The 72,089-nt window shown below is 42.1% G+C and overlaps 1 protein-coding gene across 1 annotated transcript; it reads left to right on the plus strand.

Moving 5' to 3' along the window:
* Window positions 1-3,908: 3,908 nt before the first annotated feature.
* LOC145412613 (solute carrier family 7 member 14-like) lies at window positions 3,909-53,180 on the plus strand. The gene is made up of 10 exons (XM_080282526.1): window positions 3,909-4,450; window positions 32,672-32,829; window positions 33,957-34,106; window positions 35,005-35,139; window positions 36,802-36,983; window positions 40,321-40,405; window positions 42,715-42,915; window positions 44,573-44,785; window positions 47,744-48,440; window positions 52,602-53,180. The coding sequence occupies exons 1-10, from the start codon at window positions 4,135-4,137 to the stop codon at window positions 52,832-52,834; spliced, it is 2,370 nt and encodes a 789-aa protein (XP_080138652.1). The 5' UTR covers window positions 3,909-4,134; the 3' UTR covers window positions 52,835-53,180.
* Window positions 53,181-72,089: the final 18,909 nt, after the last annotated feature.

A 72,089-nucleotide genomic window follows, 5' to 3' on the forward strand; every position in this document is an offset into this window, starting at 1 on the left:
CCTCCAGCACATCCACTGTCCTTTCCCCACTTCCCCTCCCCCACCCTGCCCTGTCCCTCCCCCCGCCTCCCCTCCCCCACCTGTCCACCTCCCCATGCCATTACGAGGCTGCCACACACCAAAGACTGCGGCCCCGCCCCTGCCTTGTCCTGCGGGCCTCTCACCTAAATTATTCTCGCCTCTCTGGGACCAAGCCAGCAAGGTAATAATAGTAACTCATTTTTTTTAGAGTTTGTTCTGTGGTGAAATACTGTATGGATATTTTTGTTTTCCGTTCACATTGTGCTTCCAAGATGTTTGATGGTTGCTGATATGGTTGATTGGTTTCTGTGTGTGTGTGTGTGTGTGTGTGTGTGTGTGTGTGTGTGTGTGTGTGTGTGTGTGAGAGTTAGAGAGAGAGAGAGAGAGAGAGAGAATGAGTTGTTTTGCCCCTTCTGCTATGGAGACCTTGATAACATGTAAAGTGGCATTAGCACTAACAAAACACTATAAAAGACTGATTTTGCGAAGACTCAGTACGGCCATGTGAACCGCTAAAGCTAGTAATTTCAGTCGTCGTATTACTTTTAGACTTCTGAAACTCACAAGCACATTTTCACCAACTGATTTTTTTTTTACCGGCTGATTTATTTTACATATTGCACTTATAGATTCACTTTTATGATACTTTTATATCATTAGTATTACATAGTTTCCATAGGTACTGCAGGAGAGAACATTAGCCAACAGCTCAAAAAAAATACTGGCTATGGAAGAGTTGCTATGGGACTCGTTCTGTCAGTGGGAATATGGCCAAGATTATCATTAGGAATACTTGGCCACCAGCAAAAGCGACGGGAAAATGGCGTATGTCCAGAGTGTGGAAATTACCGGCAGTGTTGGTAGGCTGCCTCATTTCAGGAGGGGGTTGTGCCAAAAATAACTAATGATTTCAAGTGGCCAGACAACCAGTGAAAATGCCTGGCCTAAAGCGAGAGGAAATTGATATGTCTTAAATGTTTACGGGAGTTGATGGCTTTGTGTTATAAAAATTGGTGGCTTCTTGGTAGCATACAGCCTACGTAGAGGTTCCTGTGCAAAAAATAGCTAATGATCCGTGGTGCAAAGATAATAATTGAAGAACACCTCGAGTGAAGCGAGAAAAACTGATAAAGATTCAAAATGCGTACGGATTTTGGTAGCAGTCTTGGTTGGAAAGACCTTGAGGGTGCTGTGCCAAAAATATCTAATGATTACAGGAGCCGAGATAAGCGGTAAAAATACCTTGGCTGAAGCGAGAGTGAGTAAAAGTGAAAGATGTTTCCAAAATGTTTATGGAAACTGGTAGGCGTTTTAGACATGTACGTTTGTGATTCCAGATGCCAATGTAGTAAATGAAAGTACCCAAGTGATGCAAAAGTGAGAGAAAACTGAAGTACCGACTTTGGAGGTTTCGCATCGCTCAGTACCAGAAACAGTGGCTATTGGTACCATAATAATAATGATAATAATGATAATACTGAAAAGATCTGTAGGGAAACCAAGAGAAAATGTGTGTGCTCACGGATCTTGTAAATTTTTGCAACCGGAAACGAGTATTTTATGTACGAAAACAATGAAAATAGTAGAAATAAAGCGAAACTAAAGGGGAGGGGTCTTGTAAGTTGTTTATGGAAATTGTTTAGCGTTTTTTTTAACTTGGAATATTATAACGTGAGACTGACGCGCCAGAAATAGCCTCCCGAGCCTCGCCCACACGTCGTTTCCGCACCTGACGTATTTACACACACCTGACATCAACACACCAGCCTAATGCAGATATTCTCTCTCTCTCTCTCTCTCTCTCTCTCTCTCTTTCAGTATCAGTATTAATGTCTCCTACCCTGACTGTACACATGCGTCTGCTTTTCCCTCGTTCAGCTACAGTGTGGCTTTATAGACTGTTTTATTTTTTACGTAGCCTAAAGTAAAAAAGGAAGAGGGAAATATTGCGAACAAATCCTAATCCAGATCTGTATAACATTTTCACCACCTGACGTCAACACGCCAAACTTAATTACTTTTTATTTATCGCACAAATATAATATGGTTTGGGGCTTTTTTTCTTTCTCGTTCAACTGTATTATGAATTTGCATTTTTTTTTTCCTGTGCAACAGTATTATGCATTTCCAGACCTTTTTTTTTTTTTTTTTTTTTTTTTTTTTTTTCGGTTTCTGTACTGTACCAAGTACAATATGGGTTTGACGATGTATTTTTCCTCTTCCAATTCTGTTATGAATGCGGATTTTTTTTTTTTTTTTATGTTTCTCAGGTAAGCCAGAAGGGAAGAGAAAATTAACTAAATTCTGATGCAGTAGCGCTGTGGTACTTTTACCTGCCCGATATCTTCACACCTTGTGATACTTTATTTTCCTCATTCATCATTATTATTAACGTATTAAAAAAAACGAGCGAAGATTTTCATACACAGGAATCCTAATGTGTCCTTATTACTTGTGTCCTATTTTTGTTATTGTTGTTGTTGTTGGAGAAAGTATTAATATTAATAATTGCCAGTCTAGACTGCACAACCTAGATGACCATTATTTTACAAGGAATATTACCACCATCGTCCCGGTCTACCAGTCCCGCCTGTCCAGCCCTTCCCTCTCCACCCACCCGAGCCCCTTTCCCCCTCCCCCTCCAGCACTGAACTACTGTATCAGGTGAAATTTGTCCCCTTCATCTATGCCGTATCTCATAGTGCCCCTCTACAGTGAATAGGCTTGTCTTGCCCCACCACACCGCCCATCTCCATACCGTTTTGACGCTAAAGTCCTAAAATTGACATATCTCCATCCAGTTGGGGCAATAGATGAACACTAGAATATGGTGCTAATCACGAAGAAGTGCTATGGAAGATATGTTGAGCCGTAGCATCGTCTTTTTCCGCCGCTGAACTGCCTGAAATAAGTACCATAAGGACGAAAATCTTAGCCAAGTTAAGGCAAGAAAAGGTATGCTTTAGTCCATCCTACCAAGCCTATCCCTTCCTGTCCCACGGACGTTCGAGAGAGAGAGAGAGAGAGAAAATGACTAAGACATTTTGCATAATTAATACCTATGTGCGGAAATGATGATTAATGAGAAGAAAATGTTTAACTATTATTCCATATGTTGATATGGGTACTTCCTTTCCACAGTTCAGGGCATAAAGAAATCCTTTAGGAAGTTTTGAGTGTATTTTCTACGCGGAAGTTAGAGGGTGTGGGTGTTTATGTCTGTGGAGTGGAGTCAGGATTCCCGGGGCTTGAGTGGTGAGTGAATGAGAGTATGGCCTATTCAGCTGGGCAAACTCTTGGTTAGTTTCTCCGTCAGTCAGATTTTTCTTTGTTTTCTTGAACCTATTTTACCCCCTCCCTAGGTAGAAAAAGAGGTCTGGATGATGATGATGATGATGATGATGATGATGATGATAGTTACATAGAGGAAAGTTAAATCATGTTTCTCTTTTTTTTCTTACAGCTCTGTTGTGGATTTGCAGATTGCCCCTTTTTACAGCTAAGAAGGAAGATGAGAAAAGTAGGCTACACAGCAAACTAATTCTCATGTGTGTAGACTAATACATATGCCTTCGTACAACATGAAGTGTTTTTAATATTGGCTAGAAAAATTAAAGCCAGTAATAGCCTAATCAATAATTTTCCTTTCTGCAGTATGAAAGTGAATCGCACTGTACTTTCTCTGCTGATTAAGAGGTGAAAAATATAAAACAAGCAGAACTAGAAAGTGATAAGCAGAAAAGGGAAATTAGTTATAAGTAAGTCACAGCAAAATAGCAGTGACAAGTAGCTTACGGGCAAAATAAGTGGAAAAAAAAAGAAAACGTAACATACTGCTAAGTAAATAATTAAGTTAGCACACAAGAACAAATAACTGAAAATAAGAACCCAGTCAAAATAAGAGAACCAAGAGAACAAAATAAGTGAAAAGTAGAACGAGCTAAACAGTGTAAGGGATAAGAAAAGCACGGTGAACAAAGTAGTGGGAACAGAAATACAATGACAGGTAAAATCGGAACAAATTAAGTGGGCCAGAACAAAACAAGTGGTAAGTAGAACCCGAAAGACAAGCTAACAGTGATGCCTGAGAGGTGACAGAGCCCTGGGGTAACAATGGCACCTCCCTTACTGCTGCCATCACGTCGGCAACACTCCCTCGCCTCTTCCGCCCGCTTTGTCTACTCCGCCATCGTTCGAACTCGCCCCTTCGCACCAAAAAACCGCCGCCAGAACGCCCACACGCCCACGCCCGCTCCTGGGATATGGGGCAGCGGGTGTGGGCGTGGGCTGGTGACGCTGGTGTACCGTACCGTGGGCGTGTGGGGCATGCTGGGCGTGTGCTATGTGATTGGCATCGTGGCGGGGCCAGTAGCGGGATCGGCCGTATCCTCCTCCCTGCTTGTGGCCGCTGTGACGTCACTCCTCACAGGTGGGTGGATGTTGTTGTCAAAGTTCCGCTTAACCCCTTCACCTCGATATTTTTTTTTTTTTTTTTTTTTAGTGTTTCTACTACCTGACATTCATATTCAAGTCGAGAGGCTTTTCAAACCTATGTAACTTTCACTAACCCCTTCAGTACGAGAGGTTTCCCGAGTTGAATAAAAATCTCCTGACAATAAGATCATTGTAAAATGGATACGTTCAGGTGAAGGGGTTAATGCCATACTCGCAGGTTATTGTCATGCATTGATGTGTTGTATAATTTTCATGAGGGAGGACTGCTTGAAGTGGAGAGATTTTGTGGAAGGGAGTTACATTAAGCATTTGCGTTTATATTTTATTTTAATTTTACCTAAGCGAGAGAGGGTATTAAGTTTAAGCGTGTGTGTGTGTGTGTGTGTGTGTGTGTGTGTGTGTGTGTGTGTGTGTGTTGTGTGTGTGTGTGTGTGTGTGCGAATAAAATATTTCAAAAAGTGTGCATCTGGTTTTAACCAGACGTGGTGGAAATGTTGAGGATCTGCCAAAAAGAAACCTATAGTTTTTGACAACAAAAGGTCAGAGATGAAGGACACAAGGCTAGGTCAAACGTTGACCTAGCAAAATCAGCGAAATCAGTTTTTATCCACTTGGGCTGCTACCACACACACACACACACACACATATGCATAAAGTTGATTTTTTATAGGTATTAGTTGTGCAGTATTAAATGCAGTTTTTAGATTATGGTATTGGGTGATTGCAAAAATGACGATAATGGTAATGATTAGGACTACGTATATTATTATTATTATTGTTATTATTATCATTATTATACATAGTTCCATTATGTGTTTCACCACTGTTGTTCTGCACTCATAAAAATCTTTAATGACGTTTGTTTTTTGCATGAACTCTCTCTCTCTCTCTCTCTCTCTCTCTCTCTCTCTCTCTCTCTCTCTCTCTCTCTCTCTCTCTCTCTCTCTCTCACTGAGCTTGCGCTTTCCCTCGTCTTTCCTCCTCATCACCCTTTCCCTCTCACTCACCTTCTCTTCCCACTTTTCTCCCCCCTCCCTTTCATTCTCCCATCTCTCCCTTCCACCCCCCTCTATCACCTCTCCTACTCTCTTCTTTCTCCCCATAGGCTACGCTCATGAACCGGTGATTTCCTCTGTCATGACCACACCCTTTTAATCTGCAAGCTGTTAAGGTCATAGCTCTCTCTCTCTCTCTCTCTCTCTCTCTCTCTCTCTCTCTCTCTCTCTAATTTCATTCACGCCTCCTCAGATCTGCCTCTCCGTTCATCGCTTTCATTCCCCTCCTCTCTTTCCATCTTCTAATTCCCACAACGCCTTTTTGAAAAGTCTCTCTCTCTCTCTCTCTCTCTCTCTCTCTCTCTCTCTCTCTCTCTCTCTCCCTCTCTCTCTCTCTCTCGTACCCCATCTACTTATTCACCACACATCCTTATTTCCCCTCTCAGGCCATTTTCTCTCCCCTCCCCTCCCCTCCCCTCCCTTTCCCTCCCCTCCCTTTCCCTCCCCTCCCCTCCCCTCCCCTCCCCTCCCCACTCTCGTTAACCCTCCTTCTCCCCCTCTGTTTTCCATATATTCAATACTTTTCCATTCCTGATGTCTTAATTATTTCACTCTGTTCCCTTTTCCATCGTTCAGAATGAGAGCGTTCGTGGTTCTGTTTTCTTATTGGTTCGTTCACTTTGTGCTTTTTGTTTTGGTTTCGAATTTCTGTGTATTTGGTTTTTGTATACACACGTGCGCACACACACATGGACTTATATCACACACACACACACACACACACACACACACACACACACACACACACACACACACACACACACACACACAAAGGCTTCCTCCCCCCACTAACCCAGTAACAGCGGCTCCCTCAGGCTAAAACTCCCCTCATATCCCCTCCCCACCCCGCCCCCTCTCCCTTCCCCCTCCTCCTCTCTTCCACTGCTCTTCTTCTCTCCCCTTCTCTCTCTCTCCTATTTTCTTTTTCCTTTTTCTCTTCCCATTTTTTTCTCTCGCCCTCCCCTTCCTCGCCTCTCCTCTCCTCGAACCCCTCCTCTCATCCCTATCCTTCTTTCACCTCAGTCTCCTCCACTCCTCCTTTCTCCCCTCTTCCTGTCTCCCTTTCCCACTGGTACCTCCTCTCCCTTCCCTCTCCCTCGCCCCTCTCCCCTCTCCTTCCATTCCCTCCCGTCTCCCTTTCTTTTACCCCCCCCCCGCCTTTTCGTTCCCCTTTCCCGCCTTTCTTCCCAGTGGCATCAACTTCCCTTTTCCTCTTTGTTTTCTTTCCTATATTCCTTCCATTCTCCCCTCCTCTATCCCTCTCCCTCTTCATCCCGCCTTTTGCCCTCTTTTTGCTTCCTCTCCCGTGCCCTCTCTCTTCTCCCCATCCTTCCCCCGCTCCCCTCTCACTCCTCCCCTCCCCTCCCCTCCGCTCCCCTGTCCTGTCCTTCCACTGACCCCTAACCCTCTCCTCTGTCCTTTCCTGGAATCTTTAACTTGATTTTTAACTTTTCATCCTCTTTTCTCCCCTCCCTATTGCCCTCCCTCTCTCTCTCTCTCTCTCTCTCTCTCTCTCTCTCTCCTCCTCCTCCTCCTCCTCCTCCTCCTCCTCCTCCTCCTCCTCCTCCTCCTCCTCCTCCTCTAATCTTATTCCCTCTGATTCCCATTATTTCTTCCCCCAAATCATCCTTCCCTTCATACATCTCCTTTTCCTTTGATTACTGAGTTTCCCGCCCCTCCAAAACCCCCTCTTCTCTCCCTCTCCCCTCCGCTTTTCCCTCCCCCTCCCCTCCCCTCCCCTTTCCTTCTCTCTATCCTTCCCCCACTCCTCTCTTCCCCTCTCCCTCCACACTCCTCCCTTCCCTGACTTTCCCCCTTCCCACCCGCTCCCCTCCCACTTCCTCTTCCCTTCCTGACCCCTCCAACCCTGACCCTTCCCCTCCTTTCCCCATCCCCTCAATGATTTAAACTTTGATCATCCTAATTTTTGCTCCCTTTCCTCGTATTTTTTCTTAATTTGATTTTTTTTCCAGTGAATGATGGGAGTATAGACCCTTTTTCCCTCCAGCATTTTCCTCTCATAATTTTCTTCCCTTTTTCTGCCCTTTTTTCCTTCCTCCCTTTCTCTCCTTCCTTCTCTTATTTATTTTTTTTCGTTGTCCTCCCTCCTTTCCTCCCTTTTCCTCTGTTTCCCTCCTTCCCTGTCCTCTTTTTCCTTACCCAATCCTCCTCTTCTCGTGTCCCAACTTCAGTCATTTCTTTCAGTTTTTTTCTTCTTCCTTTGACGGTCCCTTCAGTTTTTTAGTTTTTCGCTCCTTGTCTTTGTTCTTCCTTCTTTTTGCCACTCCGCAGGGTAGACAAGGAGCGGTCTTTTTGCAGGAAGAGGAGGAGGAGGAGGAGAGAAAAGATTTTAGAGTAATGTATAGTATTATTTGCGTTTGTTGTGAGCCTCTGTTTCAAGTTCCCTGGTAGTGAGTGAAATTGCACAGTTTTGTTGTGTTTGTTTCCTGCCCATCGTGCTTTGTTCATGTTCTCTCTCTCTCTCTCTCTCTCTCTCTCTCTCTCTCTCTCTGTAGGTAGCAAGAACAAATTATCAGAATGCGCTACATGCTTCAAGAGTAAAGACGCTATAAAAACATGCTATGCTACTCAACCGCGGAGGGAAGACCAACCCACTGCATCCCTCATTTTTTCTTTTATCTTTTTTTTTTTTTTTTTTTTAGCGGTGCTAATTCCCCTCCAGCAACATACCCGTCCCCACCCACTCCAGGCTTTAAAAAATAAAAAAGCCTAGAGAGTAAGGGGGAGAGAGAGAGAGAGAGAGAGAGAGAGAGAGAGTGAGCGTGTGTGTGTGTGTGTGTGTGTGTGTGTGTGTGTGTGTGTGTGTGTGTGTTCAGGTGTTCCAGATAGACATGAGACATAACCTACCTGGTTTTCTCTTGTATTTATATCTGCTAATACATTTCAGTAGATTTTATGCAGATCACACTAACCTGTATTATTATGCGAGTTGCAGTGAATTTACATTTTAAGATTACTGACTTACAAAACATAGGTCGCGGCTGCATTTGAATTATGTATGTGTATTTATTTATTTATTGTTCATTTCCGCACATTTGTCTTACTATGAAGTGGAGAGTGGACGCATGCGTGTTGTAATTCAGTATCTAAATTTATGTAATTAATGAATAGCCTACGGTACATAAAATATTAAAAGGACAGGTGTGACATCACACTGAATATTCATTACAGTGAACCATGCACGGGGGTTTACTGATTAGGCTAGCCTAATCAGTAAACCCCCACCTGGATTTGTCACCGGAATGTTGTGGCAAGTTAACTGCACGAGTTCATCAATAGTGGCATTAAATTAAATGCTGTGTGCACGTTAATCTGGTTGCCAAAAAACTATTTACCATGGGCATTTACCTGCAAGCAATTGTCAGGGGATAGGGATGTATTCTACTGGTATTACTTGAAAGGTCTGGTTACCTACTGTAGCCTGTATAGTATAAATTCAGTCCTGGATAAAATTACGTGACTATGTCCACGGTACTTTATTAGGTCATTGGCTTGTTAAATTCAGACAAAATTTATTACATACCTATTCACATACCTTGTTATCATATATTTCAACCCGGTATTCCAATATAAAATTTGAGCTTTAGGGTAGGAAATAGCATCTTCCTAACTCCCTCCCACTCCCCCACCCGCTGCCTCCCCACCTGAGATTCACCACTGTCTTCTCCCTTCCTTTTTCAGGGTAACTTTGCCGCTCAGATCACGTATTTGGATATTAGTCTTTGGGGTCGTTTTTCACAGATTTTTGTTCGGTATTTTTGGCTGGACTGCAATAGCTTTGACCTTTTAGCTTTGGCTGCTGCTGCTGCGTGCTGTTCGTGTTTATTACTCGATTTGTACTTAGTAGTAGTAGTAGTAGCATTAGGCTAATTGTAGTAGGACGTCTTCTGCTTCAGTTGTAGTAGTAATAATAATAGTAGTAGTACGAGTAGGAGTAGTAGCCTAGTAGCAGTAGCCTATTTCCGGAAAAGTAATGGTACTGGGCAGTGGTCACACGATATATTTTCGAGCAAATCTTGCTTTCCGATTTGCTTTTTTTTTTTTTTTTTAATTAAATATACGATCATGCGAAAGTCTTGGGACAGTCATTTAGGAAAGATTTGAAAACGACCATGTCCATCTCAGCACGAAGGACTTCCAGCAGTGGTTGGAGTCAAATGCATGTTAATGTTGTTTCAGTATACAAGTTGTGAAACATTTTTAGTCGTAATCACTACATACTTTATTAACATTGTGGATACAATACTCAAATAACTTTAAATGCACGGGAGAAGTATTTACTAGATACTGGTTTGACAGTTTTTTTGATTTACATACAAACTTCTCGCTCCTCAACACTCAAGGACGGCCGACCATCACAAACTTCACGCTGGTATCCTGCTTGTCAGTTAAGTCGACTCAATAGATGAAGATACTGGAGTTTGCAGAGCAGTATCCACTGCCTTGTGGGTTCTGGGTCCCCCAAACTAATCTTTGTAACCATTTTGTGATAAATGTCATCACTCTCCCGTTTGACAAGCCACTTGCTACTCCAGAGACATTTTCTATTAGCATTTTCTTAATAATATAGTAACAGCTTCGTTGGCGTTTATCATCACTGTGTTTATTGCTGTACTCTCCCGTGTATCAGGAAGACTTAATAGGAAAGATAATCATTCGACTCTCACTCGCTTTTTCACATTCATTTGTTTTTTCGTGCTGGAACTGAACGAATCGTGTCTCCACCATTGAAAGAATTTCATTGCTCTTGCCGATGCCTTCCAGGTTGCTATCGCTCGAAAGTGTCACCGTGTGACTACGGCTTACGTAGCAGTAGTACTTGGTATATCAAAATGTAGTATAAATTGAAATGCACTCAAACAATATTCCCTGAAAGCAGTATTGCTCGCAATGAAATCTTTTTAAGTATAAGTAACAGCGGCAGTAGTAATAATATAAATATTCATGTTTGGTTACTGTGGCTCAGTTACCATGGTAAAGACATTTCGTAGACACTTATCAGTTTATTCTTTCTCCTCTTTCGTTATATATATATATATATATATATATATATATATATATATATATATATATATATATATATATATATATATTATTTTTCTTTGCGCAGTTACTTAATACAGTAGTGTGTTAGAGAGGTACACAAATACATTTAGTTGTATAGGGATGTCTTTATTCATTTTTATCATCTTCCACGGTCTGGTAGCTGCGATGCGTGTTTTAGTAATGGAGGAGGAGGGAAGCAGGCCGGGCTAGGTTGTCTTTTCCACACTGTCAGTTACTGTGACGCTAAGCTGGTCCCCTGGCTAAGTTCTCTCTTCCCCCACCACCCACTTCATCCCTCCCCCCACCGAAAACTCCCATTCACCCACGCACACCCCTCCTCCCACCAACATCCCCCATTCCTTGAAATCAGCCTCATCCTCACACACCTCCTTCCCTCTCCCTTCAGCCAGCTGCCACCCACAACCTCTGTATAGAAACAGAGAGAGAGAGAAAAAAAAAATATAGTGAAATATGCATTCAAACAATACGAGCATTCCCTGAAAACAGTATTACCCACAGCATCATTTTCTTAATTTATAGAAAAGTGGAGTAGTGTACGTTCTGTGACATTAATTAAGCACTTGAAACTGATTTAATAAAGCTACGTTATATATTTATTTCAGAGTCGGGTGTGAAAATGGAGTGTTGTGAATTATACCCCTTGGTGTGTAAAGTTTTGTCACTGCCTGGTACACACACACACACACACACACACACACACACACACACACACACACACAGAGGCCTTTCAATGGCTTCCTCTTCTATCAGGCAGCCCTACTTATATGTAGGCCGGATTCCAAAGCTACAGAAAAGCTAATAATACAGATCAACAATCAAATATGTATATAGACTCTTCTGCTAAGCTAACACTCCGCATGGTTTCCGCTCCAATCACTCCACAACAACTCAACTCACACACACACACACACACACACACACACACACACACACACACACACACACACACACACACACACACACACACACACACACACACACACACACACACAGTAGGTTATCCCATACCCATACGGAGTACCTTAAAGTTCCGTCTTGTACAGTATGCTACATAAGTGGCATTACAACCATTACAGTTCGCGGTGTACAACTACCCTTCTTCTCTATCATTGGAACATCCTTCCCCGACAGGTGTGCCCCAGGTAATTCTAGACTTGATGGGTAGCGGGCTTGAACAAAATGTAGTTAGGCATGGCAAATAACAGACCAAAAGTGGCCTTATCAAAGCAGCAATCACATTTCTCACCAGCCACAACGAAGAGCATTACAGGTATGTGGCACCTCACATAGCGTTAAATAAGACTCCTGCCCCACACAAAGTCTCCAGACACTACAGAATAGACTCGGTATCATGAGCAGATGTACAATAAGACAACACGTATAGAACATCTGCAGTACACTGTGACGTAAGATTCTGACAATTAAAGACCTTCTGTATTATTGATATGGAGAAAAAACAGTGGACTGCATAAGCTAAACACACAGCAGACCCAAACATCCTTGTCAGTATATGCACAACATAAAGATTAGCCCAGACAATATTAAAAGCACATTAGGAACTTACTATATTTATCTGCTTATACAATAGCATTCCTCCACCAGCAAAGACAAACAGATACAGAAGGACGACGTCAGACTCGGTTTCATCAGCGCCTATGCAATTAGCTCTGACGGCCCTAACTACCTACTCACAGCACGACCCCCAGCCATAAACAACATGGAAACAGCATTAGAGGACAGGCAGAGTTAATGTAATCAGACTGCGACATGAACAACACTATACACGACACTTGCACAATAAAACCAGAGCTGAGACCCCACGTTCGATGAAATTAAACCTGAACAAAATCTCACCACTTCGTTCACTGCTTAATCTGAGAATTTAGTCATTTTGGCTGATGTCAGATTTATTCTAAGGACCGGCATAGCAGAAGATTGTTTACGGTTAATGAAAAAGGACATGGTGTACAGTGTTTCAGCGATCTTCTCTCAGTGTTTCAAAAGGAGAAACACAGAGGAACTTACGTTACCGGTACCAAAACTTTTGCTTGGACTGTACGTTATGTAAGTCGGCATCCCAAGCCACACAGCACTTTTAATGCTTCACTGGCCAACATTCACTACACTAAGGGTCGTATTTCACCTTGTTGTTGTGCTGTTTATTATTTATGTTGTTCAAATACCGAAAAAGATTGCGTAAAGAAAAACGAAGAAAATAGAAATGTCTCGTATATAAAATTATACTGATAAGGAAGAGGTGCTAGGGAACTTCCTTAACCCCTTCCTTCCGATGACGTTTTTTTTTTTCATTTATTATTACTGTCTTCATTTATATTCAATTTTGGAGACAGTTTTAAAGAATTAGATAGTCTTCATTTATCAATACACCTTGACTGCCAGAGATATTCCCAAAGGTGAATGTATAATTTTTTAATGATACCAAGAACAGATCAGTATGATAGCTGGATTCAAGGGGTTTCTCCCAGGGACTGAAGGGGTTAACGTGGGAGAATAGTGCCAGAATCAACCTCACAACCCCACCCTCCATCAGCATCTCAGTGTGTGGACCTAACGCCCGCCCCGGGGGAATCGATCGGCTATCTTAGTGTTGCAGGTCTGTTCAGTCAGCGTAGATATGAGCCTGTCCATCAGCAGCACCAACAACAGGCTTATAGTCTCTCTCTCTCTCTCTCTCTCTCTCTCTCTCTCTCTCCTTGACGTTTGACGTTGGAATAGTGAAAATTATAAAACTGACAACTAAAAATTCGGAAATTATTCATTCACCATGCAGACTCTACTCAGGGGAGGTGGTGGTTAGGCGATACAGAAGTGGACTGTTCATTCTAAGGTCACTAAATCAATCCCGGCTGTGGTAAGGTTCACTAAAACAGTCTTATCTGAAAATCAGCAAGACCTTCATCACACCGTTAGTGGATAAGATAACCTATATATATGTCATAAAAGATTCGGTACTCGTGCTCAAGCGGTGATATGTGAGGGTGTGTACACATTATGCCAACGAGTTTGCTGAGCTCAGGTATAGGTCTGCCTAGTCTGTGCCCTGATTTGGATGTATAATGATGATGATATTAACAATACTAGTAATAATAATAATAGTAATCCGGTGACAGGTAAATTGTACGATAGTTGCCAGTAAATTAGCTTATAAGTACAAAATACCGGTAGGAATATAAATTGGTTAGGTTAATGTATATGACCTGTGTAGAGGTTAGAAATTAATTTGGTTAATGCAGGTAAAATCTGGATAGGTGGAAGTTATTGTTAATTTTGCGTTAGCGTGAGGCTACTTTGTGTGAAAATAACTTGTAAAATCTGGGTGATTCGGAAATTGAAGTATAAGGCATCTGGTTTGCGTAGGTTAAAAGTGCTGTTGCTAGGTTAGGGTTCAGTAAGAAAAGTATTTGAGTAGGTTAGAAATTGTTGTTGTTAAAGTTTGACGATTTAAGGTTAGGAATAGGTATGTTATGGCGTGTTTTATATCTTAACCCTTTTGTTATGACGTGTTATTAATCTTTTTTCTAGATGCGCCAGATAATTATATTCAAGTTAAGAGAGACTTTTCATGGAGGAGGGGTTAGAAGCTATGTTTACTAAGAATATAAAATTCTTTGGTAATATTGAAGCGTTTTATTCAGTGCAAGAAATGACTATGGTAAGGTCTGCCATACTCTATTGCTGCTGTACACGCTAAGCTCTATCACACGCAAAGCTCGATCACTAATGTTGCATGGTAGAGATTGCTGAAGTTAGACCAGATGAAGGCAGATTAGGTTAAGCTTACCCTTTGGAGTCAGGAGGCCTTACTCAATAAATTATTTTTTTGTCTGACGGTAACCTTGACATCTTAGTGGTATTACAAGTGACCTTTGCAGATTTCGCAACACTTCCTCCTTAGCGATTTATTTTGCACATTAGGCCTTAACATCCTCTTCTGTCATTGATGCAACCTGTGCCAATATTAAAACTATATAAATGACATATAGTACAGTGTTGAGGTGGAATAAACGTAATAAATCGGTAAAAAGAGTGAGTTACGAAGCCTGCAATGCGACTTATAATGCAGTCCAGTGAGGATTAATTATCGTACCTGTTTATTAAATCAAGGTAACGTGTCCCCAGCCCCTCTCAGGGGGATGGCGGGGAAGGGCCTAATTACAGTAATGAGAGGTAATTACAACACACGCTCTGATGGTAGATGTAATAAAATGGTAAAGCTGTCCCGATCATGAAAGGGTTTTGTAGCGTAGACTTACCCTCCCTTAGTGTGGGTAGGATGATGATGATGATGATGATGATGATTAGGAGGAGGAGGAGGAGGAGGAAGAGGAGGGAGATATGATGGTGATGATGATGATGAGGATGACAAGGAGGATGAGGAAGAGGAGGATGAGGAAGAGGATACAGTATGTGTCACGTGTGTTAAGCTGGCCTACACAGTCCCAGCCGTCCTCAGCGGGTTAGGTTCAACACAGTCATACTAGATTAAATTAAATGGAGTTATAGCTGATAGCATAAATGTATAATGGTGTTGTAGATTTAGTTATTGTAAAACGAGTTATAGCAAGAAAAGTATATTGTAGTGGGTATAGTGACGGTAAAATAGGTTATAGAAGATTGTTGGGTTGTTTTATAATAGGTAAAGTTAGATTAGGTTTCCGTATATGAAGGTTGACTAGATTAAGTTATACTCGCTTAAATTACGGGGAATTAAGTTAGTGTTTTGTTAAAGTAGATTAAGGTCGATTAAGGTTAGATCAGGTTATCTATTGTTTGTATAGCGAATTGAATAGAAATAAAAGTTGTTAGATTGAGTTAGATTAGGTTAAATTAAGTTACGGTAGACTGAATTAGAATAAGTTAGATTATACTAAGGGATAGACAGAGGTGCGTGAGACAGGAAGGGGGGGAGAGGGTGGGAGGGAGGACTCGCGACCAGGAGTTACGATCAATAGCCGAGGAAAATAGTGAATCCTGAGATGACGTAGAGAGAGAGAGAGAGAGAGAGAGAGAGAGAGAGAGAGAGAGGTGATAATATTTCGAGTTGGATTAGAAACTTTGACAGCCAGGAGTGCAAGCAGGAAATTTAAAAAATCCCACAAGCAAATATCTTCTTTAAAAAAATGCCTACTTCTTTGCGGAACTGTGCCTTTCTCGAAGCCACCTAACTTGATCTTGCCGATGGTTAATCCCTTCACTACGATTACCATTATTTTCCACATGTTAGCCTCCCACCAGGAATTTTTAATATGCGATGAACCCCCACTTTACGATGACGTGTTTCGATATTAACGTTATTCTTGCCATTTATGATCGATTTTTATCAGGCTTAGGACAGAATTTTGGAGTTCGTGGGATTCGTTATTAGCTTCATAAACCCCGTCACTACTAGAGATGGCCTCTAAATTGAAAGAAATCTTACGCCTCCACTTGTCACACCTTCGCCTCGTACCACAAAGACAATAGCTCCATCTGTTGACCCAAGTCAGGTCTACTAGTTTCTTCACTAGCTCTCATGCCACGTCATCCCAACCCCCACACTAATTCACCACCTCCATACGAGGTGAATTGATGGCTTGGGTTCTCAGTGGGAGGCAATCCACTCTCACCCTCTGCCCTGGGTTTATTTTAGTGAACTACCGGTACTCCTGAACTTTACTTGGAAACCTGTGCTTTAGTGACTCCACCGTCAGTACCCTCCGCTGCATGTTAACCCTTGAATATTCATTCTCTCCTTGTTTTTACACCTTTTAGTCAGTGATGGTGAATGGCAATAGGCTTGTGTAGGTACACTGTGTTGTGCTTCATGTATGATTATTAATACTAGTTATGCTTATTTTTCTGTGTTTGTGTATATTGTTTGTGTTGGTGTAGGGTTATTATTATTAGTATGTAGTGTATATAATGTTTGTGCTTGTTTGTGTATTAAATATTTAAACTAGCCACCCTAATTATCTACCCTAGTGCTTGTCTAGTGTCTATTAATAGTTTATAATTCCTCCTCATTTTTCCATATTCCTTTCTGTGGGTTCTCATAGGGAAGATACAATTATTTAATTTCTCCCATAGATTGTAACAGAAAAAGTTTATAAATCGGCTTATGGGTGCCTGATTGATGTAAGAGGGTCACCTTAGTGAAATGGTTAAATGATGGGGTTAGAAAATAATCTCTAGTGACCCTCTTTTGTTGTCGCCAGATTGCAGTAGGTTTAAGTTGAGGAAAGACTTCCTGTAGTGAAGGGACTCAGACAATCTTTGTTAATACTAATAAAGGGATAGAGTAAGCTGGAATGAATCAGACGTTATTAGTTATGAAAATAATACGGTAATAATCATAATGAAATATCTGTGCTTTTGTGGTACTAATCGAGGGATAAGTTAAACTGAGATGAAACAGAGGATATTAGCCATGAAAATAGTATTGTAATCCGTGAAAAAAGTACTATAATTCGTGGACGTACCCTAATCTGAATCAGGGTACGAACCTTTTATAAAACGCAGCACAGTCAAGAGCTGTTCCCTCACGCATGTTTACTGACAAGGTGAATACGTAACAACCTCATTTGCGTTGGCGTGGCGTTAGTGTGTGCCACCGTTACCTGTCTGACCCCGGGAACATAGAGTAAGGCCTTCATTATTCACCACTTGTTATTCATGAGCTACCTCCCCCTCCCCCCGCCGGCAATACGGTGAATATATTGGGTCTCCACTTCTGCATCGCCACTTCCTATTTCCCGACGATCTGAGGCACGTAACCTAACTTAACCTAACCTAGCCTCACCTGACCTGACCTGACCTGACCTGACCTAGTCCGGGGGGCGTTTATCCAGACATCCCTGGATTGTTTTTTGCTTGTCTCATGATTTTAGATCCTGCCCACTCCATTTATGACATTGGGAATAGGGTTCTGATGGTACTGGATGTAATGGTGGTGACGAGAATGATTATGGTAAGCATTATGATGGTAAGGATGATGGTGAAAAAAATACTTAGGCCTACACGTGCCTCTTGACCTGCCATTAGCCTACATCCAGTACACCCACTCACACACCCAACATGTTCACTGCTCATCCCACCCGTCACTGAAGTACACATAACGCTCGGCAGCAAGTCACCATTCCCTGCGCCAGTCGTGAGAAGTGACAAGTCAGGTACGGAGAAGGGGCCCATTTTATTCAGAGTTTCGCCGGAAGGTCTTTTCCTGGAATCCTTTTCTTCTCTTGAAACATTATGACAGACGGGTGAAGTCTGTGTCTTCATCACCTGTCCTTTTGCCTTGGCCATAAATCAGTATTCTTGTTGTCATTGGAAACCATTCGTATGGTACGCCACTTTTTTCATTGCGACTTACTTTGCTTGTTACATCTCAATTTTCTCCTCTGTTATATTGAAGCTTTATAACGTTGATGTAATTCGCAGCAGTAACATACATGATGCACACAGGGTCCTGGGACTCGCTCTTAGTTGAATAATAGCGTATGTTGTTTGGTGGAATAGAATACCGATGCTGTTCTGGCCATGAAAGGGTTAATGGTGACAGGATTAGGCTCAGGCTGGTAGGATTCACTCAGTTGTTAGTCGGAATAGAATGGAAGTGTTATCGCGATCATAAGAGGCAAAATGAATCGCTGAGAAAAGAGTACTGCGATAATTAAACCAGCGATAATACAACCCCTACTGTAATATTCCAGCCTTCTTTCACCTCACTGTGGTAATCCAGCTTCCTCACCCCATCATCACTATCATTATTCATCCTAACGCGTTACTTTAATGCCATCTTTTACTTCAACACTCCTTCATGCGTATTTCCGTGTGTGTCTATCTTTATCCTTACCCCATTGTCATCTTTTGCTCCTCTCTCACTCCATCATTGCTTTTCCTCTTCCCCCACAGCTTTTTTCTCCACCATCTTCCCCACTGTAACTCACATTCAATACCACATTCTGTGCCAACGCAGCCATTCCTCCTGCCACCATCATCTCTCATGTAGTTCCCCCCCACAGGCTCACCCTCTTTTGCCCCCACTATCAACATCCACCATCCAAACATTCACCCATATCCTTCTTCTCGCACCAGATCCCCATAGCCAACCACAACCATCCCCCCACCACCAACCTTAGCAGCACGTTCCCCCTCACCACCACTACTGTGTCACCTCTAATGTTACCCCACCACTGCGATCATCCCCTACTAGCAAATCCCCCCCTCCCCCCACCTCCACCATCTTCCCGCCCCTCACCAGCATTACTATATTTCCACACCATCGTCACCACCATTCCCCACCACAACCATCTTCCCACCACCAATATTCTCTGCCACAAAAACTTCCCTCTCCACCTCCAACAACTCTCCCCTCGCCCACCCGACAACCTCACTCACTTCCCGCCTACCCCACCATCATCACATTCCTCCACCATGACCCCCACGACCTCAGTCTCCCCTCCCCATCCCCACCCTCATCTTCCCCCACCATTCCTTCCATGATCCCAAGTCATAAACCACCATCCCTTACCCCAGTCTTCCCCACATTCGCCGCACCACATAAATTCCTCCTCCCCACCCCCTACACCCCCAGTACCCATCTTTCTTCTCCATCCCAGTCTTCACCCCAAAATGTAGATACCCCACCCCACCTCTGCCCCCACCGACCCCACCTCAACCTGCCACTTAAATCCCCCTCCCCACCTCTACCCCCACCATCCCCATCTCAACCTCCCACCGTCCACACCTCCACCACCCACGTAAATCCCCCTCTCCACCCACCCACCTCCACCATCCCCACCTTCCCCACCGCGTAAATCCTCCTCCTTGTCCCCCCTACTCCCCCAACTGTCAAGAAGAAGCTGTATGTTATGAAGATAGTAGTATTATATCACGTAGAGGCGAAGTCATTAAGGTACATAATAGCAGATTGGACAGCAGTAATTACCATGATATTTATGGCATTCTCTCTCTCTCTCTCTCTCTCTCTCTCTCTCTCTCTCTCTCTCTCTCTCTCATGCATGCTTAAAAGCGTTTCCCTGCCGAGTCTTTCAGCAGCAAATCACGACCCTTGGCTTTAGTTGATATTCAGGGCCTGTTCCCCTCTCCTCACACCTCCCTCTTCCTTCCCTCCTTTATTACTCTCTCTCTCTCTCTCTCTCTCTCTCTCTCTCTCTCTCTCTCTCTCTCTCTCTCTGTGCCTTTCTCTGTGTCTCCGTCACTGTCTCTGTCTGTCTGTCTCTGTCTCTCTGTCTCCTCCTCCTCCTCCTCCTCCTCCTTGTATTTAGCTTGTTACCAGACGCACAATCCCAGAGTTCATCCAGCGAAATGCTAATCCACTCAACCTTCCCTCATTTTACTTTTTCAAGTTTCCTTCCACCTCGTTCTTGTTCTTCACATTTTACTGGCAACATTGGATCAGTATGCTGTCTCTCTTAACCCTCATATAGTCTGTAAAACTCGAGAATTCTTTTTCATCTACCGCCAGACGTTGGTATTCAGCTGAGCGTTAGTCATACGAGCTTGACAGACTGTCACCATTGACCCTCTCATGTTCGGAGCAACTCTGTCCAGCTAACACCATATTAAATACAGCTGAAACTGAGTCATAGGGGCCTGAAAGTCAATACATTTACTATTAACCCTCTCTTGGTTGGAATAACACGATGTCCTATTCCACTCAACACCAGACATTTTTATTCAGCTTAGTCTTTGGAGCCTGAACGAGCTAGCCTTTCATTCTGTTCAGCCACATCTCAGTATCTTCCTCGCAACTACATCTGTTACGTTCACCTCCGCTGTCACTGTACTGCACACACGTTAATTTTTCCGCCTTTATTACCTGGTGCAGTAACACCACACGCACTTCTCAGGTAACGGATTTAAGCGGTTCCCAACATCTGTCCTTGTATCTTAATCCATGTCTCGCCCCCGTAAGTCAGAGTAGGCATCAGCGCACTCTCACGTATTGATCTTTTCACTTACCTCCCTACCCCTGATCACATCTTTCAGGGCACTTGCTCTTTTCATACCTTCCCGCACCTTCTTTTCAGAGTCTTCTTACATTCAGCCGTTCTTGCAAAATTCACTTCTCGGATATATAAGTATTTTCAGTCTTTTTTTTTTTTTTTTAAGTTTTACAGAATGCGTCTCAGGTAGCCTAGCTATGACTTTACATGTCCCTCATTTAGGCTACGCTCAGGATCCGACACTGACACAGCCAGCGCTGCCAAATATTCGCTGACCATTAAGTTTCTGCAATTTTTCCTTCCTCATCTTCAAGCAGCATAACATCATTTCAGGAGAGCCCTTCCAGTTTCAAGTTAGTTTCCTGTCCTTTGTTCTGTCCATGACCTCCCTAATTACTACCGGTACATCTGTAGACCTGTATACATTGGACAGTCAAGAATACATCATACATCCCATTCTCAGATTCATACATATATCAGTTTCCATACCATTCTCTACATCCCCTCATACAACTCTCCTCTGTATGTCATCTTTTATTGGGTTCATAGGCTAAACGTACTATCTGTTCCCTGTTTTCCAAGTATTTTTCACAGTGCATGTCCAACTATCATGTATTAAGTCATTTGTAGATCCATGAATGTTACATAATTTTGATTCTGTTGTAATTAAGTCTCACCTAGTTTCTGGCCACAAGTGTTGCATATAGCTTTTCATTTCGTAAACCAAAAAATCGAAGTTATGGAAAAAATCAAATCTATACACCCCTCCGTTATAATATTTCCTTCTTATTTATCAACTAATCTCTCGACAGATTTTCTCACCCTGTCTACCACAAATCAGTCGTAACATTTTCCACATCAGCTTGACAAGACCAATGCCCCTAGTGTCCTACAGCCTCCTCACTATCCATTTTCACACTTCCATCTGTATAGCAAAACCAGCTGCACCTTTCATCTAGTCATCTAGTACGAAACCCTTTCTTGATCCCATGCCAACCGAAAAATTGTCAGTAACAAGTCCTTTGCTGCCTCTTCTTCACATTTTAACAGTAACTTCTTCACACACATATTTTGCGGTGTGTTATACTTACTAAATTTGTGCCACCGCCAGATGATTTACAAGCGAGAGAACAGGAGAGCGTTATATATAGCCTTGATTAACCTCAGCACTACTGAGGACTCTTGCTGAACTACCTAAAGTCGTCTGGTAGTGGCAAACATGAAATATAAAATACATTTCTGGAAAGTAAAAACAGCTTCATTCTCACTGCTGATAAAAAATATAAAATAAAATGCTTTTCTTCTTCTGCACAGCCTAATACCTATAAAAATATTCATTTACAACCTCCTTTTTCTCCTCTTACCCTTTTCACCCCTCTTCAGAATATCATCTTACCATTCTTTGTATTCGTCTCTCTTCCAATTTCTGTATCTTTCTCAACCCTGTTCTTTTCACCGCACGTTTAGCTTTATCTCATTGTGCACTTCCTTCTTCCCTGTCTCATACAAATTCATCACATCTATTGCTTAGCCTGCCCAGTCCTTCTACATATTCGTGTCTTGATATACCGGTACTTCTTTTTATTCCTTGTGTCTCCATCTTGCCACAATATTATATCATTTGTTCTTTTCTCTTCCATCCTGGCTCCACACGCCTCACCCAATCCAATCAGGTCGCTTCTCAAAGTTTTCAATATTTCCCCCAACACTGGCCACGCATTTCTGTCATTATGCTTTCCCAGTCTTTTTTCTCGCCCGTCATTCAATTTTTTATTTCGTATAATCTCGTTGCAGTTTCCAAGTTCTCTGCTTTTTCAGCCGTACCTCCCTCAGTTTATATATATATATATATATATATATTGGGGAGATCGACGTTATCGTAGTGAAGGAGTTAAAGTTTTTCAAGTAAGACTCAACTCTGGATAGAATCATTTATCCTCGTCATTTATTTCGTTGTAATTAATTGGCGCACCTACCAATACCTATTTATAACTTTTAACATGAAGTTTGCGTTACTACCCACTCACTGTATTTTGACTTACACACACACACACACACACACACACACACACACACACACACACACACACACACACACACACACACACACACACACACACACACACACACACACACACACACACACACACTTATTTGCCATTCTCATATTCCCGCGACATTTTCTCTTTCTCCGCCACACATCTTTCCTTTTGCCAGTCCACACACGTCAGTCGCTTCGTGAAGGCTAGGCTGTCTTATTTTTCGGACATACCTTTTTCGTGTTCAATATGATAAGGTATTATATGATACTGATTTGGTAGTTATTGTAGTTTAATCTCTCTCTCTCTCTCTCTCTCTCTCTCTCTCTCTCTCCGTCTCATATAGCCTATACTGTATATATATATATATATATATATTCCCCTTCGTCTTCCTGCTTTCAAGCGTTTTTATTTTTACTTCTACGTCTTTTCCTTTCTCCACCTCGTCTATTTTCATCTTCCTTCTCCATCCCTGCTTTTCTAACTCATGTATTTCTTTGTTACCTTTCCTCTTGTCCATGTGTCTGTTTGGTTACGTCTGCTCTTTTTTTTTTTTTTTTTCACGTGTTTCTTCCCATCTTCCTCCTTTTCATATTTTCCCACGTCCTTTACCGCTTTTTATCATTCTTCGTCTTCCTGCGCTATTCATACTCGTATTCATCCCCTGATATACCCCGGTTTTGTCATCTTCCATCTGTCCTTTATTTCCCTTCGGTGCCTCCTCCTCCTCCTCCTACTCCTATTTTTGTACCTCTTAAAATTTCCTCGTTATTCTTCTTCTGTTTTCGCTTGTTTTTGTTATCTTTATTGTGCTCTTTTTTTTCTTTCTTCTGTGCCTGGTACGTTTTCCACTTTCTCCTCCTCCTGTAACTCCTTTCTTCTCTCTTTATCTTTTTCTATTTACTCTTCGTCGTCTGATCCCCCTCTCCTGTTTTTTTTTCATCTTTAATATGTTCGCTTTTCTTTTGTGCGTGTTTTATTTTTATCCTCCTCCTCCTCCTCCTCCTCTTCTTGTAACTCCTTTTATCTCTTCATTTTCGTTATCCTTTTCCTCTTCCATCCTAATCCTACTCCTTTGTCTTCCTCGTCTTCTCTATCTTTCTTCTTGTATTTTCTCCTCATCTTCACTGGCCTCATTTCTTTTCCTCTCCATCCTCGTTGTGACGCTTCTTAGATAATTTCTTCTTCCTGTTTCTCTTTCTTTTACTCAGTCGACCTTCTTCTGTGCACCTTGTTCTGTTAATTCTTTACTCCTCCGTCTCATCCTCCATTACTTCTCTTTTTTTTTTTTATTATTATTATTATCGTCGTCGTCATTATCATCCTCATCATATTTCATTTCTCTTCCTTCCCCATCCTTCTTGTTTTTACTGCCTTTGCTACCATATGTTTCCCCCCCCCCTCTTCATCATGATTAGCTACCTCCTCCTCCTCCTCCTCATTATCATCATCATCATCATCATCATCATCATCATCTTTTCGCCTTTTTCGTCTTTTCCCTCACCCTCTCACCTTCCTTTTCTGCTCCACTCTCTACCTGTCCTCACCCTTAATTACCTCACCTGATAAAATTCACCGAAGGGATTTTGTTAGCGCTTGCACACTTCAACTTTTTCTCCAGGGTCAAAGGTCAAGGTAGTTGCTTTGTGTGTGTTTTTCTTGGTGTAGCTTTTGTTGTTGTGGCCGTGGTTTTTGTTATTGTGGTGAAGGTTGTGGTTGTTGTGGCTGTGGTAGTGGTAGTTGTGGTGGTAGTGATGGTAACTGGTAGTGGTTGTGATGGCAGTAGTAGTGATAGTGATGGTGGTATTGGTATTTGTGGTAGTGGTCGTGGTGAGAGGTTAGTGGTAATGGTGGTGATGATGTGGTGGTGGTTGTGGTGACGTTGGTAATGATTGTGGCAGTGAAAGTGATGACAGTAATAGTGATGGTACCAGATGTAGTAATGGTGATAGTGGTGACGGTGTTGGTGGTGGTAATACTGGTGATGGTGGTGGTAGTGGTGGCAGAAGTGGCAGTGATAGCTAATGGTGATAGTAGTGGTAGCTAAAGGTAGTAGTGGTTGTAGTGATAATGGTGATGGTGGCAGTAGTGACGTTGGTAGTGATTATGGCAGTGATGGGGGTGGAAGTAATGGTGATAGTGGCAATGATGATGGAAGGGCCTAATGGTAGTAGTGCTCGAAATAGTGGTAGAGGTTGTGATAGTGGTGGTGGTGGTGGTGGTTGTGATAGAGGTGATGGTGGTAGTGCTGGTAAGGCCTAATGGTGGTGGTCACTTTATTTTCTGGTTGGTTTCCGCTTGCTCTTCCCTCTCACTCTTTTCCTTCTTCCATTCTTCCTCGGTTTATTCTATTTTTTCTCTCCCTTTCCCTCGACTTGTCTCCTCATTTACCCTCTTTCTCCCTGCCTTTTTCCCTGTCTTTCTTCCTCCTTTATTTTTACCTACTTATTTATTTTTTCCTTTTGTCTTCCCCATTTCTACGTTACCTTACCTGCCTGTATTTCCTCTCTTTCATTTACCTTTATTGTATTTTTCTGTTCACTCTCTTCTGCTTTCCGATGCGTCTTTCCTTCCACAATACTGTCATTCCTCTTTTATCCACTCTTATTCTTCTTTTTGTGCATTTCTTTTATCTTTCTATTCCTTCACTTCTCCTGTTTCATGTTTTACTCCCCCATTCTCTTATTTTCCTGTTTCATTCCTCTCCTTTTTAGTTTACTTTTGACACGTTTCTTTCCTTCTTCCCTCTCCCGTCCTTCATATTTTGTTTTTTTTTCTCACCGCATTTTATTTTACTGGCATTTCTCTTATTTCTTTCTTTGTGCTCTCTCTCTCTCTCTCTCTCTCTCTCTCTCTCTCTCTCTCTCTCTCTCTCTCGTCTTTATCCCTTTGACACCCAGACTTTCTCAATTGAAAAATCGTCTGAGAGAATATTGCATCCATGGCGGCAAAATCTCCTCAGTTCGATGCAATTTCTATACTGTGGTCTCGTTCACCCCAAACGATTTTTCACCTTAAGCATTTCGAACTGGAGGAGTTATTATACAGCCGAATAAAATCGTCTGGAGGCAGCAGGAACATACCCAGAAAAGACGTGCTCGGGGTGGAGAGACAGGGGGTTGATCAGGATATTTGTGGACCTTTTGACTTGGATTTTTTTTTTTTTTTTTTTACAGTACCGTAGATGAACAGAGGAAGAAAAAACAAATTCTGGCATAATACTGAATTAATACCCAAGTTGAACCCTGGTTGAGAAAGACACACCTTCACGATGATGACTTTTTTTTTTTTTTTTAAAGATTTTAGTCTTGCAATAACCAGACACTTGTAATTATTATCTCAAGGGAAACTTCAGACTTTAGCCTTGATTAATGCCAGATGAGGTATATTTATTTTAGCTACCTCTAGACGATTTTGTTAAACATTGGAGCGGCCATCTGTCCCCCATTAACCCCTTCACGGCCTCTTCTCTCTTCATAAGCTGAACAGAATCGTCTTAGAATAGCCAGACTAAATGGAAAATACATCACCACGATCCGTCTCCCCTTAGCTGATTTAAGTCCTTCCGTGCCTTAGCAGTTTCACGTAGCTTTAGCTTTGTGGCAGCGTAAGATAATGTTACGGCTCTACATCCTTCCCATCCAGGACCCATATACGGGTCCTGTTCCCATCTAGAGCTTTTCCTCGTTATTAGCACCGTATTCTAGTGTCAGGCTTTTGTTACAGCTGAGGGGAACGACAACTCCAGACCAAGTTAAAGTGACATGAGTACAGTATAGTAACTGTGTACTAAAACGGTCATAACTGTACTGGAAGGATTAAAGGGGAAGTAGGGAGACCAGTGCCGAATTCCCCAAGACACCGACGTGATTAAGTATAATCCTTTTCCTGTCGCAACTCTGATTTCCGTGTGCAGGAAGGACGAGGACAACGTAGAATCTTCCCACGTCTCTCGTTCTTTATGAGAAAAAAAAAATAACAAGCTGTTTCTTTATCAGTTGCAGGATGAGTTAGAGTTCTACGTTTTTCCATCTCTGTAGTTCTTCCTGCAAGACTAGATTTTCGTAACAATAGGAATTTTGTTATTATTTTTATTTAAGCGAGGGGCGGAGATCTCTGATGTGGGAAAAAGAAGCGGCATTATTCGTACTTTCAATATTTGGTTGCTGTATTGTTAGTCTATCCTGTAAATTAGTGGTTGGGGGGGAAAAGTTCATTTTGTACACGGTGTTGTTGCCGTTAATGTCGACCTCTTGCTTCGAAATGCAGACCTGAAGTTAGGGATGCTTCTCTCTGGAGACGTCTTATAATCTCTCCATCAAACACCTGTATTCACCTTAGCATGGCTTATCGTGCTGGAGCCTTCATAAACCCCTTCACAACGAGAAGTCTGTCTAAAGCTAAAAAAAATTCGTCCAGAGATAACAAGAATATACTAAACACGTACTGAGAGGGGGTAAACAGTGTATTGGGATGACCTTTCATTCTTCAGATAAACAGAAAGGTCGTGTCTTTGTGTGTGTGTGTGATGGGCTGGGCATACTTCAGGTGAATATAATCGTCTCTTGGTAGCCAAAGTAAAACACAATTCGTCTCTCTCTCTCTCTCTCTCTCTCTCTCTCTCTCTCTCTCACCCTGATTGACAGAGGAGCCAAGGAAAGTTTAGTGAGACGTGACCGCACTACCTTCCCACCCGGGAGAGTTCGCCTACCGGTAAATTTCGTCCCTTACCTAATTTGCCCCGTTTTCTGGTATATAATTTTATGACCTTAGGGAGAAACTCAAAATATGTTCTAAGAAAAAGGAAATTTGTGTAAAGAGAGTGATGATACTGTCTTTTACCAATATCAGTACAAACGTTCTCTCTGGTGGGGTAACCTTTGCCTTTAGAGAAAACGTAACTTAATTATATTTGGGGGAAACCCGGGGAAAATTAAATTACTGCCCCTTGAGTTTATTATCGGCCTCTCCTTCCCATTTCTCTTCTTCGTATATTGCGTTTTCTTTAGGTTAAGTGTTAGATAAAAATATATGGTACTTTCTGTTTTTCTGTCAATCGATCTATTTATAACTAGACCCTTTAATCTTGTAAGGGGTAGCCACAAGCAAATCACCTCCATGTCGCCCCGTCCCCATGCCATTACACAGCCCTTCCCCCAACTCACATCCCCCCCCTCTCTTACAGACCTCTCCAGTCCATCCCTCCATCTCATCCTCGGTCTCCTTCCCCCTCTACCTCGCTCTCAATCCTCTCCACATGGCCAAACCACCTCAGTGTATTTCCCCTAACGCATTCTATCACATCCACATCCGTAGAAAAGGAATGGTTTTCTTTCATTACTGATTTAATCGTCATATCCTTCCTTCCTTCCTTCCTCCTTCCTCCTCCTCCTCCTCCTCCTCCTCCTCCTCCTCCACCTCCCACCTCTCGCAAGCAAGGTCCTACCACAACGCCCCGTCTCTTCCTCATTTGTCAGTCTGTCTCTCCATGTAACTCCATATGCTCTTAAATACGGAAACTCATTTCCACTGGTCTCGTTAACTTGAGTCCTTCCAACAAGGTCCAAGCTTCACTTCCATACGTTAGGGTTGGTGTCACAATACTATCATACAGCGAATTTAAAAATCCGTGCTCACTTCGATATCCTTCTTTCTTATTACTGCTTTGAAAGAACCAGCAGCCTTTCTTCCTTGTTGTACCCTTTCATGCACTTCATCCTTTAAATTATGCTTACCCTAAAATACAAACCAATTCGCAGACTGATACGAAATCATCGGAGGGATTTGATGTTGATTTAGTTCCAGGATTTTCTTGTCTCATATACTTACTCTAATTTTATTACTCTGTTTTCATCATCTTAACACTCTCTCATAAATAGTCTGTATTTTTCCTGTGCATTATTTATTTTTCGACGATTCACTCTTCATATAAAACTTTTTCCATCTCTCTCTCTCTCTCTCTCTCTCTCTCTCTCTCTCTCTCTCTCACACACACACACACACACACACACACACACACACACACACACACACACACACACACACACACACACACACATCCGCAGTATATCACACCCACGAAATGTTCACCTGCCACAGAGAGAGAGAGAGAGAGAGCTGAGGGAGGGAGGTTTTCAGTTGAAATATTTTAATAGCAGTGCTGAACATTTTTAAGGACAAGTGATGAGTCTAAATAAGATTAGCGTAAACGATTTCAAGTGTTTATTTTTGTCAGCATGTGTGTGTGTGTGTGTGTGTGTGTGTGTGTGTGTGTGTGTGTGTGTGTGTAATGGCACGGACGTCTATTTTTGTATGTTTCCGTGCTTGTGTGTGTGTGTGTGTGTGTGTGTGTGTGTGTGTGTGTGTGTGTTTGTGTGTGTGTGTGTGTGTGTGTGTGTGTGTGTGTGTGTGTGTGTGTCTGAGAGCCCGAGACAATCAGACAGTAATTGCCTTTCCCCAAGGCCAATAGAGACAGGCAGCCCACGGCCTGTATGTGTCCTCCCCTGCCCTATACAGTCACTCTATCTCGCCTGTATGTTTTCTCCCTCGCCCTATATACTTCCTTCATCTAGCCTGTATTTGTCCTCCCTCGTCCTGTATACTTCTTCGTGTAGCCTGTATGTATCTTCACCCTTTCTGTATACTCCTCCATCTCGCCTGTGTGTGTCTTCCCCCACCCTATTCACTCCATCTCGCCCACATACTGGTTTATTTCTCTTGTTTGTAGAGTTAAGCTCAAAAGTTCGTGGTACAGAGGTTTGATGTCGAGTTAATATTTAAGTAACTAACTATCTACACACTATCCAACGTGCCACAAAGTAATTCAAACGTGGATTGCAGTATAGGTGTTTAGAAAAGCTCATTTGAATGTCATGGTGGGCTGCTTACCAGTGGCTCGCTAAGTGGTCCATACTCCAAGTTTGTGAATGTAAAATAGACCATCCTCGAAGGTGGAGTGAGCTGGGAGCTGGGGGAGTGGAGGAACCCCGATCTTCAACATTGATGTCCTTTGAAGGCCACTACTCCCCTCATATTATTGCATCTCTGTCTTTGTGATACAGAACGGGTTCGTGGGTTGCCAGAAGAATGAAAAATGCCCCGAGGAGATCAAATACTTAAAGTATCATCTGTAAAACATTAATTCTTGAAAACTACCAAACTGCAAGACTGAAAGTCATTGTTATTTGATCATTTTATTTCGTTTATTTATATATCTTTGAAGCATCTCAGATTTTTTTCAGCTCTGTTGGTGGCAGTTTGGAAATTGCCTAATGGTGTGACCCGCTGAACATGGCCTGTTTTTACTATACAGCTGCGAATCGAGCTGTGGACACTCCATTCCACTTTCCACAATGCAGTCATCATTATTAGTTTTTTTTTATTATTATTTTTGATTCCTTTTAGGGTATATCACAAAATATTGCCTTGTAAAGTTTCATTGCTGTCATTTCATTTACTATTTTCCCACAGTTTACAGTATGAGCTGTGTTGAAAAGGTTGTGATATTATGGAATACATCCCTGACTTACAATGAGAGCTGTGTGTACAATCCACTGGCCTGCAGTGCAATATATAGCCACTAAAATACTCACACAGCTCCATCCAACTTGAGGCGAGGATTTCCAGTTGGGTATTTTGCTTGTGATCCCCGTAACTTTCATGTCATTCGGTGGAGTGCCACATGGAAGAGGGAGGGAGGGGAGGAGAGGGAGGCAGAGTGAGGTCGAGCCAATCTTCCACCCATTCTGCGGGGATGAGGGAAGTTTAGAGGACATCACATACAAGGAAGCGGGCTGTGTTGGGGGAGGGGCTGCTGCTGTGATCATTTTTTTTTTTTTTCAATATTTCCTTTTTAACAAAGACCAAGAGTGTCCGGAACTTGACCCTTCTTAACCCTTTTAACCCGAGGATGTAGTCTACTGTATTTTACTCTGGCTAACGCCAAACAGTTTTATTGCAAGACGATTGTATTCAACTGGGAAGAGAAACCCTCGGAGTGGAAGGGTAGAGAAAATTACTCAGAAAGCCAAAATAAAGATCGAGCCATTTTGAGATGCGTGAACACATTGCCTAATCCCTCTGGCATATTGGACCTTTGATCTCTCTACCTCAACCAGACTTTCATCCAGAGGCCTTTCCGGAACTCCTTAACCCCTTGATGAGGAGAATTTTTTTCTGAATTTAATCTAAAAGCTGGCGGTATCAAGAACATAATGAGAATCTTATACTTGTACTAAAGTGGTAGAATTCTAGAAACCGATCATGGTCTAAGGATGTGAATATTGAAATAATTTATAAAATGTTGTGTTCTTTGTGCAAACCAGTTGCCTCTTTATTACCCATCATTTAAGCAGTATGGTTTGATAATTCCAGTTTGAGGATAGTTCCATAAGAAATGAAAGCCTCTTATCCTCAACACACCATCGCCACACCACCACCACCTCACAATGTCACAACACCTTCATCACAACTCCAAAACATCAGCACCACCATCATCACAACGCAAGATCCCGTTTTCATAAGAACACAGTAATGTCAACGCACCACCACCACAAACACTCGCTGTCTCACCACATCACCCTCGCTCCAATAGCAGTCAGTGTAATCAGTGGTGTACAAAACATTGGCTGATAGACTGAGAGAAAACTTAAAAAGAAAATGCTTTCTACACTTATCTACACCTATCTACATCTGTGTTGTAAATAACTAACTCTTCCATGTATCATGAATATTATCAGGTGTGACCGGTCGTTCAGTATTCATGTGCAGTATCTTAAACTAAACACACACACACACACACACACACACACACACACACACACACACACACACACACACACACACACACACACACACACACACACACACACACACACACACACACACACAACTATGAAAGTTGTCTTTGCCCTACGACCTTAACCTTTGCCCTATTGTTTTAAAAATCAGTGGGAACGGTGCACTCCATGGCTGACCCTCAACCCTTCAACCAAGTTTGGTTCAAACCGTATCAAACTCTGAGTTGTTTTGTTAAGCACACACGGGTGGAACTTTGATCTTTGCCATGTGACCCAGACCTTTGAGCGTTCCACTAACTGAACCACTTCATTCTTACCTACCGTCAACCTTTTCGCCGATTTTGGTCGTAACTGAATAAAAACTGTTTAAGTTGGTTTTGCCAGGTCATCATTTGTCCTAGTGTTGTGAATTTTACCTCTGACATTGTGTTCTCCAAAACAATAGGTTTACTCATAGGCTACGACTCACCCTTTCAGCTTGTGAGTGATATTGTTCATACACGCACACACTGATCAAAAGTTAACAGCCGCTCTCGCTTGGCAAGCGGTAGGTGTTTAAGGAAAAAGAAAAAAAAAAAAAGCCTTCTGTGGTGTAAAAGGGGCTAGAATTTGTGTCTTGTAGCCGTTCTCTCCTTTAAATTTACAAGTTACTATGATTATAAGAGCCTAAATGTATGGTTGCATACGTACTCGGCTACTATGGAAATCGAGGTGGAGTCATATAGAGCACCGTAAACAGTTCTAACTTTTTCACAAAGACTTTAGTTATGCACAGTAGTTGTTAAAATAGCTCCTCTAATGGCCAAGATTAAAACTACTGTAAATAGAAAAATCAAGTCAGCATGGTGGAAACATGGTAGTCAATACCGTAGTTTCTTTTCTTCATTTTTTTTTTTTCGCAATCATATCATTATTAGCTAGTTACAGTGGGTCGGATGAGTGGAAGGATTGGTGAGGTGGGCAGGGTTGGTGAGTGAATGGGTAATGGGAAGATAGGTCAACTGAAAGAATAGGTTCAGTGGAAATAATCTTCCTGGGGAAATGGACCCAAGGAGGAACATAGGATCAGTAGGTAAATGGGAAACCCGGGGGTCCTCTCCCACAATGGAAGTGGCCATCCATATTGGCTTTCCAACTCATATCTCTCCATAGATGGGTGAAGTCGTCAAGTGGTAGCAAGTACAATCTAAAAACAGCGTCATCGGTTTCAGTGGTGTAAAAGTCAGTCCTGTGTTTCATCTCCCCAGGTTTCTGCTACGCCGAGATAATAACGTGGAACAGCCAGTCCTCCGGCCATCTCTACACGGTCACATACCAACTGGTGGGAGAGTTCGCCGCCTTCATCCTTGGCGCCATCAACACACTCTTCGCCGCAGCCACCCTCGCAACCGTCAGCAAGGCTCTGGTCGGAAATTATTATTATTTTTTTTTTATTACCACTCCTTACTTCTGTTGATATTTTGAATTTGTTTGAATACCCATTAACCTCTTCAACCCAATGAAGAAATTAACACATTTCTACCCACTTGGAATTTCATCGCCCAGCTATATCTCGTATCTGTTATCAGTTTTTGAATGCAAATTTCTCTTGTCTACTGTAGACGGCAAACAAAAAAAATTTTCGTTGAATATTTGAATATTATTAAAACATTTCCATATGTCCTTTTTTGTCACACGACAGGCTTGTAGACCTCCAAACATTTATATAAAGTGTGGTCTTCTCAGTAGATTTTTTTTCAGTCGACCTATTCCCACCATTTTTGTTCTTTTCTTTCAACTCTCGTCCTTCCCTCTCCTCCTAACCCACTCACCCATCCCTTAAAGCCACCATGATTGAGAGGTTCTTACGAGCCAGTCTGGGAAGTCTGCCCCTTTCATCCTCTCTCCTTTTCCTCTCTCCTCACACCATCCTCCCGTCTCCTTATACCTCTCATCTCTCCTCACACTTCCCTCCATTCTCCTCACACCTTCCGCGCCTCTCAACTCCACTGCCCATAAAGGACGAAAGGCCGCTGCAAAGCTGAATAAACTCATCTCGTAGTAGCAAGGATAAAATATTTTAGAATTTGCGTGTCAGGTTAAGCTACTGGAGGAAGTTTTTTAATCCCTTAAATGAGAGACAAATCCATAAAATCTCGTATCAGGAATAAGATGAAGATTTCGGACGTCCATTAAGGAACACCATTGCTATTCCCTCTCTGTTCTCAGTTTTCACCTCACTCTCCTGCCTTTCATTCCCTGCCTCTCGCCTCCCTCCCTTCTCGTCTCTCTTCCCTTACCACGCACTTCCCTCCCCTCTCATTCCTCTCACTTTTTTAACTCCTCTTCCCCTCTTCACTTACCGAATCTCTCTCTCTCTCTCTCTCTCTCTCTCTCTCTCTCTCTCTCTCTCTCTCTCTCTCTCTCTCTCTCTCTCTCTCACACACACACACACACACACACACACACACACACACACACCTCTTCTTTAACCCACAGTTTACCCATCCCTTTCACTTTCATCCCACTCATCCCCCCTCCCCCCCCCTCCAGAGTGCCACGATGGACTACATGTGTGGGAGTAAGGTGGAGGCGTGGGTGGGCAGTAAAGTGGGGCACCTTCCCCTCTCCGGCCAGCCCCCAGACTTCATCGCTGCTGGGGCTTCTCTCAGCGTTGTCGTCGTCCTTGCCGCAGGCCTTGAGGTAATGGGGGGTAATGGGGGATGGTAATAAATTGGAGAGATGCTGGAATGGGAGATGGAAGTTGGTGGTAAAGTTGCAGTAATGGTGGTTAACGGATGAGGGGAGTTATGGAGTGAATGGTGGCAAAGGTATGGGCGGGTAATGAGTATAGTATATATATACAGTATATATAATATAATATAATATGCTAGTTCTTCCTTCACGTCTCATTCCTACTAGACCGTCCCCCTTCACTAACTTTCTCTCTCCTGCTGACATCCCCTTTTTTACTGACTTACACTGGCTTACCTTCCTGCTCGTAATTCCTGCTTGCCAACACCTCTTGCCTCATCCCTCCCTGTTTACCCTAGAAACCCTTCTCCCGAACTCTGCACCATACCTAATTTCATTGAACCTAATCCAACTTACTTCAGCCAATCCTAGCTTAACCTAACCTTTCCCAACCTAGTCTGACCTAACTTAACCTTACCCAATCTCACTTCGCCTCACCTCATCTCACCTCACCTAATTTAGCTTTAACCTAACATAACCTCAACTTATTTAACTTATCCTTGACCTAACATAACCTCACCTTACTTAACTTATCCCTGACCTGACCTAACCTTCCATCACCTCACCTCACCTCACTTATCCCTAACCTAATCTAATGTAACCTCACCTCACCCATCCCAGACATAACAACCTAACCTAACTTAACCTAACCTAACATCATCTCACCTCACTTATCCCTGACCTAACTTAACCTCACCTCACCTCATCTCATCTCATCTCACATCATCATATCCTCATCATATCCTAATATAACCTTACCTCTGTCATAAACCCATCCCCTCCAGCCCTCTCATATCCCAGTTTTCCCACCACACCCCCCTGCCTCCACTAACCTGTCCCTCCCCAGCAAGCGGGTGTGCTGCGGGCAGCTATGGCAGGGACAAGTGTGCTCACCCTAGTGTTCTTCCTGGCGGTGGGGGGGAGCCACACCGAAAGGGGGGCGGCACCCCTGAATGACGCCCTGCACACCAGTCCCACAGAGGTATGGGGGGGGGGGAGATAAAGGGAGGAAGGAGAGAAATGAGGGAGGGGAAGGAAAGGGAGTAGGAGAGAAGGGGGAGAGGAGGGAGAGGGATGGGAGTAGAACTGGATAGGAGAAGGGAGGCAGTAGGAAGAAGGAGAGGCAGGGAATATAAGGGAAAGGAGGAGGGAAGGAGGAAGGATTGGGGCTGAGGAGGGACTGGGAAGGAAAAAGCAAGGAGAGTTGAGGGGAGGAGTGGGAGTGAGAAAAGTGGCAGAAGGAGGGAGTGGATAGAAGAGGAAAGAGGATGGAGGGGAGAGTGGCCAGAAAAGAAATAAGGTTGGAGGAGGGAGTGAACAGAAGAGAAAAGAGATTAGAGGAGGGATGAGGAAGAAAGTAAAGATGTAGGGAGAGGGATGGGGAAGAGAGCAAAGGGGGAGGTTAGGGATTAGGGAAAGGGAACAGGAGTGGGGAGGGAGAGGAGAGAAAAGTGGTAGGAGGGAGGAGTGGGGAGGTGAGAATTCGGGTAAGAGGACGGAGGGGGGATGAGAGAAAAATGTAGGAAAATGAATGCTAAGAAAAGGATGAAGGGAGGGAAGGGAGGTATAGCTATGCAGATGAAAGAAGAGAGAAAAATAAGAAGGCAGGAGAAATACATATGTGAATGGGGAAAAGAGAGTACTGTACAGTACTGTATATGGAAGGGAAAGAAAGGGGAGATGTGATAGTGACTGAAGAGGAGAAAAGAGGATTGGAAAATAGAAAAATGTAACATGAGGTGATTTGGATAAAAGGGATGGGGGATAGAAGAAGTCTTGTGGAAAGTAGGGAAGATGAAAGTGAAAGAGGGGAATGGAGTGGAATGAGACAAAGATAATAGAAAAGTGAGATAAATATAAAGAAACCAGGGGAACAGGTGAAAGGACAGAATAATAGAGAAAAACTATGAGAAGAGGAAGAAAGGGAAAAATTATGAGAAGGGGAAAGAAAGGAAAGGGAGTTAAGTCTCATGACAGGAAAGCTGTGAAGAGAGGATGGATAAAAAGGCGAGTTGGGTTAGGATATACATTAAATGAATGATGAAATGCAAGAGGAGATAGCAAGAGGGGTAGTAAGGATTGAAGGAAATGGGGAAGGAAAAGAGTTAGATAAGACAGGGAAGGTTTGGTTGTGCAGTCCACTTGAAGGGTTTTGAGGAATCAGCACTGTAACAGATAGCTGGACAAAATATAGCGGGTAATTAAAAAACAAATTCACAGAGCCTTAATATGTTCAAAAATACTTGGAGAAGGTGTTCTTTATAATCACAGTCAGTAACCATCTCCAGTATGAGGCAAAGAGGAGGATGTTATTTTATTTCATTGTGTATGAGTGTGAATTTCATGTCAGTAACACTTCTCACCACCCTCACAACCTTTCATATTTGAAGTTATTTAATATTTAGAAGGAATACAGTAATGTATTATATACTAATATATATTTTTACTAATGGAGAGGTAATTGTTTTAAAGTCAGTATGGTTGCTGTATAGTTCAAAAATACTTGTAATAAGCATTCACATTTTAATACATTTACCTCTGTCACAACCATGTGGCATAATAGACTTTTAACTTTGTGAGCACCCTCTAGATATTACACACACAATAGTTTTATATTCTCACCTCCATTGTCTGTTTCTACCAGCTGCTGGCAGGGGCAGGCATATGTATGGTGCTCTTCTGCGGCCTATATGAATGTGGGAGACTATCCAAGCTGTACCCTCGTCCACAGCGCTCATTACCTCCTGCACTCTCCCTTGCAACTACAATAACCTTCCTCTCACTTTTCGCACTTGGCATTGTCATTACTCTCATGACCAGCAATGAGTGAGTACCTTCTTTTTAGCCAGTAGGGAAACCACATTATGTGTATCATACATTGGCTAAAGTTCCATGCTTAATCTAGCTATGTTTTAAAGCAAAAGTTTTGTTCATTAGGTAACATTGTATTAAACTGGGTGTCTGATGTAGCTGAGGGGTCATAAGCATGTGACACTAGCTACCTTAAATGATGGATATATAATTTGCTCACTTGAGTTGTTAGGATAGCTAGCTATGATGCTGCTGGCCTGCAACCATCAGTCTTCAGATCCTGATGTTGGTAGCTGTGCCACTCAATTAAGGGATCTATCCACTCATTGTAGGTAGGTAGGTTTATTGAATACCAAGAGTAACACCTAGGCGAGGTAATTGTAGGAACCTGGTACTGTAAATGCAGTGGCCTTCTTTTCTAGGATGGTGGGTGAATATCCTGCCACAGGCTCAAAGGCCTAATTTACAAATATGAGCACTGCAACATGGTGCCTCATAGCATCTGCCCCTCTGCTTTCATCTTTAGGAATGCATGTTACAATATGATAAGTATTATGAGCATTTTAACAAGACAGTCTCTGAAAGTTCTGTACACAGCAGTTTTGTATAATACTGTACTTTTAAAGCAACAGTTGTTTTTTTACATCTTGGAAATTGGTGAGTAGGGTTAAGATGAAATACACACATTGATGTCATATATTATCATGGAAAATGCCTGAGATCTTGAAATATTCTAAGGCATCAACTATCAAGGCATCCTTTATGTGCTCTTTTCAGTTAGTTTTTGTTATTACAGCTCTTATAGTGCGATAGACCAGGAATGCAGTAAAATATCAAGAATACTGGAAAAGTGATGTGAAGCAAGTGTGTTTAATGTGCCTTAGGCCTGGATTATGTGAGGTCAGTGAAAGAGAAAGGAATTAAGCTGCTGAGGAATGGAATATTATAAACTTTATACAGGCAGTGACATGGTCAGAGAGGTTGCCAGGGTGGCATTGGCTTCCCCTGGCTACCCAAGTGGCCACCCCAATTTCTGGGGGAATACTATAGCCCTGGCTTTCACCTCAGGCCACCCCTCGGCCACCCATTTTTAATATCCTAGCTACAGTATGCTCCTTTATACAGGTACCTTGCATAAAGTTTATGGCAAGTTGCTTGCTAATAGTGTAATAACTGAAATGAAACGTAACAAATTAATCACTGGTCTGGTCGGGATTTGAACTCGGGCCCTCGCACCTCATACGCACGCTCGTTACCACTGAGCCAAAGAGAGGATCCCCGCTTTGCCTCTAGGCAATGGGCTTTTATACACCCCATTACATCCCTTTTGTCTCCCCTTGGTGATTCATTTGGTGCGTTTCGACCACACAAGGCAGCATAAGCATCAGAGGCCACCATGAGGAGGCTGCAGACCACACTGAAACAGCCCATCCCCGGGATGAGGGCAGGGACGCTGTCAGCTAACAAAGGACCAACATCAAATTGCCAGCCCAGCCCCACCTCACATCCCACATTGCTGCCAACCAATGTAATAACTGAAATGAAACTTAACAAATTAATCACTGGTCTGGTCGGGATTTCAACTTGGGTCCTTGCGCCTCATACGCGTGCACGTTACCACTGAAGTAAAGAGAGGATCCCCATTTTGCCTCTAGGCAACGCAGGCTTTTATACACCCCATTACAATAGTGAATGGGGTCTTTATGTAATGGGCTGTATAAAAGCCCATGTTGCTTAGAGTCAAAGCGGGGATCCTCTCTTTGGCTCAGTGGTAATGTGCACACCTATGAAATGCGAGGGCATGAGATCGAATCTTGGTTAGACCGGTGTGATTAATTTGTTAAGCTTCAGTTCAGTCATTACATTGGTTGGCAGCGGTGTGGGATGTGAGGCAAAGCTTAGAGGGCAATGATGCTGTTGTTGGCAGTGTCTCAAGCCTTACATCCTGGGGGTGAGCTGTCTGGTGTGGTCCCCAGCATCCCCAGTGGTGGCCTCCAATGCACTATGCTACCACATGTGTTCGAAACTGACCAAATTAATCACCATGGGGAGAAAAAGAGTAATGTAATGGGGTGTATAAAAGCCTGCGTTCCTTAGAGGCAAAGCTGGGATCCTCTCTTTGGCTCAGTGGTAATGTGCGTGCCTATGAAGCGCGAGGGCCTAAGATCGAATCTCGGTCAGACCAGTGTGATAAATTTGTTAAGTTTCAGTTCGGTCATTACATTTGCAGACTTGTTCCACGTTTTATGTGTATTGATGCATGGCAAGGTCTAAATGTGAATGTGGATAAAAAGAGAAGCGATAGTTATTGGGAGAGAAGGCGACTTGGTGTGATGTGTTGGTGAACAGATGGAAATTTGAATTGGTGGAAAGCTTAGGTACTTTGTTGCTCTGATAGAAAAGATTTGGAAAAAAAGGGAGAGAATAATGCCTCAAGGAGGTAAAGTGCCTTGTGCTCTGAAGACCTTGGTAAAAGTAGATGAATGAGCAGAAAGGTTGCAAGAGGACTGCATAATAGTATTAAGGTGTGAGACTTTGGTGCTGGTGTATCTTGAATATCAGTAATTGAGAATGGGAGCAGTAGAAATGGGAGTACAGTACAGTACTTTATTAAGGAATTTATGAAGGTGGAACTAAGTAGATGGCATAAAAAGTGCAGAAGCTCTTGAAAGATATGGAATAAAGAAATATACTAATCAAAAGGTAGAAAATTGTGTACTTAGATGGTATGGTTATGTAGAGTGAATACATACTGTCTTACAGTAATCCCTTCAGTCCATTGATGTATTTGTTATTTCATTTTTGTTACCACCAGACCATTGTAGTTAATTTAGGACACACATCTAGTAGTAAAAATTTTAAATGCTATATCTAACTCCTCCACTTAAAAGTTATTGGATTTCATCCTTTTTTATTTTTGTCTAATCTTGCAGTGATCTTTTTTGCATAGAAATTGTGATTATCAGAGCTGTACTTTACATCATTTGTAGTGTACCTGTACTGTATGCTATGTCCTGCTAGAAACACATGGAACATTTTATATTATTGAATGTCATCATGGTTGTAGGCTTGGCAGCATTCTGTAAGCATTGTGGATCAAGGTAACATAGGCTGTGTCACCTATATCTGCATGATTAATTTGGGACATGATATATTTTGTGACTGGATTTATTGTTACTGTATTATATTTTTTAAAGGATTTAAAATATGAAATATTGGGACAGAAGTACTCAGGGACACAAAAGGATGATTTTCCATATATGCGTTATACTGAAGAATTTTGTTGGCCAGCTACTTAACTACTTTCAAACACTTTTTGTTTTGGCTATATTTTTACCATTTGTCCCTTCAGCATTGCTCCAAAGGGTGCACCACTGCTGCAGGCTGTGGAAAGGCGAGATGTGGGATGGGCTAGGCTTGTCCTCGGTTGCTTTCAGGTGAGACAAGCTTCTGTCATATCAGTAGACATAAGACTAGTTAAATTACATCATTATTGATGTAATTACATTGGCCTTTGATTGATGCTGCTACTGTGAGTGAGACCATAGGCAGGATGCAGGTGGGGAAGGCAGCAGGTGTATCTGGGTTGACTGCTGAAATGTTGAAGGCCTCAGGAGATATAGGAGTGAGGTTAGTCACTACTGACCTCATAAATATGATTACATATGAATGTGTTGTCCCAGACAACATTGTAAATGTGTACAAGGGGAAGGATGATGCCCTGGCAAGAGGAAATTATAGAGGTATAAAGCTTTTAGATAAGGTAATGAAGGTAATGGAGAGTTCTAGAAGGTATGATTAGAGAAAGAGTGAATGTTGATGAGATGCAGTTTGGGTTTATGCCAAGCTGGAGGACCACTGATGCCATATTCGTCATTCAACAGGTTCAGGAAAAAAGTATTGGAAAGAAAAGGAAACTGTACTTTGTTTTTGTTGATTTGGAGAAGGCCATTGACAGAATCCCTAGAGAGGTGGTGAAGTGGGCAATGAGAAAGCTTGGGACTGAGGAGTGGCTGGTTAAAGTGGTTATGGCCATGTATGTGGGAGCTCACATGTAGGTAAGAGTGAATGGATTTTTGAGTGATGAGTTTTCCATGAATGCTGGTGTGCATCAGGGTCAGGGTCAACCCTTGTTGTTTATCATGGTACTTGAAGCCCTCTCATGTGACCAGAAATGGACTCCTGTGGGAGATGTTGTATGCTGATGAATTGGTGTTGATTGCAGAGAATGAAAGGGAGGTGGAGGAAAGATTTAGGAAGTGGAGACATGGTATGGGTCACAAGGGCTTAAGAGTAAATGCAGATAAAACAAAAGTGATGATACCTATGGTTGGTGGTAGTACTGTCAAAGAAGAGGGAGAGTGGCCATATGCAAATTGCCACAAGGGCATGGGAAGTAATTCAGTCTTGTGCAGTGTTTGTGATAAGTGGGTGCATAAGAGATGTAGTGGTATTAGAAGTAGACTGTGAGATAATGCTGATTTTATGTGTGTGGCTTGTTGGGGAGAGCCGGTGGAGAATGTCAGGCGTGAAAGGATTGAACTTGCTGGTGAGTCTCTTGAGTATGTGGAAGAGTTTTGTTATTTGGGAGACATGTTATGTGCTGGAGGTAGCTCTGTGGCTAGAGTGAGAAGTGGTTGGAAGAAGTTCAGGGAGCTGTTGCCTCTCCTGACATTGAGAGGGCTTTCCCTACATGCTAAGGTATCTGGGTGTGCAGCATGTGTTAGGAGTGTAATACTGTAGGGTAGTGAGACCTGGGCAGTAAAGGAAGAGGATCTTTACAGGTTCATACGTACAGAAATGACAATGATTAGGTGGATGTGCAGTGTGTACATGCATGCAAGGCCTTGGGTGGCTGGGTTTACAATGGAAGAGTTGAGAGGTAAGATGGGACTGAACTGTATTGGTGCTGTGATGAGGAGAGGTAAGTTTAGGTGGTTTGGGCATGTGGAGATGGTTGGGGATGCTAATTGGGTGCAGAAAGTGAGAAGTGTTAATATTGGGAGTGGGGTTGTGAGTGGTAGATTGAAAAAGACATAGGACGACATCATTAAGAGTGACCTGAGGGTTAAGGGACTGAACAGGGAGGCTGCCATAGATCGAGTAGCATGGAGAGCCACCATTAGGTGACCAAGGCTGATGCATGCAAGCATGGTGGAGCCTTCAGAAATGAAATGAAATGATTATTGTTTCCATAATTGTATGAAAATGTGTAATATAGTGCTTTGTAGTACACTGTGGTGTCCTTTCTGATCATGTACATATCTAATTGCATACAGAACTGTATTCTGGACCTCAGTATTCTTGTAGTTATTGTACTTAATCAGTACTATGACATTGTTGTGCATTCTGATGTGAATGGAAAGCAAGAAGCTGGCTAAAAGGGTACCCAGCATATTATATAATGGGGTAGTTATGAGATGATGGGGTAAATGAAGACAAAGATGGAGGTACTAAAAAGACACGAACAATATTTTAAAGAAGATACTGTTGTGGAAGAATGGGTCATTGTAATAAGGGAGGATTACAAAGAAACCTTTTGTTTTGGCACTGTCCTCCATTACTGTAATGTGATAGACATATGTTCCACACACATTGCTAGATTTATCTTGAGTTTAAGGCATATGTTCCACACACATTGCTAGATTTATCTTGAGTTTAAGGCAACATATAATAGGGATGCCTCATATGAAGTGGTCTGTAGATTTTTATCCTTGACATTACGTTCTTTGCCTGTCTTGGTCAGGTTGTGATGTTGTGCATAGGGCTGGTGGAAGCAGCAGACCCACTTTCACGGCAACTGGTGTACCTATCTTCAGATGGCCTGTTACCCCCAGGCTTGGCTCACCCTTGTGCCCGCACTGGTGCTGCAGCCACTGCTCACCTCTCTGGTGGATTTCTTGGAGCTATTCTTGCACTATTGTCCTCCCATGTCTTTCTCTTGCAGGTGAGGTGAACTTTGTCGTGGTTGAATTTTGTAAAGTAGTTCACAGGTTCTGCAGAAAGTAATCTTATTAACTTGTATTAAATGAATGTCTTTCCAGTGTGACAATCATGGTAAGGCGTTTTAAGTAACTTTGTGTTGTCATCTAATGTTGTAGCTTAGCTCTGGTCTGTCTAGCCAAGTAGGCCTTTCAGCCACAGGTAAGTACCGGAAACTGCTTGAGTGGGATCATCTTGCAGTTTAGTACAGTATGGTACAGTACATACAACCTGTAGGGATCCCGCAGCCCCTTATGGTAGACACTGCCTCGCCAGAATTGGACCAGGGTCCCTCCCATGGTAAGGTGCTGGGAAATATGGAAAGGTTTGATTTCTGTGTGGATGCTACAACTGCTCCACCCAGGGTGCAAAACGCTACCATGTGGATGCTTCCCTTTAGCACCTGTTATCTAATGTGTTAGGGTAAAGCATTATCATATTGGTGCCTTAATTTTATCATACTGTACTCCAGTTACAAATATATCCTAGTCACAGTCTGTACCAAGAATTCTCCAGCTCCAGGACTGATATTCATTGCTGATTTTATATACTGTTTGTGTATATTACTAATGATTTTTCCAAATGATTTTAACCTGGTACAGTCATGCACTGTATTGAATGGTGTTTTATCAGCAAAGCTTGATGTTTTTTATCCTTAACAGAACCAGCTGTCTTGTGCAAAGGAAATTGAATTTTTCATTTTTAATTGATTTGTATGATATCTTCATGGATATATCATTTCATGTCTTTTTAGGCAGAGTTTATTGGCCTCTAATGCATCAGACATTATGTCAAAGACAGATATTGCATTAATTCAGCCAGATTTTTTGCTCTGACAGATACCGACAGATGCTACATAATGCAGAGACAGATAAGTGGGGGATTACTGAACTTGTAATAAGTGAACAGATTTTAGCTCTCCAGCAGGTTCCCCTGTGTAAAAGATAACATCTGTTTCTCTAATACTAGAAATTCAAACAGTGTGTTAAGCATTTCAGCAAATCCAAATTATCATGTAGGTATGTTAATAAATATCTGCCGGGTCACAGCTGTTACTCAGGTTTTGACAGTTTTAAAGATCTCAGATAGTGAAAATGTATCTCACTTCCATTTAGCTGTCAGGTATATACTTTGTTACAGTCAGGGAATAGTCCTCACATTTTAGGCATAAATTGCCAGCCACAATTTTGCTGTTAAGTAACTTGATGGCTGTCTTGTACTGGGATTTTCAGGAGATTCTAAGGCTGAGATGTTAACAAAGGCTCCTAACTCAAATACTGTACCTCAAATGGGGTCCTCATTATGATCCTGGAGATTGAAATTAGAAATAGCACTCATTGTTTCACCTCCCACCATTTGGATTATGAATTTTAATTGTATCATCATTGTCTGAACTGTCATCTTATCATCATCATTATTGTCATCATAACATTTTCCCAGTACAGCATAGAGTAAGAGATGAGAGTCTGTTGTGTGTGTGTTTCAGTTTTGTTTCTTGTCTGTCTGTTGTACTGTATTGCTAAAATTTCATATACTGTGTTCAGATAATCCTGTAAATCAAAACTGAAGTTAGTTAAGTGTATCCAGCATGAACTCCTCAGGGAACTCCCATCAACTTCCAGGTGCTGGCCAGTAGTGCACTTTGTCTTCATACTGGGGTGGTACTGGTGTGTTTGTACCGTCGCCGCCACTGCCCCTATGCCCCTCTTTGCCAGGTAGCAGCCACCCCCTCTTCTCGCACCCCTCATTGTCCCCCTGGCCAACCACATCTAGCCAACTACCAGCGTGGTGCTCCTCCTCGTTCACGAGGAGAGAGAACGCTACATTTCCTTAAGGTATAGTACTAGGCAGAGGAATATTACAGGCATGCCTTTCATTGATGTGGTCAAAAGGCTTTGACTGCATAAATTCAGCTGAATTATGGATGTGCTTTACTATGTCCAATTTTCAAGCACACTATTAAGTTTTCCTATATTGCTGGGATGTTGCTTTCATTTAGTTTCTTCAGTGAATTATAAGCCTCAGGCCCCAACATCTTGAATGCAGTAAAAAAGGAATGACTGTTTTTATCTGTAACTCCAGACATATACAGTACTGACATCAGTGTATTCTATTTTATAACTAATGATTGGTGTGTGACTACAGTATCAGTGGAAGTGCATACCTAAACTAGTCATTTCAGTTTAGTTCTTCAGTTTTCCATACACATTATGAACACCATGCAAAATGTTTTATAAATGTTGTGTACTGTATGTATATATAATATTTCGTCACCCTCATCATCATCATCATCGTCATCATCACCGTCACCGTCACCGTCATCCTGATCCTGCTTTCTTTTGTCAGCCACTGGTGAATTGAGGTATGGTGCAATAAGCAAGGGGGAAAAAACATCAACAGCTTGCCCGTTGAAATGGTTCACACACTCATTCACTTACCATTTAAGCCCTCAAAATTCTGTCTAGTTCACAAACACACTATTTCATAATTACAGTATCTGTAAAACATAGTCAGCCCAGTGACTGTCAAGTTAAAAAAACAGGTGCCAATCCATGCCATGCACTCCTCTATTAAAAAAAAATTAAGCCAACCACTTCAGGCCCTTGTTAGTTTTGTAACCTCATCACCTTTCATGCCTTGCCTTCTTCTCATACTCATTTATCATCTCTGACCATATTCATCATGGCCTACCACACCTTCTCCCAGCATCAGATTTACCCACATATACCCTTTTCACCTCCATATTTATACTCTTACTCTCCATGTCATTGTGTCATATGTAAGCATATGCTTTCTTCAGCTCAGTTTTCCACAGACTTCCATATTCCACATCTTTCACAAATCATTGATTTCTTACACTTTCCACAGTCCATACACGTTTCTCAAATACCCCATCTCCACCACACTAACTCATGACTTTTCATCTTCATGCCATCCTTAAGTCGCACACCTATGCTAACCCCTTCGTTTCATGAAATACTGTACATCTTAAATTGGCGTATGGACATGATCTTAGTCACAGAAATTACCTCCTGATGCTGCATTTTGATTTGGATAGTGTCTCAGAAAATCAAACAGCATGGCCCTTGTTTGTGGCCTTGAGGTTGACTTCCCAACACCTCTGGCAGGTCATTGTCGAGTAACAACACTAAATCAATTTTGTAAGGCATTTAATACAGTAGGACATCGATGCAATACGAGGTAGGTTCTAAACATATTCACTTTTAATCAGTCTCACACTAAATCTAAGAACTGTTTCATTCATTTTTTTCATACATCATCTAATCCTGTGCCGCACCATGAGGAGCATAGGAGCATGGGGCTAGGCATGTTGTTCCTGATATTCAAGATGAGAATGACCAGCCTCTTTCATCCCTGAGTGGCATTACATGAGTAATAAAGCCCAACCACCCCATGGATATAAACCTGCACAGACTCAGTCCAATTAGAGAGCCTTGATTATCCTCTATACCACCAGGTGCCATTATTTGGTTATATGGTTACCATCCAGCAAAGTAAATGGTTTCCTGGTGTACAGGAAACCATTTGGCTTGTCATTTAGTGTAGAGTCATGCGTAGACAGAAGGAAGAGGAAAGAACGAAGGATAGAAAGACAGAAGATGAAGGAAGGGAAAAAGGAAGGAAGAGAGGAAAGGGCAGTCATCCAAGAGCAGCACTACATTGAGTGAGTGGATGATGAGTACCCCCAACTACCACTAGTATATATTGTTTCAGAGGGAAAAGTTAGTTTGGTACTTGAGAGAGACACAGAATAATAAAGATACATATACTGACATAGAAAAACATAGGAGTGACTGATCAAGCATCCCTTGAAGACGAGTTGCTGTTGTTGTGTACTGTGTGGGTGGTCTACATTGGCCCTACAGTGTAACAGAGGATTGCACAGTATCATTGGCCATATCCCCCGAAGTTCGTCTGTCAGTCTGTTGAGACACATGCTCATCCCACTAATATTATGGGATGTGAAATGGCTTGTTTGCATTCACTCGGTTGGCCACGCTCACACACACATTGCTTGCTGCCTGCCTCTCGTCTCTCACCTCATCGCCACCACTCACTATATACCTTACTTTTTCCTACTTTCTTGTTAAAACAAATGGTCAGAAATCAACGCAGGTAAATTATGGGACATGAAATGGTTTATTTACACTTGATCAGCTGAACTCCCTCCCACCTCACCCCACACACACACACACACACTCACCCTATTGTTGCTTGCATCTATTCTCTTGCAACTCACTATCATCACTGACTGTGTGCTTTTTCTTCTTTCAACTATGTTATTCATTATTTTTTGTCATCGAAATAGTTCTTCACATAGCTCTAGGTAATAAGCCTTCATATGAAGATGCTGAACATCGATTCGTCCCCGTTATGGTAAATGATCATGTACTTACCACATTGTATACTGAAATTAACCTGATTCTATGCCCATGGATATTCCTAGTGGTTGTATACACACTACAATGAATGTTAGGTATCAGAAGGGGTATAAATTGTTCAAGAGGACCAAAGGGGGGACTTTTGGAAAATTTTGAAATTTCTTCTTACCAGTTAGCCGTAAAACATGGGTTTATACCAGTTAGCCATATAACATGGGTTTCAGTGGCACAATTTGTGTGTTTTGATTTGCATGGTAAAATTCCTGGATACATTATCTGTGCAATTTGAGGGCCTGCTTTAGTTTACATTAATTTTTCTTTGAAGATCACTATTTACTTCTCTTTTTTACAGTTCACCTGTAATTGTTACATTACTTTCTCGTGTTTCAGGATGGCCTGCGTGTCATCCCTCACCGAGTACGTCCTCGACCAGAACAGCAGGAGAATGGCTCAGATAATCAGCCTGAGTCCTCATCTCCTTCACCTCAGGATACCACCAGAGATACAGCCACTTTGCTTGACCACCTACAGGATCCTCTTGCCTCCCCTCCTGCCACTCCACCTCACTTAGCTCACCCTCTAGGATCCCCATCACATACCACTGGAGCCAGAGAAGGTGATAGGGAAGAGAATGAAAGTGAGTCAGGAGTATCTGGATATGTGACTGACACTGACACTGAAGATGATATTGATGCTGCTGTGGCCCATTATAAGGAACATATTCAAGTGGCCACCTTAGACACTGGCAGGAAAGCCGTCCCCACCCCTACGACTGCCCGCCGAGCTTGTCTGACTCTAACAGTCCTCTTCCTGGCTGTTGTGGTGATGGCAATGGCAGGAGTGCTCGGGTGGCAGGATGGAAAGGCCCACCCTGCACTGATAGTGACCGTTGTGTTAGCAGCAGTTACAACATTGGTAGCAGTAGCCATCCTCAGTTGTCTTCCAGCCCTCCCTCCACCCAAGGCTGTGGCATTCAGTGTACCAGCAACCCCATGGCTCCCAGCTGCTGCACTTCTGTTAAATGTGACCCTCTTGGTACAGGCATTAAGACATTCTTGGCCACTAATGGGTCTGTACATTGCCTCAGGTACATGAACTTCATTGTTACTTATGATTACTAATCATCTTGCACCCATCCTGTTTTCTGTTTATACCTTCCTTTACCCTCTCGGAAAGGTCTGATTTTTTGTTTTAGAACTACAGTACTGCTCCACCAGTGTATGTGTATAAATGTAGGTGTTGACTTAACCAGAGTATAGAAGTCATTGTAAATCCAGATATCCGTGCACACAGAGGAGAAATTTAAACTGTTTACTATTTCCCTGTGAATTGCAAAAGACTACTAAAAGGAACAGTAGCAAGAGACAGGACATTAACTTTCCTTAGACTGGAATGCAGTAGAGATGGAGTAGATCCATTTGTGGTCCTATACTTTTGCAGTGCCCATGATACTGAAAAGATTGCCTGGTACTGGAAGATGTAATTATGTTCTCCTTTGAGTCGTATCCTATCTATCTATCTATTATCAGATGCCTTAATCTCATACGGGGTAGCCACAAACAAATCGCCTCCACGTCACCCTGTCCCCCACGATTTCACTGCCCTGCTCCCAGCTCACAACCCCCTCCCTCGTATACCTCTCCACTCCATCCCTCCATCTCATCCTTGGCATCCCCCTCCCTCTCTACCCCTCCACCTCATTCACATACACTCTTCTCATCAGTCTCTCACTCTCCATCCTCTCCACATGGCCAAAACACCTCAGTGTGTTTCTCCTAACGCTTCTCATCGCATCCACATCCACACCACAATGCTCCTTCATATCCTCATTTTTCAGTCTGTCTCTCCATGTGACTCTGCATGCTCCTTTCAAATAACTCATTTCTACTGCTCTCATTCTTGACTTGTGTCCCTCCAACAAGGGTAGGTGGGGGTGCTCATCATCCACCCACCTAGTGTAGTGGTACACTATTTTTTTAGGGTAGCTCTACATTGAGTGGCAAGCCAAATGATATCCTGTAAACCAGGAAACCATTTACAGTGCTGGGTGGTAACCTTATAACCAACCAACACGTGTTCCCTACGTGACAGCAAGTGGGTTGGCAGAGGGTTAGTGCCCCTCCCCGGAAAACAACTAACAAAAAATACGAACAAGAAGTCGTATCCAATGAGGGATAAAAAAAACGCATTTTGTTCCAGATTTGTCCATCTCATATATATCTGTGGGATAGAGTGTTAAGGAGATGGTGAGAATAATTTGAAAATAATCATGAGCTCTCTTCCCAGCAGTACTGCAACAAAACATTACTGTGTATTATAATTATTATCACATTTTTTCCTTCATTTTGCTGCATTTGAGGACTGTTTAATTGAAATGACACCTAATGGTGTAGTGATTAGAGGGAACCAGTGTGAGCAGTGTTTTTTCTTTGTGTGCATAGTTTTGGGACTGCCATAGGCGACTGGAGATTTTTCAATTGTGTATACCATGAGAGGGATACATTGGTATCCTGCCATTACTGGTAAATGTTCTGGGCTATGGTAGCCTAGCAAGGGCTATGATAGCCCAGCCTTGTGCTTGGTACCTGAGACCAAGCAGTGTTGCACGGTGTCAGAAGGTTGTGGACACTCTCTTGCGCAGCATTACTTTGATGCTGATGCTGATTTGTTGTTTGAGAAATGCTGGAGCTGTTTTATGCAGGACAGGTGTGAAGGAGAGGGTGCTTATATCATGTTAATGAGTGATGTAGAATAGCAGTGAAAATTTTATCACACTCCAGACTATCAAGCTTTTCTCTTCAGTAACTGGGACTGAATCTGTGATCCAATCAACAACACTGTACACTGTATTACAGTAACCATTTGATTTTCACATCCCCATTCTTTGATGTTAGAAGACATGAAGTAGAGAATTTTCTACCTTAAGGCTGAATTTGCATAAACTGGTATCATCATCATCATCATCATCATCACCATCATCATCTTACTTCATTTTCTACCTAAATGGAGAAGTAAAGTAGATACTAACCAATTCTGTTGAGGTCATTGAGCAGCATCAGCATGATGGAGGTCTGCTTTGTACAGTTTCAATACTGCACCTGCTTGTAGGGCAGCAGCCACTTTTAATCCTGCAGACAGTCTGCTTCGCACTACATCCAAATACTTGCCGCTTGACCATTCAGAAATTCTGTTCTTTAAAATTTCATATGCCTCCAGCTTCTGTCTTACATCAATTTTGCATTGTTGTAGGGCTTAAATTTTTCCATAGATCCAATTATATGTATCAGTTATTCATATCTGTGATGCAGTGCATGGTTTGTTTGTTTTCATTGCATCAGTTTCTCATAGCTAGTGTAAGTTACTTTCTTCCATAAATCATCTTTACCATAGAGCAACCATTAAGTCTGAAAACATAAGCAATTCAATAAAAACATTTATTCAGTAGTTTCCGTAAACTCTACAATATATTCAAAGCTTGCACCTTCATAGTTAGTTCATTGGTTATATGCCTCTTAACCTCATCACTAATATGACATGAGTTATTTGAGAGGAGCATGTGGAGTCATATGGAGAGACAGACTGACAAATGATGAAGTGAAGGAGCATTGTGGTGTGGATGTGGATGTGATAGGAAGTGTTAGGAGAAACACATTGAGGTGGTTTGGCCATGTGGAGAGGATGGAGAGTGAGAGACTGATGAGGAGAGTGTATGTGAGTGAGGGGGAAGGGGAGGGGGAGTGGGAGTGGGATGCCAAGGATTAGATGGAGGGATGGAGTGGAAAGGTATATGAGAGAGGTGGGTGTGAGTGGGAGCAAGGCAGTGAAATGGCGGGGGACAGGGCGACATGGAGGCGACTTGTTTGTTGCCACCCTTTACAGGATTAAGGTGTCTGGTAATATATAGATAGATATATTTATACTCAGGATATTGCCAGATTCAAGTTACAAAAGATTTTTACCAGTAAAAGTGTCAGTGGCTTTTATTTAATTTCTCCAGTTTGAAAACTCTTCTGTATGTCCAATAAAATCATCTGTTGGTTGCTGGAATATAAAAAAAAAATGTCAGTGAATAAAAGGGTTTAGGGTTAGCATATGTTAGGGTTAGGTTAGATTTGACATCCTTAAGTTACTGGATTTTGTTAACCAAGATGGTATCATCATCTTCCTTATCCTTTTTCTCTCCTAAAAATGGGGAGGTAAACAAGGTGTCAGATTGATCTCACAGTCATGCATATACCATTCATACCCCTCAGAATCCTGTCTCCACTTATCAAGTCTAACCTTTCCATTGATACTATTCCCCTTAGCCATGCCTTCTGGCATATTTTCAACAAACATTTCATTCCAGTCTCGCTGCTTCATTTTATAATTTCTTGATGTACCTCATCAACACCTACTGCCTTTCTGTTCTTTAAATCTTCATACCATTGTTCATTTCTTCCAGTGTTAAGTTGTCAAGGTTCACATTTTTCATTTTGCCACCAGAACCAGTCAAGTTTACCACCACTCTGCCCTCATCACATCGATTCATCAGTTTTTCATTTTTTTTTTTTTTTTTTTTTTTGTAATGCAAATGTTCATGCAGCCTCATTCCTGACATTTTCTTTTTTCTAAATCATTCCTACATTTTTGTACCTCTGTCAAAAATAATTTCCTATATTTCAAGGTGATTTACAACTATTTTTCCTTGAAGATGGTCATTTACCGTATCTTTTCCTCTTTACTAACCTCTTTACATGTTTCTTACTCTGGATATTCCTTCCCTTTTTCACATTAGAGGTCTTTTCTTGCATCCATTCTTACCATTGTCTTCTTTCTTCTTCCATTGCTTATTCAGCCTCCACTTCTCACCCACCTTTACTTGTATCATCCATGGTGAAACTCATAATCACTCCAAACCACAGAATTAAAATAATGGTTACTTCCCTTTATGGTTTTCATGGTACTGTAAATGGAGAATATTACTGTATTACACTAATATCTCTTTGTTAACTTTGAAAGTACTGTATAAACAATTGCCAGCTTTGTTTGTTTTATGTATAAAACATATATTTTTTAATATACTGTACTATACTGCATACTATTTATTATTGTAAAAAGGTTTATGCAGTAGTTTCCTGCAGTTTATTTTTAGAAAGATCCTAGGTTATTGGGCAAAGCAAGGTTCATTGTTTTAGGAATCTAACAATTATGTAACTCCTTACCCTGTGGATCCTCTCATATTAATCTTTTTCTTTTGCTTCTACAGCTGTATGTTGGTACTTCAGCTACAGTCTTCGCCACAGCACACTGGCCTTGTCACATCCCACTCTGCCTCGTCACCCTCATGCCTCTGAGACTATTAATCTGGAGCCCCTTGTCCCACCTCACCTCACTGCAACCCTCCTTCAGACTACCCCTGCTCCACAACAACTGCCCACGCCACATCAGGCCAACTTTACACGGTTGACGCAAGTTGATACCGTCCTCATAACAAGGTGAACTCCGCCCATCATAAAAGCAGAAGGACAACAAGTGCAATTCATACATTCACATTCTGAACATCAAAGAACAATAAAATGTATTGTAATGATAGTAAATCAGAAATAAAAAGTTTCAAAAGTAATGTGTGCTTAAAGTGATAAAAGAGAAAGAGATCAAGGGCATATTTATTTATGTCAGAATACCCATATACTGTACTGTATCATTATATGACCCTTTGTGTTGTGCATTAGAATAACAGCATTGGGAACCTCTTCTTGTGTTAGGGAAATTTTGATCTAAATTTAAAATATAAAGGCTAAATTTGGCTAAATATGAGGTGGGTGACAGAAGAGAAGCACAGTATTGTGTATACAGTAGAGGACAGGTAGTGTGCCGAATGAAAATTTGTTGTTTTTCTGTTTTAGGATATTCCTAAACTAAAGTTTTTACTACCAGTGTTGCCAACTCAGTACCTGAGCTACAAAAGTGCTTGTTGCTTTGTCATAAAGTAACTGGAAGCAATAATATGAATGTGTACTTAGACATGAAGTTTTAAAAAAACTGGTAATTTAATGTTTTTCAGAACAGTAGCCTACAGTGTGTGAAGTATTTTGGCTCTTGTTCCTACATTCAGACTTTAATACAGTACGGTATTAAATCAACGTAGATTTTCAAGTGAAAAATTAATTATTATTAACAGTTATGTTGCAATATTAATTTGTGCTCATTTTTTATATTTTATTTATATTCATTTCTCACTGACATTGCTTTAGAAGTTTAGATGTTCATTTTACAGATGAGGGATGCTACATTTATTGATGGTACTGGTAATACTGTAGCTACTTCAGTTTAATGCAAGAACAAGAGGAGCTTAATACCATACTTTCCATATTAATAATTCCATGATTATGTATATTATACAGGTTGTCCTCCACTTTCCCATGGATTACATTCCAAGAAAATGCTCATAAGTCAATTTTTTCTTAAGTCAAAAATTCATTTAATACACCTAACCAACTGAACATCATAGCCTACCCAAGCCTACCAAGCCTTTTAAATGTGCTTAGAACACTTACATTAGCCTACAATTGGGCAAAATCTTTAACACAAAGTCTGTTTTATTAACAGACAAGGACTGACCAAACGTTGACGACCAAGGACCGGACAAAGGACATTGCAATTGGAACGTGGAATGTAAGGGGAGCGAATGATGAGGTGAAAGAGAGAGAGATTGTCCAGGTGCTTGAGGATGCGAAAGTGGATGTATGTGGAATAACTGAAACAAAATGGAGAGGAGAAAGTGTGAGAGAATGGGAGTATGGATGGGGTATATGTGCAGGAGTAGGTGAGAATGAGAGGGCAAAGGAAGGAGTTTGTATAGTTGTGAGTAAAAGATGGAAGAGGAGCATAAGACAGTATGGATCAGTTGGATCAAGGATTGTGTGGGTAAAGTTGAAAGTTGGAATACAAATGTGGGCGATTGTGTGTGTGTATGCACCAACGCAAGATCGTGCTAGAAGAGTGAGAGAAGAGTTCTGGACAAATGTAGAAGTGTGCATGGAAAAGTTTGGAAGGAATGAGAGAGTGTTTTTGATTGGTGATATGAATGGTAAAGTTGGGAATGTGAAGGTGGATGGAATAGTTGGTGAGTGGGGTGTGCCTGCTGAGATAGATGAGAATGGCAGTGCGTTAGTGGACATTTGTGCTGGGAGGGGGTTGGTGATAGCCAATACCCTCTTCAGGCATAAAATGATCCACAGGTATACATGGCGAGTGATGAGAAGGGTGGGTGGTGAACTGAATGAAAGGAAGGCAATGATTGATTATGTGTGTGTGGATGAAAGGATGCGAAGATGTATATTGGATGCAAGAGTTTATAGAGGTTGGGGGAGTGGACTTTCTGACCACTACTTGATGGTGGCCAGAATTAAAGTCCAAGTAAGATGGAGGAACAGAAGAAGGGAAAGACGAGAGGAAGGAGTAGTTGCAAGGAGAGTGGAAAGGTTACAAGAGGATGAGAAAAAGGCAGAGTATAAGAGAGAAGTGGAGGAACGATTGGGCAAATATGAATTGGAGCAGATGGGGGACGTGGAAGGTGTGTGTAGAATATTTACAGAAGAAATATGTGCAGCATGTGATGTGGTGTGTGGAAGGAAGAGAAGACGGAGGGGAGTGCAAGGAACAGCATGGTGGACTGAAGAGGTGAAACAGGCTGTGGCACAAAAGAAGAAAGCATACAGTGAATGGATGAGGAATAGGGGCGTGGAAGAGGTTGAGAGGCGGAAGAGAGAGTTATATGTAGAAAGAAAGAGAGAGGTGAAAAGATTAGTAAGAGAGAGTAAGAAGAGAGTGGATGAGGAATTTGGAAGGAATTTGAGTGTAAAGTGGAGGGACTGTAAGAAAATGTTCTGGAGAGAGGTGAAAAGAGTAAGACAGGGTGGAAGTGAAGTTAGCAGGGGAGTGAAAGATAAAAATGGTAGATTACTAGTGGAGAAGGGAGAAAAAGTGAGCAGATGGAGAGAACACTTTAAGGAATTGTTGAACGTGGAGGATGGAAGTAATGCGAGTATAAGTGGCTGGGGAATGGCTGGGAGAAGGAGGGAGGTGAGAAGACAGGAAGAAATCAGTAGGATAGAAGTTGTGGAAGCAATGAAGAAAGTTAAATCAGGGAAAGCCCCAGGAATTGATGGAGTGTGTGGTGAAATGCTGAAGCATGGGGGAGAGATAGTAGTAGAATGGATGTGGAAGATGTGCAGATTGGCCTGGGAGGAAGGTAGAGTCCCGGAGGATTGGAAGTAAATTTCCCTTGTACAAAGGAAAAGGGGAAAAAGAAGTGTGTGGTAATCATAGGGGCATTTGTCTTCTTAGTATAATAGGAAAAGTGTATGGTAGGATACTTATTGACAGAGTTAGAGAAAGAACAGAGGAATTAGTTGGAGAAGAACAGGGAGGCTTTAGGAAGGGAAAAGGTTGTGTAGATCAGATATTCATTCTCAGATCTTTAGTGGAAAAGTTTCTAGAGAAGGGAAAGAAGTTGTATGCGGCTTTCATGGATTTGGAGAAAGCATATGACAGGGTGGATAGACTAGGATTGTGGAAAGTGTTAAGAATATATGGAGTAGATGGGAAGTTGTTGAATGCTGTGAAGAGTATGTACGATGGTGCGAAGGCTGCAGTGCGTGTGGATGGTGAACTAAGTGAATTTTTCTCTTTGAAAGTTGGGTTGAAACAGGGATGTGTCATGTCTCCATGGTTGTTCAATCTGTACATGGATGGGGTATTAAAAGAGGTACAAGGTAGGGTAGTGGATGTTGGAGTGGCCCTGGTGAGAGAGGATAGTGTTTGGAAACTCCCTGTGCTGTTGTTTGCAGATGATACTGTGTTGTTGAGTGAAGACGAAGGGGAGCTGCAAGGCTTGGTGGATGAGTTTGGGAGAGTGTGTAAGAAACGGAATCTAAAGGTGAATGTAGGGAAGAGTAAAGTGATGGTCTTTGAGAGAGGTGAAGTCAGTGAATGTACAGCGAGGTTGGATGGTGAGGAATTAGAAAATGTGAGTACATTTAAGTACTTGGGTAGTGTGATGAGTAAGGATGGAGGTTTGGAGGGTGAAGTGCTTGAAAGGGTACAGCAGGGAAGAAAGGTTGCTGGTTCTTTGAAAGCAGTGATAAGAAACAGGGAAGTGAGCATGGAAGTGAAAAAGTTACTACATGACAGTATTGTGATACCAACTCTAACGTACGGAAGTGAAGCTTGGACGTTGTTGGAAGGACACAAGTCAAGAGTGAGAGCAGTGGAAATGAGTTATTTAAGAGGAGCCTGTGGAGTCACATGGAGAGACAGGCTGACGAATGAGGATATAAAGGAGCGTTGTGGTGTTGATGTGGATGTGATAGGAAGCGTTATGAGGAACATACTGAGGTGGTTTGGCCATGTGGAGAGGATGGAGGGTGAAAGACTGACGAAGAGAGTGTATGTGAGTGAGGTGGAGGGGGAAAGAGGGAGGGGGAGGCCGAGGATGAGATGGAGGGATGGGGTGGAGAGGTATATGAGAGAGGGGTGTGTGACTTGGGAGCAGGGGAGTGAAATGGCGGGGGACAGGGCGACTTGGAGGCGATTTGTTTGTGGCCACCCCAAACGGGACTGAGGCGTCTGGCAATAGATAGATAGATAGACTGTTTTATTGTAAAGTGTTGAATATCTCGTGTAATTCCATGTAATGTATTGAATATTATACTGAAAGTACAAATTCGTAAGTGTGAAAATTTGTTAGTCGATTGTTTGTAAGTGGAAGACAACATGTATAGCAGTATGGATACTTCATTTTAATCCATTTAGTCTGGAGTGTAACAAAAGTGTTTGATTATAGGTAATGCAATATACCTGACCATGATACAGGAATGTTTGGCACTTGGGAGAGCAAAATTTAATTACCAGCACATGTAAATGTGATGGAGGCTTTATAAACAAAATGTTATGTTACAGTATCATACTGATTCTATATAATCTCTGAGACTTATGTTAAATTCAGAGTGAAGCATATCAGGATACTTGTGATACATCTAGTCATTATAGCTGTTTTTCTAGTTTTATCCCTCAGGAACATGGAAGAAGTATGCTACCTACATATTCCATGGATACCATAAGCAACAGCCAAAAGAGGCAGAAGTGAGGTTCTTGAACATGTCCTTCTTTGTTGTGGTACAGGGATGTGATGATCCCATCACCAAGTACCACAGGCTACATCATGTTGCAAGCAGTCTTGTAACTTGCGATATCATTGGAGGGAGGGAAAAGAAAGGGTGTTCCGTGACTCAAGCCCCACTTCACATGTGACTGTGGAATTTTGTGTTCTGAATTATTATTCTTGTTCTGTGATCATAACCAAATTATTTTGAAATCTGATAGATATGTTCACTTTCATACTGGCAGCATTTCTTTGCTTTGTTGATTGGGAAATCTTTCCCAAGCATAGAACAGGCAGTTTGGTGAACAACGAAAATCACTTTTTTATATTCACAGATTTGGTATTTTACCAGTATAAAAAACATCAATAGAGCATCAAGGTTGCTTAGATTTTAGTTAATGTTTTATTGTGTCACTGCAACCTGAAAGTTGTCTGTTACTGTTATGTGGTTGTTTTAAAGTTCACTATTAAGTATTACTGAAATGTTGTAGGATGACTGTAGTACAGATTAGAAGATTGTGTGCCTTTTTTGTTAGGTAATGTTTTCAGTTTCTTACACACACACACACATATATATATATATATATATATATATATATATATATATATATATATATATATATATATACAACACAATAGTTCCTTTAGCTCCAACTTCCTTCATTTTATAAACATTATTATTTGTTTCTCATACCAGTAGGTGGCTTATTCAAGATATTGTACTTGAATACAGTACAGTACAGTACTAATATAAAGCTGTAGACTGAAGTATATTTCAGTGGCAAAGTTAATAATGGAAAATGGCAGTATTTTATACATAAGAGTTGTGGTATACAGTTAGTGATGTTAATGCCATATTTGATTCCATTGATAAATAAAAGTTAACTGAATACTTGCCATATAATATACAATACTATACATTATAAACAAAAAGCAGAATATATGATAGAAGAAGGCAAATGAAATACAGAAATGTTTTATGTACTGTTTTTCTGTACAAGTGTAACAGATTAAGTAGAGTTTATTGAGAGGACAGCAAAGAACTTCATATCTTGCCTCAGTTACCTCCTGAAGTTTGATTGATAATAAATTAACCAGCTGGTTGAAAGACATTCCCAGTGATTGAAATATAAATGATATTTACCAGATCATCATGTACAGTACTGTATATTTAGTTCATCTCTCCCGAAACACTCTTACCAGGAGGCTTAACAGCCGCCACTGAAGCATATGGAGTAATGATTTGTGAGGTAACTCAGCAATTACACCTCTGTATACTGTCTCATCACTGCTAACATTAAACACAAAGAGTGACCAGTGATACCATATTCATTGTTTGACAACTTCAGGAAAAATATATATGAAAGAAAAGAGATCTGTACTTTATTTTTGTTGATTTGGAGAAGGCCTTTGGCAGAATCCCTAGGAAGGTGGTGAAAGTGGGCAATGAGAAAGGTTGGGATAGAGGATTGGCTGGTTAGAGTGGTTATGGCTATGTATATGAGTGCTTGCACCCAGGTGAGAGTGAATGAGAATTTGAATGATGAAGTTTTTCATGAATGTTGGTGTGCATCAGGGGTCAGTCTTGAGCTCCTTATTGTTAATTGTGGTGCCTGAAACCCTCTCACTTGACTCCAGAATGGACTCCTGAGGAAGAGGTATGCTGATGATTTAGTGTTGTTTGCAGAGAATGAAAGGGAGTTGGAGGAAAGATTTAGGAAGTGGAGAAGAGCAAATGCAGATAAAACATAAGTGATGGTACAGGTATCTAGGGCTGGTGGCAGTACTGTCAGAGAAGAGGGAGAGTGGCCATGTGCAGATTGCCACGAGGGAATGGGAAGTGATTTTATTATGTGGTTTATTTGTGACAAGTGGGTGCATAAGAGATGTAGTGGTATTAGAGGTAGACTGTGAGGTAATGCTTATTTGATGTTTGTGGTTTGTAGGGGAGAACTTGTGGAGACTGTCAGGCATGAAAGGATTGATCTCGTTGGTGAGTCTCTCGATTGTGTGGAAGAGTTTTGTTACTTGGGAGACATGTTATGTGCTGGGGGTGGGGCTGGAGCAAGCTCTGTGGCTACTGTGAGGAGTGGTTGCAAGAAGTTCAGGGAGCTGTTGCCTCTCCTGACATTGAGTTGACTCTCCCTTCGTGCTAAGGGATCTTTGTATGCGGCATGTGTTAGGAATGTAATGCTGTGTGGCAGTGAGACCTGGGCAGTAAAGGAAGAGGATGTTCACAGGCTTAAACATACAGAAATGACTGTGATTCAGTGGATGTGCAATGTGTCCTTGAATGCGAGACCTGGGGGGCTAGGCTTATGATGGAAGAGTTAAGAGGAAGGATGGGACTGGAGTGTATTTGTGTTGTGATGAGAAGAGGTAGATTGAGATGGTTTGGGCATGTGGAGAGAATGGAGGATGACAATAGGGTGCAGAAAGTGAGAAGCGTTAATGTTCGGGGTAGTGTTGTGAGAGGTAGACCGAAAAAGACCTGGGAGCATGACCTCGGGGATAAGGGATTGAATAGAGGCTGCCAAGGACTGAGCAACATGGATAGCCACCATTAGGTGACCAAGGTCAACACATGCAAACATATTAGAGCCTTTATAAATGATTGAAGAAGAATGAAGAAGTGACTGAAGTGGATAGAGAAAGGCTCAAACTCTTGGTTTGGTGACCTTTCAGGTTTTGAGGCAATAGAACAATCATTACTCATATGACCTAATCCTGTTTTTATTTCGTCAGTGTCACATAAGACACATGAATCCATAGAACCAAGTACTGTACAGGTTTAACCTTCGGAAGGCACTCTGAGTGGGTCCTTGGATTATTCTAAGTCTTTTAAAGGATATTAACTGCCTTTAATGTCATGAGATTTGGGACGGTTGTGGCTTGGCATAACAGCACTTTTTGAACAGAGGCAGTCTGGGCATGGCAAGAGCAGTAGCGATGGTTATACATACTACTGGTCTGGCTGTGATTATGATGCCCAGCTTAAAGGTGTTGTCGTGGCAATTCCTCCTCACTGTTTCATGTGTTGACAGGATTACTATGGTTAATGACCATTTAATGCAGGTGAGGTTGAAGCACTCCATGGGTTTAAACTCTTATTACCCTGTATGCTCCAAATGAGATAAGTGATACTGAAGAGAAGGAATCATTCTGTGCTAAAATTGACTCAGTTGTGGAACAGCACTCCTCATGGGATACGCTGTTGGTCCTGACTGAATTCATTGTGGTTCCTGTCACTAACAGGGAAGGTTTTGAGGAAAGTGTGGGTCCCTGTGGCTCTGGAGCCAGGAATTCCAGTAGTTCATGCCTTTTGAATTTCTCAAAGTCCCTTAAGTTGAGAACTGCATCCTGGTTTCAGTGGCCAGATCTTCACTGCAGGATTTGGTATTCCAGTATCTGAGGAGTTGCAAAGAAGATTGACCACATCCTTGTTAGTACCTGCTGGAGGATCCTTCAGAACTGCAAGATTTTCTGGAGTGCAGAAATCTTTGCTGCTGATCACAGACTTCTTGTTACCACTTTAGGCTATTAATTAAAACAGAGAGAAGCTCAAGATGCTACCCAAAACAGTTCCACATCTAATATACTATAGCACTAGCCGTGTGTGTGTGTGTGTGTGTGTATTTTAGGCAGCTGAAACTAAACATTCAAATCGCACCAAAATTGGCACAAAAATCCCAGAAAAATCGCTGATGTGAAAAAACTTGGCCCCAGCACGATTGAAAAACTTTTACTATATTTAATGAGCAATCACATTTTGACCAAAAAATGCTGTTCTTGAAGCCCGGCATAGGTTCTCCGTAGAAATTTTTGCCCAGAGGTAGAACTAAAACAAACTGTAGCAGTAGCCATGTGTCTGTGTGTGTACTTCGGACTTGCATTCGGACAACTTGGGTTCCATTCCCGAAGCTGAAAATAACACGATCAGATGATTAGCTGCAAAAAATCCAAGTGACAATGTTACCCTAGAACAGCACATAAACGCGAGAGCCCTCTGCAGGAGCAAGTGCGAGGGGCCCGAAGGGCCAAGGAGCACTTGTTGAAAAACTATGGGATGAGGAATGTGCTAATGACTGTGCAGTGGCAGTCTCGAATCGGTTTGAAGTACTCAGTACTGTTGAGGACCCTGTTGAACAATGGGATATCTTTAAGTGTGCTACCCTAGCAGTGGCTGATGAGTGCACTGGAGAATGCCTATGATCATGATGGGGTTTTCCCTTGCCAGGAACACTGCCTACAGATGGGGAGAGTCATGCTGCCAGACTGGCTGTGGATTGGGATTAACACACTGTCTTGATGGACATGAGCTTTGCTGAGAAAGGACAAGGAAAGTTATGTCAGGGATATCACTGAGGAGGTGGAAGGCCATTATCAAGGAAATGACCTTTGATCTGCTTGCTGAGCCCTGAAGAAGCTCCACTTTAGACCCACCTATCAGATTAACTCTGTTTGGACAGCAGATGAGAGGTTCGTGTTGAGAGTGAGTGTATATAGGGCACGTTGGGCTGAGTACTTTGAGCAGCTGTGCATGGCAAAACCTCCTATTAGAGAGCTTCCGTTGTTTGGTGTACAGCCATTGATTACACTTCCACCAGTTAATGAAATTATGTCTTCTCTAGAGGAAATCAAGAAGGCAGTGGATAGACTGAAAAGTGGTAGACCAGCTGAGTGAGGCAGCCCAGTAGAACTAATCAAAGCTGGGGCTGAAGCCATGATCAGGGCATCACATGCAGTCATAGAAGTCCATTTGGCAGACTGGTAGCATTCCTTGTGACTGGACAAGGGGTTTGGTCACCCCTATCTGGAAAGGGAAAGGAGACCAACACGACCGTAGTAACTACCGTGGTATTGCAGTACTCGGTGTGCCAGGTTAGGCTCTTTCTTTCTCCTGATGTTTATCCAAGGCCATTTGCTAAAGTTTCAGAGGCCTGAGCACTCAGAATTCACTCCCAAGACGTCTACTGTTGACCACATCGTAGCTGTTTGAGTTCTAGTAGAATACCTTCTTGATTATTGGCAAGATCTGCTTGGAATCTATGTGAGGTGATATCAGTGGCATGGCTCATGGTAGAAAATAAAAATCAGGACCCCACAAATCATGACTATACATCCTATTTCCTTTATTTGACTCCAGCCTCCACTGAATGTATATAAGATGGGAGTTCCATGTGTATTTTTTTTTTTTTTTTTTTTTTTTTTTTTTTTTTTTACAGTACCACCCGATTTCTTATCGCTAGTAATTGCCTTTAGACTAGATGTTTCTGTAACCATATCCTGGTCTGCTTTACACACTACTCACCAACCACTGATCCAGTTTCTATCTCCTGTTCACATCAACCACCTTACCCCACCCCTTCCTTCATCCCTTGTGTAATAACCGGGGATACAGATGACTCGATGGAACGATGTGGTGAGGGACTACACACTTCTGCACCCTCCATGCTCCCCAAACATCCATTGAAGGTTGAACCACCAACTTCTAGGCACGTGATAAGACAGTCTGTTTTGCCATACCAGAGATGGTATACATGTAGAAGCTGTTCCTGAGCAGAAGTAACTAAGAGACAACTCCCACAATCACTGCGTCTGGAAGGAAGATGAAGGAGTAGTTGTAGGCATTCCTTCTACAGTAGTGAACAACTGTCTCTTGTATAGCTAGTTACCCTCTTGGTACCCTCTCAGTCCCTCTTACTATTCGCACTAGTAATTTAATCTATTCAGTGGGTCATTCTGAAAGTAATTCTTTATCACTGAAAGTCACGTATCACATACAGTCTTTGCTGTAGCTGTCCTTCAGTCATGTCCATTGCCACATCCCCCATTTCCCTCCCCTCCAACCCTGCTGCTTCCCTTTTTTTCCTTCCCCCTCCCAACCCCACCCTATCTTCCTATCCTTTCACACACTCTTGCCACGATGTATCTTTCAAAAAAAAAAAAAAAAAATGTTACGTGAGTATGAATTGTTCATTATAATTATTCCGTTATTAAGCTTCGTACTTCCTGACTCGATTTTGATCAGCGGGAGCATCTTATGAGGAATAAGAATATGGATAGATTATGATATTTTGCCACTGACTTCGCCATGCATGTGATCAAATACAACTATTTCCATGAAACTAAACTATTGTTATCTAACCGATCGAAATCTCCAAAGGCTTGCTGCTGAAACGAGGTCTGGCTAAACGCTATGCGTTCGAATTCCAAAACAATAACTGCTTCTGCGTACCGAAACACTGACACTCGGTTCTTCGTGCCTCTGCTCTGCAGTCTGCTTTAGTGGCATCAAATGGTGACTCAAAATATCGACATTTATTTTCAACTCTCTAAAATTTGAACGACCTTTTTACAAAAGTCTAGGATCTTCAAACGCAGAGAGAGTTGGATATGGAGCTGGGTGGAACTCGGCTGACACGAGGTAAGATGCAAGCAACCATGTTGACGATAGTTTGATTTAAGCTTACTCATGCCGATCTGAAAGAAAAATGCTCCTCCTACAATTAAGAACAACTCTGGAACTGTATTGGTTTTGAAAGGTGTTAAGAATGAAAGACAAGTGAAATATATTTTTCTTTAGGTAAAACTGACATACAGACAAAATATTTTCCCGGGATATGAGGTTATAAATCAGAGAAAGAGACGAGGGACACGGCGGTAGTGTCAGATAAGATCGAAAGTAAACTGGGTGGCGTCACTGACGTGTGGACAGCCGGCTGCAGGAGAGAGAGAGAGAGAACGGATGAGAAGCAAGATGACAGAGGAGAGAGGCTGGTAAAGCAGCCGAAAACACAAAGCAGCAGCATCACCGCCACCTCTTAACCACCGCCCCACATTTTCCACCAGCCTCCCCTTTGAGTCCCGCACACTCCCACAAAAATCGTAATTACCGGGTCAATACTCACTTACTCAGGCCACGTTCTTCTGCCATGCTCTTTCACGGGGTCCAGCCGCCAGAGAGCAGAAGAGTTCTGGAATGCGATGGCTGGAATCCTGCTGGATGCTGGAATATTTTTAGATCCTCATGCCGTTGGTGTGCTATGACTGATGTGTGAATTGTGATGTTGGTACTGACGGTTTTGGTGATAGACGTGATGGAGATGATGATGAGGGTGTTGTTGGTGGTGGTAGCGATTGTTATGGTGGTGGTAGTGGTGAAAATTATAACAACAATGATATTCATGATCACTGATGGGAATGACCATGATGACTGGTGATGACGATGTTGATAACGATGATGTAGTTGACGATGTTAATAAGGATGATGATGACTGTCATTGTTGTGATGATGCTGGAGGTAATAATGGTGGTGGTGATATTGTGATGTCAATGATGATAGCAATGACTGATATGGCTTTGTAATAAATAGTGCTGAAGATATTGTCATGTCGAGATGATGATAATGGTATGAGGGTGATGATGATGATGATAAATAGATAGAGGTGTGTGTGTGTGTGTGTGTGTGTGTGTGTGTGTGTGTGTGTGTGTGTGTCCATGCAAGTCAATATTGCCAAACACTCCTTCCAAGTAAGCGGATGAGGACGAAAGGAATGGGAGCTGAAGGGAGAAAACAGAGGCAGGTGAAAAGGGCGGGTTGGAAGGAAACGGGTGGAAGGAAGAAAATCGACAAACAAAGCCTAAAGATCATTCAGCTAGTTCAACACCCGAGCCCCACAGTTGGTCTGAGGGTCAAATTCTTATGTTGCCCTGTGACCTTGTTCCTCGACATTTTCTTTTCAAAATACAATGATTTCGACCTTGCCAGACCCCTTTCTCCCTCCACCAAGTTTGGTCCAGTTTTGATCACAAGTGGTTCATTGACATTACCTTATGACCTTGATCTTTGATCCATAATTCTCAAAACTAAACCTGACCTCTCATCTCTTCCACCAGGTTTGGTCAAAACCGGATAAAACCTGGGTTATACGGTCAAGCCTGTGGCCTTGCTCTGAAACCACGATTTCTGACTTATTTTTCTCGATATCGAATCCCTTCACCCTTGAATTACCGGTAACCCTTTCGCGAAGTTTAGTCTAAATCCGAGAACAACTGCTTAAGTTGACCTGTCCATGTGACCTTACCCTTTGACCAACTGTTCTCAAAAACATTTGGCCACCCTCATGGCTAACTCTCAACTTTTCCACCAAGTAGCAAGTAGGTGTTTGAACTATACTATTCACACACACACACACACACACACACACACACACACACACACACACACACACACACACACACACTGGCACGCGCGCGGCAGGCAAAACCAAGACCAACAGAATAGCCTCCGCTATAACGTGCGAGTATAAAGATAGAAAACTGGATAGAGAAGGGAAGTGGATAGACCGAACTGGAAGGAGAGATTTAGAAGGATGCAGCTGGAAAGAAGACGGAGGGAGAGATCGGGAAGGAGAGAGCTGGGAGGAGGAAGCTGCAGGAATGAGAACAGAAGAGGATAGTGGAAGGAACAGATTGAAAGGGATGAATCTTGGGTGAGGTGGCAGGAAGAATATGAAGTAGGCAACTGGAAGAAAAGAGATGGAAGGAGGGGCTGGAAGGAAGGAATTAAAAGGAAAAGGTGAGTTAAGGATGGGAAAGATAAAGCTGTGGTGGAGGAAAATGGAGGAAAGGAATTGGAAAGAAAAGCCGGAAGAAAAAAGTAGAAATGTTGCAATAGGAAAGAAAGAAGAGCTTGGCGGAGAGAGCTGAAAGACACTGGATAAATGGAAGTGAGAAAAAAAAAAAAAGATTTTTAGAGGGAGAGAGAAGGGCTACACGATTCCATCGACTGTACTTTTGTTTCCTATTTTATGAATGCAGTGCATATATATTGAGTTTATCGGTGAGTGTAACGCTATTTCAATCCAGCCGAGACATTTATGTGACTGGAATATACCCATGCAATCACAAGATATTGCCACTTGTCCGACGATTCTCCACCCTCCCACATCCACTCTTCTTACTTCAGCTGCACCTCCTCTCCTTCCATCTCCTGCCTCTCTCTCTCTCTCTCTCTCTCTCTCTCTCTCTCTCTCTCTCTCTTCAACTCCCATCTTTCTCCTCCAACTCTCTTCCCCTCTACAGTGTCTCTTCCTACTCTAGCTGTATTTACCACGTTCTTTGTCTCTTTCTCTCCCTTCTTTCCTCTTTATCCTCTTCTCAACACTCGTCTTTCCTCATTCTCCCTGTTTTCCCTTGTTTTCCTCCCTTTTCCCTCTTTCATTCTCCCATTCCCCTCTTTTCCTCCTTTTTCTCTTTTTTCCCCTTCTTTCCTCTACTACTTTCTAATCCCTCTTCCCATCTTCAGTTTTTTTATCTTGAGCTCCTCCTCCCTTCTCTCTTGTTACCTCTTCTCTTACTTCCCCTTTCCCCCTTTCCTCTCATTCCTTCTCCTTCCCTCTCTCCTTTCTTCTTTCCTCGTTCCCTCATCCTTTTCTTCTCTCTCTCTCTCTCTCTCTCTCTCTCTCTCTCTCTCTCTCTCTCTCTAACTGGTATGAGAAGAAATAAATAACTGAACTGGCAGGAAAGCAACTGGGAAGAAAGAAGGAAATGGCGGTAGACTAAAAAAAGAAGGAAAGGAAGAGAGGGCTGAAAATTATGGTGATGAAAAGAGTAAAAACGACGGAAGGAAATTACATGACCTAAAACGAGAGAGACGAGAAGGACGGGAAGGCTGATAATTGTGTGGGGTGAAAATGGAAGGATGGAAGGGAATAACTGTGAACTGAAAAAAGAGGCAGAAGGGAGGGATTAGAATTAAGTATGTAGGTAGAAACGAAGAAAAATGAAGGGAGGAAAGTAAATGAACTGATGAACGAGTCTTTGAGGGAAATGAAGTCACAGCAAGCACAGTGAGACTGGATGGTGAGGAAATGGAGAATGTGAATGCGTTCAGGTACTTAGGAGGTGGGATGAGTAAAGATGAAAGTTCAGATGATGAAGCGCTCGACAAGGTGCCACGTACAGGAGGGTAGAAAGGTTGCTGGTTTACTGAAAGCAGTGATGAGGATTTGAGAAGTGAGCATGGAAGTAAAAAATAAAAAGTCGCTGCATGACAGAATTGTGTTCCATGCTCTAACGTATGGAAGTGACGCTTAGGCCCTGTTGGAAGAGAACAAGTCAAGGATGAGAGCAGTGGAAATTAATTACGTGAGAGGGGTATGTCGGAGTTATATTGACATACAGACAGACAAGTGACGAAGTAAAAGACAGTTGTGATATTGATGTGGATGTAACTGAATGTGTCAAGAGGAAATAGTTTGAGATGGTTTGGCCATGTGGGGAGAATGGAGAATGAGAGATTGACTAAGAGAATGTATGTAACTGAGGTGGAGGAGGAAAGGAAGAGGGGGAGACCAAGGATAAGATGGAGGGATGAAAAGGAGAGATATACGAGGGAGGAGGATATGAGTTAGAGGAGGGGCAGCCAAATGGCAGAGGACAGAGTGACGTGGGGATGATTTTTTATGGCCACCTCTTACAGGATTAAGCTGGTCTAGCAACAGACTGATTGACAGATAGACAGATGAGAGGGATAGAAAGGTGAGGAAACTGAAAACTAAGCAGATGATAGAAATGCAACAAGGTAGGACGGGAATAATGGCATTTTATGAGATGAAAAGACAGATAGAAGGGAAGGAGAGGGGAGGTGGAAATTAAGTAGCCTAGATGGAAGGAAGGACGGGAATTCATGAAGCAAAAAGAAGTAGACGTGAAGGAAGGGAGAACTGAATAATAAGAAGACGAAAGAGAAGACCGAAGGTAGCAAAGGATATGAACCAATAAAGCAGGAAGGAGGGGAAGGAGAGCTGGTTGATTATTAAGATGATGCAAGGGTGGTGAAAGATGGCAGGAGTGGGGCAGAGAGTGACAGGATGGTGAGTGATGTATATGTGAGGCGAGGGTGGATGAGGCGTGGGTGGATTCTTGCTCGTATATCGCGTGTGTTAGAATAAAATTTATGGGCACCGCTAGAGAGGCACAACGTTTTTTACCCAATCATTTTGCTTGTTATATAATTTTGTGCCTTATCTTGTACACGCGTCATATTGCATTTGAGTTTTCAGTAATTTTTAATGATCGTTACATTATATTTTTTCTTATTTTTCACTGCTCAGTTTAATCCTGCATTTCAGCTGTTTTTAAAAGCATATTCATACCAGTTTCTCAGAATTTTTGGATTTCCATTTTAGTGCATTTCTGTTGTGTATAGTGTTATTCCCTTTCCATTTTTCCCTCCTACATCTGACTGAAGAATCGTATTTTTCTTTTTTTCTTTTTCAACAATTTTGCTTCATGCTAACCAGGCATACTGTTAATTTTCCTTTGCGTTTCTCGAAGATTTTCAATGGCATATAATTTATGATATTATACATTACTGAATTCCGCAATTTCGTAAGACTATCTTTTCGCAGTTTTTGTCTCGTTTTCTCCAGCCTGCCTTTACATCGCTCTGAAGCGAAGCCCGTTGATTAACTGAAATCTGTTCGAAAGTCAAGGTATCCCAGAGTCTTGAATTTTGTCGAGTTACTCGCATGCCTCCGTGGCTTGGTGGTAGAAGTCTGGGGCTGGAGTACGTTGTGCGTTATCGTTCCACGGTTTGAATGGAAATGGTGGCCGGAGGTTTTTCTGTTATGTAAGAGCTGCCAAGGACATAGGGCAGTCTACATTGCAAAAATGGTCTGGATTCCCGAAACGATACGGTTATCCAACGCAAAGTGTTCTGTGGGTTGCGGGAAACGGTAATGTGTGATATACCTTTTCTACAGTTTCACTGGAGCTTCTGGGGGTCGGATTTCTAAACGTGCATCTACCAGATCTTCTGGTCTGAATTCAGTACTACCAGGGGACGGATATTTAAGAGGATGGAGTAGTATGATCTTTCATGTGTTCTAGCAGGTTCGCACCCAGTCGAAGTTCACTCGATGATGTATATACAGACTATCAATCACAATCACAGCCACCATAATACTGTTTCTACACGTACTTCTTACCGTACACTTCAGAGACTTTCCACAGCTATATCTGCATTGGGTGGGGATGGGTCACATCTGCAGTGATAGGAAGTAGTGTTCGTCGGCCCTACTGATTGTCCTTCAAGACCCGTGAAACAAAGCGTGAACGTGTATAGAGCAGGTGCCCACTTGTGACAAGCGTGTGTAAGGGCCCGGACACACTTGCCTCCGAACATGTGACCGACAAGACGAAACGAAGCACCAGGTTAGAGCTGCTTCAATATTCGAGTCTGAACGTTGGACGGACCCCTGAGCCTCGTTTCCTCTTGACAATCACATGTTCAGGGGCAAGTGTGTCCGAGCCCTTCAGACGCTGCAGTAAAACACGATACACTACAGTTTCATACGTGTCATTTAACTGACCATAATTCAGTTTCTGCGATTTTAATTAGTTTCTTCTTTTTCTGGTCTCTCATGACTGAACTTTTCAGTTTTTATTTTATGCAGTATTATATTTCTGAATATCAAATTAGTAGTTATTAACTTTAAAACTGGAATTGACAGGGGAGGCTATCTCCTTGTCTCATGTTTGTCCAGTCAGTGTAAATCATCAGTTTTCCAGTTAATAACAACGTCAGTAACCATACCCTCACTCATGCTCCCAAACCATAACAAGAACAATAGCCAAGCCCACATCCACTTTCTCTGCACCGACAACAACAACAAGAACAACAAGAACAGAAACCCACAACCATTCCCAGACTAGAAATTGTACCCTCATCCTTTTCCACACCAGTACCCATAATCCGCCACCTATAGATATTTCTCAATGCAAATTTCAAAACAATAACTGAAGTCAGATAAAAAAAAAAAAAAAAAAGCCAAAACACCGAAAACCAAGGGCGAATTACCTTCCCATGGTCACGTATTCTCTAGTATTATAGTCCATCAAACACCAAACGTAATTATTCGGCTAAGAGTGAGTTGTGAGACTGTGAAAAAGTTAATAATATGACCATTAACTCTTTACGATTGAGACAACTCTAGAATTCCATTCCAGGTAATGACAGACGATTTTATTCAGATGGGAATTGTAGAGTCCTGAGAGAGTTTAGGGAGAAGCGAAGCGAGGATAGACGGAGAACAATGGACATAAAAACACACACACAGAAATGGAAAGGCACGGAGCACAGAACCAGGCAAAGAAAACAGAAAAAGCCACGCAATAAAATTTTTAAGCACGCAAAATGAAAGAACCCTGATGCCGAATCGGACTGGTGAAAACCACACAAAAAGCGAGTCACGCAGAAAAGAAGAAACTGTAAAAACTAAGGAAGCGATAAACGAAGCTTACATGAAAGCAGCAAAAAAACAAAAAATAACAAGCAAAGATACATCTAAAAAATACCTGAAAGTTACGAAACCAGAAAAAGAAACACAACAACATTGGGAAGACTAGAAAAGCAACATAAAAAAAAAAAAAAAAACTCAAAGAATTACAAAACCTACATATGAATTACAAAGCCCGAAAAATCTGCAAAACAATGTATCAAAGCGTTCAACAGACAGCACAGCCTTAAATGCCACGAAGTTTTATTTTTCCCTTGCCACATTTTAGCCCCGCAGGTGTTGATGTTGGTGCAACGGAGCCAAGGACATTTATTCCGCTGCGTGTTCAAAGACCAGGCGGCATTTTTACGAGAGCAACAACCCATAAACACCAGTGGATCTAGTGTATTTCGGGTGGTGGTGGTGTTGTGGTGGTTTGCCGGTAGACGTGGTTCATGGTTTTATGGACATATCACTGGTTAATGGGTTTGGTGGACAAGGGATTCGTCAGAGTGGTTGAGTGCTTTCGTTTTCTTTTTCTGTTTTTCATGGAAAGAGATGGGGCCAGAGGTTTTAATCCTGTAAACATTCGTGCCTGCCGAGTGGCGACGAGTAAAATATTTTAAAACCGTCGGAGAAAGAGGGGATGGAAAGAATGCGTTCCATTTTGGAATACGATAGCCACAGAACTATGGAGAGTCAACAGAAATAGGATATAGGGTGTATACATACATACATACATACATAGTCAAAAATACACACACACACACACACACACACACACACACATGTATCTATCTATCTATATGATTACAAACTCACTACCTGCTCTATTTTAACTACAGACACTGCTTCCTTACTCGTATTTAGCGAGTATGGGAAATGCTAATTTTGATTCGCTCTTCCTCCCAGGAGAAGGATCAGATACAGACACAACCAGCCACCCACGTAAGACCACACACTTTTGCGAAGCTGACGAAGAGTGGGGACTGGCCGTTATCCAGGACACATGGCGGGGTCCTTCACACACTAGGTCGCAGTAGTAGGTTTCACATGCTCCCTTATCCCCAAGTTATATCGGTAAACATGTCAAACTGGTGTCCAAAAAGTACTACCGGTAATACTGATACAATATTATCAAGTGCATTGTATCTGTGTATTGATGAAGCTGAGAGAGAGAGAGAGAGAGAGAGGGAGAGGTTGTGAGGAGCAGAAAATGTACAGGTAAACCTATCTGACTGTAAAAACGATAAAGAAATATGGAAGACAAGCAGACATATAGTGCCATCATACATCCTCTCCC

This window comes from Coenobita brevimanus, chromosome 93 (assembly GCF_032717465.1).
Source record: "Coenobita brevimanus isolate Jiangsu-jjx chromosome 93, ASM3271746v2, whole genome shotgun sequence".
Lineage (NCBI taxonomy): Eukaryota > Metazoa > Arthropoda > Malacostraca > Decapoda > Coenobitidae > Coenobita > Coenobita brevimanus.

What these genes read in the sequence shown, in the direction of transcription:
- LOC145412613 (XM_080282526.1), top strand. Translation starts at nt 4,135, where the DNA reads ATGGCACCTCCCTTACTGCTGCCATCACGTCGGCAACACTCCCTCGCC. An exon ending in TGTGACGTCACTCCTCACAG is followed by an intron (nt 4,451 to 32,671) that starts GTGGGTGGATGT and finishes TCATCTCCCCAG; the next exon opens with GTTTCTGCTACGCCGAGATA. An exon ending in GAACGCTACATTTCCTTAAG is followed by an intron (nt 44,786 to 47,743) that starts GTATAGTACTAG and finishes CTCGTGTTTCAG; the next exon opens with GATGGCCTGCGTGTCATCCC.